At 43.8% G+C, this 72,089-nt stretch overlaps 1 pseudogene; it reads right to left on the bottom strand.

Moving 5' to 3' along the window:
• Nucleotides 1-47,065: 47,065 nt before the first annotated feature.
• On the bottom strand, nucleotides 47,066-47,718 carry LOC135574788 (5-hydroxytryptamine receptor 2A-like; annotated as a pseudogene).
• Nucleotides 47,719-72,089: the final 24,371 nt, after the last annotated feature.

The following is a 72,089-nucleotide window of genomic DNA, read 5'->3' as shown; positions in this document are numbered from 1 at the left end:
ATAATAATAGTGGTTGTAGAGGGTGCAACTGGTCAGCACCTCAGAAGTAAATGTCAGTTGGCTTTTCATAGTCAATCATTTAGAGTTAGAGACAGCAGGTGCGGTAGAGAGAGAGTCGAAAACAGCAGGTCAGGGACAAGGCAGCACGTCTGGTGAACAAGTCAGGGTTTCACAGCCACAGGCATAACAGTTGAAGCTGGAGTACAGAGGCCCATTATCAGCAACCATCACTCCTGTGTTCCAATGGCACGTTGTGTTAGCTAATCCAAGTTTGTCATTTTGAAAGGCTAATTGATCATTAGAAAACCCTTTGCAATTTTTTTAGCACAGCTGAAAACTGTTGTCCTGATTAAAGAAGCAATACAACTGCAAAGGGTTAGCATAGACATAGACTATTTGAGTATCTGGAGCATCGGCATTTGTGGGTTCGATTACAGGCTCAGAATGGCCGGAAACAAAGTCTTTCTTCTGAACCTCGTCAGTCTATTCTTGGTCTGAGAAATTAAGACTATTCCATGCGTAAAATTGGGGGGTTTAAACTGAAGATCTCGTACAACGCTGTGTTCTACTCCCTTCACAGAACAGTGCAAACTGTCTCTAACCAGAATGGAAAGAGGAGTGGGAGACACAACTGAGCAAGAAGACAAGTACATTAGAGTGTCTAGTTTGAGAAACAGACACCTCACAAGACCTCAACTGGCAGCTTTATTAAATAGTACCAGCAAAACACCCGTCTCAATGTCAACAGTGAAGAGGCGACTCTGGGATACTGGCCATCTGGGCATTACTAATTGACCCCAAACTTTTGAATGGTAGTGTATTTATACTGTACCAGTCAAAAGTTTGGACACACCTACTCATTCAAAGGGCTTTTCATTATTTTGACTATTTTCTACATTGTATAATAATAGTGAAAACATAAAAATAACACACATGGAATCATATAGTAACCAAAAAAGTGTTAAGCAAATCAAAATATATTTGATATTTTAGATCCTTGATGACAGCTTTGCACACTCTTGGCATTCTCTAAACCAGCTTCACCTGTAATGCTTTTCCAACGGTCTCACTCTGCGGTCCAGCTTATCCCAAACCATCTCAATTGGGTTGAGGTCGGGTGATTGTGTAGGCCAGGTCGTCTGATGCAGTACTCCATCACTCTCCTTCCTGGTCAAATAGCCCTTACACAGCCTTGAGGTATGTTGGGTCATTGTCCTGTTGAGAAAAAATATATATAGTTCCACTAAGCGCAAACCAGATCGGTTGGAGTATCGCTGCAGAATGCTGTGATTGCCTTGCTGGTTAAATGTGCCTTGATTTCTAAATAAATCACAGACAGTGTCACCAGCAAAGCACCCCCTACGCCATCACACCACCTCCTCCTTCTTGCTTCACAGTGGGAGCCACACACGCAGGGATAATCCGTTCACCTCTTCTGCGTCTTACAAAGACATGGCAGTTGGTACAAAACCAAAGGACAGATTTCCACCAGTCCAATGTCCATTGCTCGTGTTTCTTGGCACAAGCAAGTCTCTTCTTCTTAACGGTGTCCTTTAGTAGTGGTTTCTTTGCAGCAATTCAACCATGAAGGCCTGATTCACACAGTCTCCTCTGAACAGTTGATGTTGAGATGTGTCTGTTACTTGAACTCTGTGAAGCATTTATATGGGCTGCAATTTCTGAGGCTGCTAACTCTAATGAACTTATCCTCTACAGCAGAGGTAACTCTGGGTCTTCCTTTCCTGTGGCGGTCCTCAAGAGAGCCAGTTTCATTATAGCGCTTGATGGTTTTTGCGACTGCAATTATGGAAACATTCAAAGTTCTTGACATTTTCTGCATTGACTGACCTTCAAGTAATGATGGACTATCATTTCTCATTGCTTATTTGAGCTGTTCTTGCCATAATACGACTTGGTCTGAATACTTTCCAAATGCACTTTATACAGTATATACAGTCCCATCGGAAAGTATTCAGACCCCTTGACTTTTTCCACATTTTGTTACCTTACAGCCTTATTCTAAAATGTATTAAATCGTTTTTTTCCCTCATCAATCTACATAATGACAAAGCAACAAGAGGTTTATTAACAGTTTTTTAGTAATTGTTGCCAATATATTAAATATAAATAGCACATTTTCATACATATTCAGACCTTTACTCAGTACATTTATGAAGCACCTTTGGCAGCGATTACAGCACTGAGTCTTGGGTATGACGCTACAAGCTTGACACACCTGTGTTTTTACCCTTCTTCTCTACAGATCCTCACAAGCTCTGTCAGGTTGGATGGGTAGTGTTGCTGCACAGCTATTTTCAGGTCTATCCAGAGATGTTGGATCGGGTTCAAGTCTGGGCCCGAGCTGGGCCACTCAAGGACATTCAGAGACTTGTCCCGAAGCCACTCCGACATTGTCTTGGCTGTGTGCTTAGGGTCGTTGTCCTGTTGGAAGGTGAACCTTCGCCCCCAGTCTGATGTCCAGAGTTCTCTTGAGCAGGTTTTCATGAAGGATCTCTCTGTACTTTACTCCGTTCATCTTTGCCTCGATCCTGACTAGTCTCCCAGTCCCTGTCGCTGAAAAACAACCCCGTAGCATGATGCTGCCACCGCCATGCTTCACAGTAGGGGTGCTGCCAGGTTTCCTCCAGACATGACGCTTGGCATTCAGGCCAAAGAGTTCAATCTTGGTTTCGTCAGAAACAGCAGCACCCGCCTTCTTTCCTTTAGTTTTTGAAGCAGTCACGCATCAGTAGAGCACAACAGCAGCGCAATTAAGCTGTCTGTGATTTTTAATTAAAACTAAGAGGCGTGATCATTTCCAAACTTGTTTTGCCTTTCAGGCAGCACAAGTTATAATCTTCATAAATGGAGACTATAATCCTGTTGGATGAAAAACAATCGCATTAGCATTCCCATCCTAAAATTAAGGAGAGAGAAAGAGAGAGCGGGAGAAGAGAGAGGAGAAGCTTTCTTTTCCTTCAAAGCAGTTTGCCGCCCAAACATTATTACAATTAGGACAATAATTGTAATAGAGACATGAATAATGCAGAGGTGTGAAGCAGTTTCTGCTGCGTCTAGTAGGCACAATCAACACCAGCCTGACGCCCCTTGCTTTGGCAAAGTCCATTAAGACTTCTAATGCGTCTTAGTGGCTTCTGAACCAAAATGCAATTTCCTGTTGATATCTCAGGGGATTTCATGAGAGAAGTTGAGGGAGAAAAAAACTAAACGTATTCACCCACAAGACTCTGAAACTAAACTCTGTGGCTACTCTTTCAAGGATCGTTCCATGTCATTTCAGGAAATCGTTTCTGTAGTTACTCTTTATATTTTCTTTATATTTTTGGTAACAAGTTTATAATAGCAATATGGCACCTCGGAGGTTTGTGGTATATGGACAATACATGGCTAACATAGAGGCTGCTTATCCAATGCAGCTTTCGTTAGTTTATTTCAGAAATAGTTTTCATCCAAAACAAATGCAACCTCAACTTAGTCTTCAAAAATGGATTAATTCTATTTGAACTATTCTAATGCAAGTCCTACCCTGGGGTTAGAGCAATAAGACAGATTAATTGGTCGGTGTACTCCTTCCTTTAGTGCAGCTACTTTCTATGAGCTATTTGGCAGATCATGTATTTTAAAGGTGCCTGGACTCTTGTCTACCTATGCTTTTAAATTGAGGTCCATTATGTGCCTTCCTAGCTCTGCCTATCTGCCGTAGGGCAATAGGAACATGTTAACAGAGAGGCGAGCTGTAATTCATCACCCCCGACATAAAATCTCCAAACTGACAAGGCCTCTACAGGATTCTGCACTTTATTGGCCAAGAGATGAATGGACCAGAGAAGTCATTCCAAGTGAAAAATCAATACCTTGAGTCGAAGTGTATCTTCCCAATTTCCAAGCCCTGTAAAGAATTCTTATTACAAAATAAAAGTTTTTCTTCCCTCACTTAATTAACACTGGGTGCCACGAATACACACTATAACTTAACTGTGCAATCCAATTGCATCGAACCAGATTGATTTTGACGGCAGAAAATAACAATAATAATTAATTTGGTACTGTACTTCTTTGGTGGCTAGTGGGACTTTAGTCTCGTCTTCACTAGTACATCACTCTACACTTAGTGGATCTGATTTGAACCTTGTCAAGTGTGAGTTCTAAATATCCAAAATGTGATTGTTACACAACAGAACAGTAAACCCGCTCTGCCCTCAACCAAAGCACGCTGCCTGCTAATGATTTATATATTGTGTTTCAACTTTCAATTTCAAATGATCTTCGAAAACAAGTTAGATTTTTTTAACAACAGTTTGAATTGAGGTGTGTTCCGGCCTCCTCATTAATTCACATAAAAAGTAGCCCATTTTATTGCTGTGGACAATTTACAGTGCATTCGGAAAGTATTTAGACCACTTCACCTTTTCCACATTTTGTTACTTTACAGCCTTATTCTAAAAATAATTTCGTTTTTTTCCCTCATCAATCTTCTCGCAATAACCCACAATGACAAAGCAAAAACTGGTTTTTAGAATTGTTTTCAAATGTATGAAACATTTAAATGGAAATATCACATTTACCTAAGTGTTCAGACCATTTACTCAGTACTTTGTTGAAGCATATTTGGCAGCAATTACAGACTCAAGTCTTTTTTTAGGTATGACAGTACAAGCTTGGTACAACTGTATTTTGGGAGTTTCTCCCATTCTTCTCTGCAGATCCTCAAGCTCTGTCAGGTTGGATGGGGAGCATCGCTGCACAGCAATATTCAGGTCTCTCCAGAGATGTTAGATCGGGGTCAAGCCCGAGCTCTGGCTGCGCCACTCCCAAAGCCACTCCTGCATTATCTTGGCTGTGTGTTTAGGGTCATTGTTCTGTTGGAAGATTAACCTTTGCCTCAGTCTGAGGTCCTGAGCGCTCTGGAGCAGGTTTTAATCAAGGATCTCTCTGGTCTTTGCTTCGTTCATCTTTGCCTTGATCCTGACTAGTCTCCCAGACTCTGGCACTGAAAAACATCCCCACAGCATGATGCTGCCACCACCATGCATCACCGTAGGGATGGTGCCAGGTTTCCTCCAGATGACGCTTGGCATTTAGGCCAACGAGCTCAAACTCGGTTTCATCAGATCAGAGAATCTTGTTTCTCATGGTCTGAGAGTCCTTGGGGTGTCTTTTGGCAAACTCCAAGCGGGCTGTCATGTGCCTTTTACTGTGGAGTGGCTTCCATCTGGCCACTCTACAATAAAGGCCTGATTGGTGAAGTGCTGCAGAGATCGTTGTCCTTCTTGAAGATTCTCCCATGTCCACAGAGGAACTCTGGAGCTCTGTCAGAGTGACCATCGGGTTCTTGGTGACCTCCCTGGCCAAGGCCCTTCTCCCCGATTGCTCAGTGTGGCCAGGGGATAGCTCTATGAAGAGTATTGGTGGTTACAAACTTCTTCCATTTAAGAATGATGGAGGCCACTGTGTTCTCGGGGATCTTCAATGCTGCAGAATTTCTTGGGTACCCTTTCCCAGATCTGTGCCTCGACACAATGCTGTCTCGGAATTCTCCAGACAATTCCTTTGACCTCATGGCTTGGTTTTTGCTCTGAAATGCAATTTCATCAGTTGGACCTTAAATGTAAATGTAAATGTAAATGTGTGTTGGCTTTTCCAAATCATGTCCAATCATTTGAATTTACCACAGGTGGACTCCAATCAAGTTGTAGAAACATCTCACGGATGTTCAATGGATTCAGGATTCCCCTGAGGTCATAGCGAAGGGTGTGAATACTTACATAAATACATGTAATTTTACATACTTTCTAAAAACCTGTTTTCCCGTTTTCATTATGGGGGTATTGTGTGTAGATTGATGAGCTTTAAAAAAAATGTTATAATAAAGCTGTAAGGTAACAAATGTTGAAAGGGGAAGGAGTCTGAATTATTTTCGAATGCACTGAATACTTTTCGAATGCACTGTATATTCTCTCATGTTTAAAGACTGGATAATACCTCTTTGGAAATACAAACATGATGAGACGTAGAATTCAGCAGGCAAATAACATTTCAGCAGTGTATATTGCTAAGTGCTGCAATGAAAAACTTGATCACTTTAGTTGCATTTGATGTTATTGATGTTTTAAAACACATCAATGGCGACCAGGCTTTGGAATAGAAAAAGGAATCACAGCAATGACATGATTTGCAGGCACCTTAACAAAACCAGCAATTCTGAGAAACAGGAGTGAGGAATGTATATTTATGGTATGGATTGTATCTGTTTGGTCAAATAATATGGATGATGTCTCTGTTCTACATGTAGCACTCTACAAGTAGAACAGAGACGTCATCCATCAGAAAGTATTCATACCCCTTGACTTATTTCACATTTTGTTATGTTACATCCTGAATTGAAAATTGATTAAATATTTTTTTTCTCCCCAATCTACACACAATACCCCATAATGAAAAAGTCAAAACAAGCTTTTAGAAATATCTAATTTACTGTACATTAGTATTCACAACTGTATCAGTACTTTGTAGAAGCACCTTTGGCGGTGATTACAGCTGTGAGTGTTTTTGGTATGTCGCTAAGAGATTTGCACACCTGGATTGTACAAAATTTACAACCTGATTGTTGATCATTCCTCAGAAGACATTTTTAAGTTTTGCCATAGATTTTCAAGCCGATTTATGTCAAAACTGTAACTAGGCCACTCAAGAACATTCAATGTCATCTTGCTAAGCAACTCCAGTGTAGAGTTCTCCTTGTGTTTTAGGTTATTGTCCTGCTGAAAGGTTAATTCATCTCCCAGTGTCTGTTGGAAAGCAGACTGAACCATGTTTTCCTTTAGGCTTTTGCTTATAGCTGCATTCCGTTCATTTGTATCCTAAACGACTGCCTAGCCCTTGTTGATGACAAGCATAACAATAAGACAAGGGGTGGAGGTCTGTGTATATTTGTAAATAACAGTTGGTGCACAAAATCTAATATTAATGAAGTCTCACGGTTTTACCTGCCTGAGGTAGAGAATATCATGATAAGCTATAGACCACACAATTTACCAAGACAGCTACGAAAAATATAGATGAAAACTGTCTATTTACCACCACAAACAGAGGCTGACACTAAGATGGCACTCAATGAACTGTATAAGGCCATAAGCAAACAAGAAAATGCTCATCCAGCAGATGTGTTCCTAGAGGCCGGGGACTTTAATGCAAGGAACTTAAATCTATTTGACCTAATTCATAACAGCATGTTAAATATGCAACGAGAGGAAAACACTCTAAATCACCTTTACGTACAAAGCTCTCCCTCGCCCTCCATTTGGCAAATCTGACCATAACTCTATCCTCCTGATTCCTGCTTACAAGCAAAAAGTAAAGCAGGAAGTACCAGTGACTCACTCAATAAGGAAGTGGTCAGATGACGCAGATGCTAAGCTACAGGACTGTTTTGCTAGCACTGACTGGAATATTTTCCGGGAATCTTCCGATGGCAGTCACTGGCTTCATCAATAAGTGCATCGATGACATTGTCCCCACAGTGACCGTACATATATACCCCAACTAGAAGCCATGGATTACAGGCAACATCCGCACTGAGCTAAAGGGTAGAGCTGCCACTTTCAAGGAGAGGGACTCTAACCTGGACACTTAAGAATAAGAAATCCCGCTACACCCTCCAATGAACCATCAAACAGGCAATGCTTCAATACAGGACTAAAGTTGAATCGTACTACACCAGCTCCAACCCTTGACGGATGTGGCAGGGCTTGCAAACTATTACGGACTACAAGTTGAAGCAGAGACACGAGCTGCCTAGTGACATGAGCCTATCAGACAAGCTAAATAGCTTCTATGCTCGATTCGAGGCAAGCAACACTGAAGCATGCATGAGCGCATCAGCTGTTTCGGATGACTGTGTGATCACGCTCTCTGTTGCCGATATGAATAAGACCTTTAAACAGGTCATCATTCACAAGGCCGCAGGGCCAAACAGATTACCAGGACAAGGACTCCGAGCATGCGCTGACGAACTGGCAAGTTTCTTCTCTGACATTTCAACCATTTTCAACCTTAGTCTGTAATACCAACATATTTCAAGCAGACCACCATAGTAACCTGCCTAAATGACTACCAACGCATAGAACTCACATCTGTAGCCATGAAGTTCTTTGAAATGCTGGTCATGGCTCACATCAACACCAGTATCCCAGAAACCCTAGTCCCACTCCAATTTGCATACCGCCCCAACAGATCCACAGAAGATGCAATCTTTATTGCACTCCACACTGCCCTTTCCCACCTGGACAAAAGGAACACCTATGTGAGAAGGCCATTCATTGACTACATCTCAGCGTTCAACACGATAGTGTCTTCAAAGCTCATCACTAAGCTAAGGACCCTGGAACTAAACACCTCCCTCTGCAAATGGATTCTGGACATTCTGACGGGCCGCCCCCCAGGTGTTAAGGGTAGGTAACAACACAACTGCCACGCTGATCTTCAACATCTTGGCCCCTCAGGGGTGCATGCTCAGTCCCCTCCTGTACTCCCTGTTCACCCATGACTGCATGGCTAAGCACGACTCCAACACCATCATTAACTTTGCCAACGACACAACAGTGGTAGGCCTGATCACCAACAACGATGAGTTGATACAACCTGACTGGTTTCATCACTGCCTGGTATGGCAATTGCTCGGCATCCGCCCGCAAGGAAATACAGAGGGTAGTACGAACGGCCCAGAACATCACTGGGGCCAAGCTTCCTGCCATCCAGGACCTCTATACCAGGCAGTGTCAGAGGAAGGCCCTGAAAGTTGCCAAAGACTCCAGTCACCCTAGGGATAGACTGTTCTCTCTGCTTCCGCACGGCATGCGGTACCGGAGCTCCAAGTCTAAGTCCAAGAAGCTTCTTAACAGCTTCAACCCTTAGGCCATAAGACTCCTGAACAGCTAATCAAATGGCTACCCGGACTATTTGCATTGTCCCCCCCACCCCCATTTGTATGCTGCTGCTACTCTCTGATTATTATCCATACATAGTCACTTTACCTCTATCTACATGTACATATTACCTCAATTACCTCAACTAACCGGTGTCCCCACACATTGACTCTGTACCGGTACCCCCCTGATTTGATTTATGATGCAGCCACCACTTTTCTATAAAATATGAAGGTTGGTACTCAGTGATGTCTTGCCTTGGATTTGCCCCAAAACATAACACTTTGCTTTCAGGACAAAAAATAAATGTATTGCTATGTTTTTTGCAGTAAATTAATTGTCGGAGTAGAGGACATTGTGCATTTTAGGTATAATAGCAACCCAATGTTTATATCCCAGGACAAATTAGCTAGCAACAGCAATCAAGCTAGCTAAATTGCTATAAATGTTTTATGCTTTTTGACCTGTCCCCAAATTATTACAGTTGGTTCAGAGTTGTTTTTATATTTCAACCTGCGCTTCCTGATTGCTTCTGGTGTGGGTGGACAAAATCAACATGCACACGATGGCGCACCTGCGCAAGCAGTCTGGTCAGGATGTTAGAGTTTTTAGGAACAGGAATGATTGAGGTCATCTTAAAACATATGCGGATCACAGACTGAGAGAAGGAGAGGTTGGAAATTACAGCTGTTCTGCGCATGCTCTAAAACTATTTATTAAGCTTGAGAAATGATTGACACCCTTGATAAAGATGAGCAATAACGACTGTATAAAATAACTAATTCAAATACTGAGCTGTACTGCATGCTCCAAAAATGTGAAAATTATACTATTTTATACTAATACAATTGTCAGAGAAACATATTTTGTTTAACCAAGTAATTTATTTTTCTCAAAAAGGTAGGGGTCAGAATTATTGATAATCCTAAAGATCCTAGGAAGTAGCCAAACGTGTAGTATTTGGTCCCATACTAAGTACATCAAGTACATCAAGCTTTGCTACTGCTCCCCCTATCCGGCGCTCGCAAACCTGCGCCTCATCATTAGGCACACCTGGACTTCATCACATCCCTGATTACTCCCCCTTTATCTAGTACTCACCAATCAGGAAGTATTTTTTTCTGTGCTATGTTCAGACGCTTCTCTTGTTCCTGTATCCACTCTACATTTGTTCTTATTAAACTCCCTGGCTGCACCTGCTTCCTGACTCCCACCGTTATCATTACAAGCTTGTGTCTACAAACTTGTTGGATGCATTTGTAGTTATTTTGTGCCAAATAGAAATGAATGATAAATACTTTGTGTCATTTTGGAATCTCTTTCATTATAAATAATAATATGTTACCATGATTAGGGATAATCCTGGATGAATTGCAAAGAAATGACGAGTGAGAACGTCAGAGGGTCAAAGATAATACCCCCAAGACATGCTTACCTCTCAACATTACCAATAACAGAGAAGGTTAGCATGTCTTGAGAGTATGAAAGCAAACCAGGCTCCCCACCCGCTAGCATTCCAGTTAAACACTTACCAGGTATCACACCTCCTACGAGGTTGAGTGGGGCTTTTTATAGTTACAGACCTGCTGCTGAACTGACCTAGTATAGTCCCTTTCGTTTCCCTTTCCATCACCCAGATATCAGACGGCTTATTCTCTATATAAGTCATCACACAGCATGTACTCTTGGCCACCATAGAGGGGTGAAGCACTGAGCAGAGGGAATTAAAACAGGGCTGCAAAATTAGATCACCTTAGAGTTATGCTTGTGTGAAATGTCATTGTAAATGTTTTTGTATAAGGGGACAGTCATAAGCAATGTATTTGGAGGAGGTTAACATGCTATGTACACTACCGTTAAAAAGTTTGGGGTCACTTAGAAATGTCCTTGTTTATGAAAGAAAAGCTATTTTTTTGTCCATTAAAATAACATCACATCGGTCAGAAATATAGTGTAGTCATTGTTAATGTTGTAAATGACTATTGAAGCTGAAAATAGCAGATTTTTTAAATGGAATATCTACATAGGTGTACAGAGGTCCATTATCAGCAACCATCACTCCTGTGTTCCAATTGCACATTGTGTTAGCTTATCCAACTTTATCATTTTAAAAGGATAATTGATCATTAGAAAACCCTTTTGCAATCGTGTTAGCACAGCTGAAAACTTTTGGTCTGATTAAAGAAGCAATAAAATTGGCCTTCTTTAAACTAGTTGAGTATCTGGAGCATCAGCATTTGTGGGATCTATTACAGACTCAAAATGGACAGAAAAAGGCACTTTCTTCTGAAACTCATCAGTCTATTCTTGGTCTGAGAAATGAAGGCTATTCCATGCAAGAAATTGCCAAACAGAAGATCTCGTACAACCCTGTTTATTTTTCCCTTCACAGAACAGCGCAAGCTGGCTCTAACCAGAATAGAAAGAGGAGAGGGGGGCCCAGGTGCACAACTGAGCAAGAGGACATTAGTGTCTAGTTTGAGAAACAGAAGCCTCACAAATCCTCAACTGGCAGCTTCATTAAATAGTACCCGGAAAACACCAGTCTCAACATCAACTGTGAAGAGGCTACTCCAGGATGCCGGCCTTCTAGGCAGAGTTGCAAAGAAAAAGCCATACCTCAGACTGGTCAATAAAAAGAAAAGATAAAGATGGGCAAAAGAACACAGTCACTGGACAGAGGAACTCTGCCTAGAAGGCCAGCATCCCGGAGTCACCTCTTCACTGTTGAGACTGGTGTTGTGCAGGTACTGTTTAATTAAGCTGCCAGTTGAGGACTTGTGAGGTGTCTGTTTCTCAAACAAGACACTAATGTACTTGTCCTCTTGCTCAGTCATGCACCGGGGCCTCCCTCTCCTCTTTCTATTCTGGTTAGATACAGTTTGCTCTGTTCTGTGAAGGGAGTAGTACACAGCGTTGTACGAGATCTTCAGTTTCTTGGCAATTTCTTGCATGGAATAGCCTTCATTTCTCAGAACAAGAATAGACTGATGAGTTTCAGAAGAAAGGTCTTTGTTTCTAGCTATTTTGAGCCTGTCATCGAACCCACAAATGCTGATGCTCCAGACGTTCAACTAGTCAAAAGAAGGACAGTTTTATTTCTTCTTTAATCAGGCCAACAGTTTTCAGCTGTGCTAACACAATTGCAAAAGGGTTTTATAATGATCAATTAGCCTTTTAAAATGATAAACTTGGATTAGCTAACACAAGGTGCCATTGGAACACAGGAGTGATGGTTCCTGATAATGGGCATTTGTACGCCTAGCTACAATAGTCATTCACAACATTAACAATGTCTACACTGTGTTTCAGATCAATTTGATGTTATTTAAATTTACAAAAAAAGTGCTTTTCTTTCAAAAACAAGGACATTTCTAAGGGCCCCCAAACTTTTGAACGGTAGTGTAAATACATGATTTCCTGACCAAATGGTCTGTAATGTTTTATAATTTAGTCTAAGAGAGAATAATAGTAGCTCATACAGCAATACATTATGACACTCCGAAAAGCAAAACACTATGGAACTCATTTTATGTCTCTCTCCTAAGTCATTGATCGAAAATGCTTGCCGTTTAACAAAGGCAAAGGGCAAATTATGCTGGTTCAGTCAATGAAACACTGATTTTCTATCTCTTCAATTTTTTTGGTCTCTCACAGGCATAAGCTTTCCCTTACTGTGTGCTACATGCGGAAGCCCAATCAGGTGTAAAATTCATATTCATTTTCAATTGACTGTTTTATTGATTTCAGGAGGATAGCTTGAATTGATTGCGCCTAAAGACGGCACCAATATGTTGAAAGCCGTGCCCACTTTTTACAAAGTAAAAAAGAAAGACAAGACTGTGGGGAAACGAGTATGATATGTTAGTTTTGTTTAGTTTTTGGTCCAATGTTACCAATTTGACAAACACCGTCCCTGTGTGTTCCTATTTGGTCTTTGCTGAGAGACATATTTGAGTACCAGCATGGTGTCTGGTGGAGCAGTATCTGTGTCATTTTATATGTCTGCAGCCTGGGATAAAAATAGTCCCAGTTAGACTACAGTCAACTGTACACTATCAAAGCCTGATTTGACTGTGTGAAATGTAATATCTGAGGTTCATAGAAAGTTCAGGTAGTTCTGCATTAGTATTACCTGCTGCTTCACCCAATGAATGAATTGAACACACACTATGATCTTTCACAGTTTTTATCAGCCAAAATGTTCTTATAATAGCTGTGGACTGTTAGGGTCTTCATAGGGGGTCAAAGATGGTCTACCTTGTATTGCTAACTTCTTTACTATTTTTTTGCATTACAAGGTTGATTTACCATGGTCTCCGAGGACTAGGAAGCCATTACACAGAACACTGCAGACTGACCTTAAGGAACAGGAACACCACCGACAGTGGCTAAGCATAGGGTCTGACTGATCACTTCAGTTTTGTCATGGCACATCAGTTCTTTCACCAGATATAGTAAAGGTTGACTCGTGTCCAGCTTAACCTGCATCTGAAAGAATGGACTCAAAAGGCAATTAAAAAATAAATCACAGAACAATTTATGCAATCATTTCACAACTTCTAACCAGTCAATTAAACAGTTCACCTCTCAAGCTAGCACAGTCTTCATGGCACTAAAGTGAAATAATGTTAAAATGTTGCCGGAGCAACCAATTGTGTTTTTTGGTTTGTTTATCTGCGTTGTTTGTAACTTACTTTTGTACATAATTGCCGCTACCATCTCTTATGACCGAAAATAACTTCTAGACATCAGGACTGCGATAACTCTCCACAGACTAGCAGAATCCTTTTTCTTCTTTCACGACTCTGACGAGCCCAAGGCGGAGGATATACGACTCCCTCGGGAACAGACCTGAGCCCAGTAATCTGCATGAGGAGGAGGCGGAGAAAGAGAGGCCGGAGGGGTGCTCGGCATCCGACCGCAAGGCACTACAGAGGGTAGTGCGAACAGCTAAGTACATTACTGGGGCAAAGCTTCCTGTCATCCAGGACCTCTATACCAGGCGGTGTCAGAGGAAGGCCCTGAAAATTGTCAAAGACTCCAGCCACCCTAGTCATAGACTGTTCTCTCTGCTACCACATGGCAAGTGGTACCGGAGCACCAAGTCTAGGTCCAAGAAGCTTCGGGGTGGCAGGGTAGCCTAGTGGTTAGAGTGTTGGACAGGTAACCGAAAGGTTGCAAGTTCAAATCCCCGAGCTGACAAGGTACAAATCTGTCGTTCTGCCCCTGAACAGGCAGTTAACCCACTGTTCCTAGGCCGTCATTGAAAATAAGAATTTGTTCTTAACTGACTTGCCTGGTTAAATAAAGGTAAAATAAAAAAAAATATAAAAAAATATCCCCAAGCCATAAGACTCCTGAACATCTAGTCAAATGGCTACCCAGACTATTCACATTGCCTACCCCCCTCTCCTCTTGACACCACTGCCACTCTCTGTTGTCATCTATGCATTGTCACTTTAATTAACTCTACCTACATGTACTGTTCTTAATAACTCAACTAACCGGTGTCCCCACACACTGACTCTGTACCCCCCCTGTTTATATTATTATTTTTTACTGCTCCTCTTTAATTGCTTGTTACTTTTATCTCTTCTGTATATTATGAAACTGTACTGTCGGTTAGGGGCTCGTAAGTAAGCATTTCACTGTAAGGTCTACACCTGTCGTATTCGGCGCATGTGACTAACACAATTTGATTTTATATCTTAAAAAAAAAACTCCAGTGCTTGTGCTGAATGCCTTAGTGTTTGTATTAAAGGCCCAGTGCAGTCAAAAGTGTGTTTTATATATATATTCATACAATGAGGTTGGAATAATACTGTGAAATTGTGAGTGTTAGAGCTGTTTGAAAAAACATTTCAGCCTGTTTTGGTGGGATGGAGTTTTGGCCTTACATGGTGACATCCCTTGCAGTAAATTAGTTAATAGACCAATAAGAAAGAGAGATCCAAAGCTCTCTGCAAATAGCAGCTAATTTACAGTTTTCCCCTCCACACTCAGACCACTGGCAAAATTCTTGCTTGAGAAATTGCAATTTGACTAAAAAACTGTTTTTATTGATTTTAGATCATTTTAATTGAAAACAATCACAGTACAGTAAGGTTGTTACCAAGAAATTATTTGAGATTGAGATCAAAATTGATGTATTAGATGGCTTCATCTTTATTTAAGAACATTGTCGTGCGCTTATCACTAATGTAGTGCTTAAGTAAAACAACATTTACATTACATTTAAGTCATTTAGCAGACGCTCTTATCCAGAGCGACTTACAAATTGGTGCATTCACTTTATGACATCCAGTGGAACAGCCACTTTACAATAGTGCATCTAAATCTTTTAAGGGGGGTGAGAAGGATTACTTTATCCTATCCTAGGTATTCCTTAAAGAGGTGGGGTTTCAGGTGTCTCCGGAAGGTGGTGATTGACTCCGCTGTCCTGGCGTCGTGAGGGAGTTTGTTCCACCATTGGGGGGCCAGAGCAGCGAACAGTTTTGACTGGGCTGAGCGGGAACTGTACTTCCTCAGTGGTAGGGAGGCGAGCAGGCCAGAGGTGGATGAACGCAGTGCCCTTGTTTGGGTGTAGGGCCTGATCAGAGCCTGGAGGTACTGAGGTGCCGTTCCCCTCACAGCTCCGTAGGCAAGCACCATGGTCTTGTAGCGGATGCGAGCTTCAACTGGAAGCCAGTGGAGAGAGCGGAGGAGCGGGGTGACGTGAGAGAACTTGGGAAGGTTGAACACCAGACGGGCTGCGGCGTTCTGGATGAGTTGTAGGGGTTTAATGGCACAGGCAGGGAGCCCAGCCAACAGCGACTTGCAGTAATCCAGACGGGAGATGACAAGTGCCTGGATTAGGACCTGCGCCACTTCCTGTGTGAGGCAGGGTCGTACTCTGCGGATGTTGTAGAGCATGAACCTACAGGAACGGGCCACCGCCTTGATGTTATTTGAGAACGACAGGGTGTTGTCCAGGATCACGCCAAGGTTCTTAGCGCTCTGGGAGGAGGACACAATGGAGTTGTCAACCGTGATGGCGAGATCATGGAACGGGCAGTCCTTCCCGGGAGGAAGAGCAGCTCCGTCTTGCCGAGGTTCAGCTTGAGGTGGTGATCCGTCATCCACACTGATATGTCTGCCAGACATGCAGAGATGCGATTCGCCACCTGGTCATCAGAAGGGGGAAAGGAGAAGATTAATTGTGTGTCGTCTGCATAGCAATGATAGGAGAGACCATGTGAGGTTATGACAGAGCCAAGTGACTTGGTGTATAGCGAGAATAGGAGAGGGCCTAGAACAGAGCCCTGGGGGACACCAGTGGTGAGAGCACGTGGTGAGGAGACAGATTCTCGCCACGCCACCTGGTAGGAGCGACCTGTCAGGTAGGACGCAATCCAAGCGTGGGCCGCGCCGGAGATGCCCAACTCGGAGAGGGTGGAGAGGAGGATCTGATGGTTCACAGTATCGAAGGCAGCCGATAGGTCTAGAAGGATGAGAGCAGAGGAGAGAGAGTTAGCTTTAGCAGTGCGGAGCGCCTCCGTGATACAGAGAAGAGCAGTCTCAGTTGAATGACTAGTCTTGAAACCTGACTGATTTGGATCAAGAAGGTCATTCTGAGAGAGATAGCGGGAGAGCTGGCCAAGGACGGCACGTTCAAGAGTTTTGGAGAGAAAAGAAAGAAGGGATACTGGTCTGTAGTTGTTGACATCGGAGGGATCGAGTGTAGGTTTTTTCAGAAGGGGTGCAACTCTCGCTCTCTTGAAGACGGAAGGGACGTAGCCAGCGGTCAGGGATGAGTTGATGAGCGAGGTGAGGTAAGGGAGAAGGTCTCCGGAAATGGTCTGGAGAAGAGAGGAGGGGATAGGGTCAAGCGGGCAGGTTGTTGGGCGGCCGGCCATCACAAGACGCGAGATTTCATCTGGAGAGAGAGGGGAGAAAGAGGTCAGAGCACAGGGTAGGGCAGTGTGAGCAGAACCAGCGGTGTCGTTTGACTTAGCAAACGAGGATCGGATGTCGTCGACCTTCTTTTCAAAATGGTTGACGAAGTCATCTGCAGAGAGGGGAGGAGGGGGAGGGGGAGGAGGATTCAGGAGGGAGGAGAAGGTGGCAAAGAGCTTCCTAGGGTTAGAGGCAGATGCTTGGAATTTAGAGTGGTAGAAAGTGGCTTTAGCAGCAGAGACAGAGGAGGAAAATGTAGAGAGGAGGGAGTGAAAGGATGCCAGGTGCCAGTTTTTCCATTTCCGCTCGGCTGCCCGGAGCCCTGTTCTGTGAGCTCGCAATGAGTCGTCGAGCCACGGAGCGGGAGGGGAGGACCGAGCCGGCCTGGAGGATAGGGACATAGAGAGTCAAAGGATGCAGAAAGGGAGGAGAGGAGGGTTGAGGCAGGCAGAATCAGGAGATAGGTTGGAGAAGGTTTGAGCAGAGGGAAGAGATGATAGGATGGAAGAGGAGAGAGTAGCGGGGGAGAGAGAGCGAAGGTTGGGACGGCGCGATACCATCCGAGTAGGGGCAGTGTGGGAAGTGTTGGATGAGAGCGAGAGGGAAAAGGATACAAGGTAGTGGTCGGAGACTTGGAGGGGAGTTGCAATGAGGTTAGTGGAAGAACAGCATCTAGTAAAGATGAGGTCGAGCGTATTGCCTGCCTTGTGAGTAGGGGGGGAAGGTGAGAGGGTGAGGTCAAAAGAGGAGAGGAGTGGAAAGAAGGAGGCAGAGAGGAATGAGTCAAAGGTAGACGTGGGGAGGTTAAAGTCGCCCAGAACTGTGGGAGGTGAGCCGTCCTCAGGAAAGGAGCTTATCAAGGCATCAAGCAAGAGCAAGTAAAATGGTTAAAATTGAGTAAAGGAGGAATATTGTGGGGGCCAATGTCGCAGGAGGACTACATTCATAACTGTGGCTCCTCTGAGTCTTCGCTGAGGTGGTCCCATTACCTCTGACATAATGGAGGACTTATCTGATATCCACCAGGCTGTGAACCACACTATTCTCTAGCTGCCTTCCTTATCTCCCTGGTGTGTGTGTGTGTGTGTGTGTGTGTGTGTGTGTGTGTGTGTGTGTGTGTGTGTGTGTGTGAGAGTGTATGGGGGGGGGGGGGCTTATGTGTGCTCGTACCCATATTCAAACCTGTGGTTCCGCCCAAGTGTGCTTATGTTTGTGCTTTAGCGCTTGCATGCCGTCCATTGTAGAGCATGTTGAAAGTGAAGAAGATGAAAAGTATTATGCCTCCTCCAGTGTGGGTGTGGAGCAGTGTCATTATTAACAAAGCCCTGCTTCCTCTCACCCACGGCCTTCACACAACTGGCGCATTCAACAGGCTCCAATTCATTGCGGTTGAGTGTTTGTGTATGTGAGAAAATGGAGATGTAACATAGGCACTCGACAGGCTAGCTCTAAGCACAACTCGTGTGCCTCTCTTCTCACCAACCCAGCTGTAAAGGTGTTGATTCCTGGCATGTGCTAGCACAGCAAAACAAGATATCCATAAGTGCCAAAAATCACAATAACCCATATTTAATTCAGGGCAGACACAAAGGTCTCTATTTCTCATTTTAATATGCTTGGCACTGGGAGACAGACTCCAGAATTTGATGGAGAGGCACTTCTCAATGGAAAAACAAGGACAATGAATGCTTAGTCTCCACAGAGTGTGCCGGATATGAGTCATTAGGCCTCTCTCCCTGAGATGTGCTTGCTGCCAGGGATTGTGTCACCTGGCACTGCCAGCCAAACTCGCCTACGCAGACACGGCGGGCTTCGGCGCTGCTCACCTTTGGCACCAAATGCCACAATAAATAGTCACATACATACTTGTGATATGAATGGAACATACTGTATCTCTAGAAACAGTGTGGTTTTGACTATTGGATGAGATGGAAAATAACTGTGCAACAATGATGCATCTGAAAATATTTAGCCCTTATTTATGACTCTATATTACTTTTTGTTTGCTTTCTTCTTGATTTGTAAAAGATTAAAGTTAAAGTTTAATTCAACTTATACACAGTAAAGGTCAAAGGTTTGGACACACCTACTCATTCAAGGAATTTTCTTTATTTTTTACTATTTTCTATAGTGCCTTGCAAAAGTATTCATCCCCCTTGGAGTTTTTCCTATTTTGTTGCAATACTGTCTGTAATTTAAATAGATATTTATTTGGATTTCATGTATTGGACACAAACAAAATAGTCCAAATTGGTGGAGTGAAATGAAAAAAACAACTTGTTTCAAAAATAAAAATAAAAACAGAAAGTGGTGCGTGCATATGTATTCACCCCCTTTGCTATGAAGCCCCTAAATAAGATCTGAAGCCCCTAAACCAATTACATTCAGAAGTCACATAACCAGTTGGATATAGGGGGCGCTATTTACATTTTTGGATAGATATTTTGTCACAAAAAGATGCTCGACTATGCATATAATTGACAGCTTTGGAAAGAAAACACTGACATTTCCAAAACTGCAAAGATATTGTCTGCGAGTGCCACAGAACTGATGTTACAGGCGAAACCCAGATAAAAATCCAATCAGGTAGTGCCGCATTTTTTGAAACCGCCTCATGCCAATGACTCCTTATATGGCTGTGAATGAGCTACGAATGAGCTTACGTTTTCCACGCATTCCCCAAGGTGTCTACAGCATTGTGACGTCTTTGTAGGCATTTCCATTGGAGAATGGCTGTAAGGGACCATATATAGCGAGTGGTCACATGGTGTCTCCTGGAGAAAATCTTGAGTAAAATACTGAGGTAGCCATTTTTCCAATCGCTTCTTATGAGAAACCAATTGCCTCGACGGATATATTAACGAATACATATGTTAAAAACATCTTGAGGATGGATCCTAAACAACGTTTGCCGTGTTTCTGTCGATATTATGGAGCAAATTTGGAAAAAAAGTTTGGCGTTATAGTTGAAGTATTTTTCGGTCGATTTCTCAGCCAAGCAGGATGAACAAACGGGAGCTTTTTCGCCTACAAAAATATTATTTTTGGAAAAAAGGAACATTTGCTATCTAACTGGGAGTCTCCTGAGTGAAAGCATCTGAAGTTCTTCAAAGGTAAATGATTTAATTTGGTTGCTTTTCTTATTTTCGTGAAAATGTTGCCTGCTGCCAGCAGAGCCTAGCATAGCATTATGCCATGATAAACTTACACTAATGCTTGTCTAGCGTTGGCTGTAACGCATATTTTGAAAATCTGAGATGACAGTGTTGTTAACAAAAGTCTAAGCTTGTGTTTCAATATATTTATTTCATTTCATTTGCAATTTTCATGAATAGGAAACGTTGCGTTATGGTAATGCACTTGAGGCTATGATTACGCACCCGGATACGGGATTGCTCGTCGCTAGAGGTTAACAAAAGGCTAAGCTTGTGTTTGAATATATTTATTTCATTTCATTTGCGATTTTCATGAATAGGAAAAGTTGCGTTATGCTAATGCATTTGAGGCTATGATTACGGTCCCGGATACGGGTTTGCTAGTCGCAAGAAGATAATTAGTTAAATAAAGTCCACCTGTGTGCAATCTAAGTGTTACGGGATCTGTCACATGGTCTCAGTATATATACACCTGTTCCGAAAGGCCCCAGAGTCTGCAACACCACCAAGCAAGCGGCACCATGAAGACCAAGGAGCTCTCCAAACAGGTCAGGGACAAAGTTGTGGAGAAAGACAGATCAGGGTTGGGTTATAAAAAAATATCTGAAAGTTTGAACATTCAATGGAGCACAATTAAATCCATTATAAAAAAATTGAAAGAATATTGCACCATAACAAACCTGCCACGAGAGGGCCGCCCACCAAAACTCAGGGACCAGGCAAGGAGGGCATTAACCCTGAAGGAGCTGCAAGGCTCAACAGCGGAGATTGGTATATCTGTCCATAGGACCACTTTATGCCGCACAATCAACAGAGCTGGGCTTTTTTGGAAGAGTGGCCATAAAAAATACATTGCTTCAAGAAAAAAATATGAAAACATATTTTATATGCAAACATATTCGCCAAAAGGCATGTGCAAGACTCCCCAAACATATGGAAGAAGGTACACTGGTCAGATGAGACTGAAATTTAGCTTTTTGGCCATCAAGGAAAATGTTATGTCTGGCGCAAACCCAACACCTCTCATCACCCCGAGAATATCACCCATGGTGGTGGCAGCATTATGCTGTGGGGATGTTTTTTGTCGGCAGGGACTGGGAAATTGGTCAGAATTGAACTGGACCGATGGAATGATGGATGAATACAGGGAAATACTTGAGGGAAGCCTGTTTCAGTCTTCCAGAGATTTGAGACTAGGACAGAGGTCCACCTTCCAGCAGGACAATTACCCTAAGCATACTGCTAAAGCAACATGGTGGTTTAAGGGGAAACATTTAAATGTCTTGGAATGGTCAAGTCAAAGCCCAGACCTCAATCCAATTGAGAATCTGTGGTATGACTTAAAGATTGCTGTACACCATCCAACTTGAAGGCGCTGGAGCAGTTTGGGCAAAGATCCCAGTGGCTAGATGTGCCAAGGTTATAGAGACATACCCCAAGAGACTTGCAGCTGTAATTTCTGCAAAAGTTGGCTCAACAAAGTATTAAATTTGGGGGGCAGGTAGTTATGCACTCTCAATTTTTCTGTTGTTGTGTCTAATTTCCTGTTTGTTTCACAATAAAAAATATTTTTCATCTTCAAAGTGGTAGGCATGTTGTGTAAATCATTTTATACAATCCCCCCCAAAATCCATTTTTAATTCCAGGTTGTAAAGGCAACAAAATAGGAAATATGCCAAGGGGGTGAATATTTTTCGCAATTATTCTACATGGTAGAATAATAGTGAAGACATCAAAACTATGAAATAACACATTTGAAATCATGTAGTAACCAAAAAAGTGTTTAACAAATCTAAATGTATTTTATATTTGAGATTATACAAAGTAGTAGATGACAGTGTTGTGACTTTACTTTCCTTAATCTGATGACTGTTATTTATTTAATCCACTAACTATGTTTAATTGTTACTTGATTAAAACCTCTTAAGTATCCACCCATTTAAAACAAAATACATTTTCACCTAAAATGACATACCCAAATCTAACTGCCTGTAATTCAGGACCTAAAGCAAGGATATGCATATTCTTGATACTGTTTGAAAGGAAAGTTTGTGGAAATGTTAAATTAATGTAGGAGAATATAACACATTAGATCTGGTAAAAAATAATTGAAAGAAAAAAACATGCATTTAAAAAAAATGTAAAATGTTCTATCATCATATTTGAAATGCAAGAGAAAGGCCATGAAGGATTATTTCAGCCCAGGCAAAATGTTGATTTATGCCACTTGATGGCACCAGTGTATGTGCAATGTTTTAGACTGATCCAATGAACAATTGCATTTATGTTCAAAATGTTGCATCAGGACTGCCCAAATGTGCCGAATTGGTTTATTAATACATTTTCAAGTTCATAACTGTGCACTCTCCTCAAACAATAGCATGGTATAGTTTCACTGTAAAGGCTACTGTAAATTGGACTGTGCAGTTAGATTAACAAGAATTTAAGCTTTCTGCCAATATCAGATAAGTCTATGTCCTGGGCAATGTTCGTGTCACTTACAACCTCATGCTTATCACATTAGCCTACGTTAGCTCAACCATCCCACTGGGGACCCACCGATACTGTAGCGTAATCATGTAACAATTAACTCATTACGATACACCACAGAAGAGGTTGTTTAAAGAGTTACCATTTCCCGAATTAAACTCAATAAGATATATATCTATTTCATCGATAAACAGTCATCTTTTTAATCATTACCTCTCGTCATATCATCATTTGGAACAGTCATAACCTCATGCATCTGCATAAACCCAGCCTTACTCATGATTCAGTACTACACAAAATGGTTTAATTATTTATTTACTAGCTAACTAAATAATAAAAGGATAACATACACACTTATTACACGGGACAAAGGTCCCTAGCAGACTTTTAAAATATGGTTGCTTTTTACACGTGGTATAGAGAGGAAGAGAGAGAGAGAGATGTATAAAAAAGGCACACTTATTGTGGATACATTCAAGAACTATTCTCACATTAATCATATAGTTTGCACACGAACTGCCTCCCGTTTGGACTAAGAAATCATTAATGCTGACACCGGGATTAAACTGAGGAATAGACAGATATAGGGGAGGCAATATACAGTGCCTTGCGAAAGTATTCGGCCCCCTTGAACTTTGCGACCTTTTGCCACATTTCAGGCTTCAAACATAAAGATATAAAACTGTATTTTTTTGTGAAGAATCAACACAATCATGAAGTGGAACGACATTTATTGGATATTTCAAACTTTTTTAACAAATCAAAAACTGAAAACTGAAAAATTGGGCGTGCAAAATTATTCAGCCCCTTTACTTTCAGTGCAGCAAACTCTCTCCAGAAGTTCAGTGAGGATCTCTTAATGATCCAATGTTGACCTAAATGACTAATGATGATAAATACAATCCACCTGTGTGTAATCAAGTCTCCGTATAAATGCACCTGCACTGTGATAGTCTCAGAGGTCCGTTAAAAGAGCAGAGAGCGTCATGAAGAACAAGGAACACACCAGGCAGGTCCGAGATACTGTTGTGAAGAAGTTTAAAGCCGGATTTGGATACAAAAAGATTTCCCAAGCTTTAAACATCCCAAGGAGCACTGTGCAAGCGATAATATTGAAATGGAAGGTGTCAGGATTTGGCCAGGGTTGTTCCGGTTTTTGGTCACTAGATGCCCCCATTGTGCCTTTTGACCTTTTGTTTTCCCTTGATCCCCATTATTATTTGCACCTGTGCCTCGTTTCCCCTGATTGTATTTAAACCCTTTGTTTTCCTCAGTCCTTTGCTCTGTGTTTGTATGTTAGCACCCAGCCCTAGTATTCTGTTAACTCTTGTTGATCCCGGTGGACGCTCTTGTGGAATTCTGTTTTTTGTTCTTGTTTATTTATTTTTGAGTATCTTTTGAGGTTTTTTGTGCTATACCTACCACCTTGTGGATTTACCTTTTTGTCTTGGAGGATTACCTTTGTTCTTGTGGAATTCCTTTTGAGGTTGTGGAGTTACATGTGTTCCTGAAGGACTTCACTTTTTACTTCATTAAATACACCGTCTCAAGTACTGCTGTGTCTGCCTCATCTTCTGGGTTCTGCCGACTATTCGTGGCTCAGTTGGTTAAGTGACTGTTTCTCACTCCGGAGACCCGGGTTCGTAACCGGGTCCTGACAGAAACACAGAGCCAAAAATGAACCCAGAGGCAGCCAGTTCCCAGGACCTTGTTGCCATGCTGTCCCACCACCAGGAGACTGTCCAACGCCACGAAGCCGCCCTGGTTCAGCAAGAGGCCTTAATGGCTAGACATTCTCATCTTCTGTCGGAGATGCTGACTTCCATAAAGCAGATATCTGATCGACTTACCTCGGCAACAGTTCCCGTCCCAGTACCTCAGATTCACGTACCCATGGCAGTTAACCCTCTGGCTGAACCTCGTCTTCCACCTCCCCAACGGTTCTCAGGTGATCCAAGTGCTTGTAAAGGGTTTCTCACCCAATGTTCTCTCTCCTTCGAGCTGCAACCTCGCTCGTTCCCCACCGACCGGTCTAAGATCGCATATATCATCACCCTGCTGTCGGAAAAGCCCTGGCCTGGGCTACTGCTGTGTGGGATGCCCATAGTTCCTGCTGTGCCAGCTACTCTGCCTTTGCTGAGGAATTCAAACGAGTGTTTCAAGGCCCAAGCAGTGGTCCTGACTCAGCCAAACAGCTCCTGACTCTCCACCAAGGTCGGCGCAGCGTGACGGACTATGCCATCCAGTTCCGCACGGTAGCAGCAGCGAGTGGTTGGAACAACGAGGCGCTCACTGTGTGCTTTCTGAAAGGCCTTTCCGACACTATCCAAGATGAACTGGCCACTCGGGAACCACCGGACAATCTCGAGTCCCTGATCAAGTTGGCCTCACGCATTGACCAGCGTCTGAGAGAGAGAGAACTCAACCGTAGACCTCTAGCCCCTATCAGTCCCAGCTCCGAGTCCCCACCTTTATCCTCGCTGGCTCCACCGGAACCCATGCAGATTGGACGCATCTCCCAGGCTGAGAGAGACCGCCGGATGAGGGAGCGACACTGTCTATATTGCGGCAAACCGGGCCATTTCCGTTCCACGTGTCCCGGGCTCCAGGGAAACGCTCTGTCCCGTACAGACCGGGGGGAACTGTAACGGGAAACAACCTCCTCCCATCTGTCCAACTCCCGTCTGCTCATTCCAGTCACCCTTTCCTGGGACAACCACAAGCTTCACCTTCAAGCCTTGGTAGACTCTGGAGCCGCAGGTAACTTCATGGATGGTGTCTGGGCGAAGGAGAATGGCGTTCCCTTTGAACCTCTAAGTGACCCCATGAGGGTTACTACATTGGATGGAAGCCCTTTGGGATCTGGACTTGTCACTCATGTCACTACCTCCTTGCGACTTTCAGTTTCACAACACAAGGAATTGATGAACTTTCATTTGATCTCCTGTTCCGAGTTCCCTCTCGTCCTTGGATACCCCTGGCTTCACAGCCATAACCCTCACATCGACTGGTCTGTGGGCACTATCAAGCAGTGGGGTCCTACGTGCCAAGCTACATGTATTTTCCCGAATTCCCGAGTTCTACTCCCGAGTCTTTAGAATCCATCGACCTGACCCGAGTTCCCGAGTGTTACCATGACCTCAAACTGGTATTTAGCAAACAGAGGGCCACCATGCTACCACCCCATAGACCTTATGATTGCCCCATCGAACTGTTTCCGGGCACTTGCCCCCAGGGGTCGGATCTTTTCCCTATCTCCACCCGAACGAGCTGCTATGGATACTACATCAAGGACGCTCTGGAAGCAGGCCTCATGCGTCCATCCACCTCCCCGGCGGGAGCAGGGTTTCTTTGTGGCCAAGAAAGACGGTGGATTACGTCCTTGCATCGACTACCGGGACTCAATGCCATAACCGTCCGTGAACCGTTACCCGCTACCCCTTATGGCCACAGCCTTCGAGCTGCTCCAGGAAGCAGTTGTTTTCACTAAGCTTGACCTGCGGAACGCATACCATCTTGTGCGGATCAGACCTGGTGACGAGTGGAAGACGCGTTCAACACGCCTACTGGTCACTATGAATACTTGGTGATGCCCTTCGGCCTGACCAACGCCCCAGCGGTGTTCCAAGCGCTCATAAACGATGTGCTTAGGGATATGCTTAACATATTTGTGTTTGTTTACTTGGATGACATCCTCATCTTTTCGAGCTCTCTTCAAGAACACACAAAGCATGTCAGACAAGTACTCAAATGCCTCCTAGACAGCCATCTGTACGTTAAGCCGGAAAATGTGAATTCCATTCATCCCGAGTACAATTCCTGGGATTTGTAGTGGAACCCGGTCGAGTCCAAATGGACCCCAGGAAGGTAGGGCGGTAGCGGATTGGCCCACCCCCAAATCCGTTAAGGAAGTTCAGCGTTTCCTGGGCTTCACAAACTTTTACCGCAAGTTCATCAAGAACTTCAGCTTGGTGGCAGCCCTCTCTCAGCTTTAACCAAGGGTGGCAATGCAAGGTTTTTGTGGGGAAGAGAAGCTGAGACGGCCTTCCAAGGACTCAAGCAGCGCGTCTCTCTGCTCCCATCCTGATACTACCGACTACGGATGAACCGTTTGTGGTGGAGGTAGACGCCTCAGAGGTTGGTGTTGGAGCTGTCCTGTCTCAGAGGGGTGAAGACAAGAAGCTTCATCCGTGCTTTCTTCTCACACCGGCTTACCCCGGCTGAGAGGAACTACGATGTGGGGGATCGTGAACTCCTAGCGGTTAAGATGGCATTGAAGGAATGGAGACACTGGCTCGAGGGGCTTCTCACCCGTTTCAAGTGCTTACGGACCACAAAAATCTGGAGTATATCCAGCAGGCTTGGTGATGTTGAACTCTAGACAAGCTAGATGGTCTCTTTTCTTCAATCGATTCCAGTTTATCCTCACCTATCGGCCCGGGTCGAAGAATCTCAAACCGGATGCCCTGTCCCGAGTCTACGCTCCTGCCATTCGAGATGACACGGACATGCCTGTCCTTCCTGCTGCTAAGATCGTGGCTCCGATTTCGTGGCAAGTTGAGGATACCGTGAGACGAGCTTTATCGAACCGGGACCCGAAAGGGGTCCTGCCCATCGGTTGTTTGTCCCCAAGGCAGTGAGGACTCAGGTCCTTCTGTGGGGGCACTCCTCTCGCCTCACCTGTCACCCGGGCGTAGGTCGCACCTTGGAGTTCATCCAGCGTAAGTTCTGGTGGCCTACCATAAGAGAAGACGTTGCCTCTTTCGTCAATGCCTGCCCGTGTGCTGCCAGGGCAAATCTTCTCACCTCCGCCCTCAAGGACTCCTTCACCCTTTACCTATTCCCCACAGACCCTGGTCCCATATCTCGTTGGACTTTATTACTGGCCTTCCTCCATCCCATGGCAATACTACTATCCTAGTCATCATCGACAGGTTTTCAAAGGCGGCCAGGTTCGTCCCTCTGACTAAGTTACCTTCTGCCAAGGAGACGGCTGAGTTGGTAATTAATCATGTGTTCGAGTCTTCGGCATTCCTCAAGATATGGTTTCTGACAGAAGTTCGCCTCCAAGGTTTTGGAAGGCCTTCTGCCAACTCATGGGTGCTTCTGCCAGTCTATCTTCAGGGTACCATCCTGGGAGTCCAACGGCCAAACAGAGAGGATGAATCAAGAGCTGGAAGCCACCCTCCGATGTATGACTCGTAACAACCCGTCCACATGGTCGTCCTTCATTGTTTGGGCCGAATACGCGCACAACACCTTGCGCTCCTCCTCCACTGGTATGTCCCCGCACGAGTGTCAGTTTGGCTATGCCCCTCCATTGTTCCCGGACCAGGAGGCAGAAGTCAGAGTGCCTTCAGCCTTGAAGTTCGTCAGACGCTGTCGGCTTATGTGGAGGAAGACCCGTCTTAATCTTATGCGTTCTCACAGAGGTACCAACAACAAGCCAACAGACGTCGCCGTCCCGGGCCTACCCTGCGCCCGGCCAGAGAGTCTTGCTCTCCACAAGAGACTTACCACTACGGGTGGAGTCTCGCAAGCTGTCCCAAAAATACATTGGTCCCTTTAAGGTTGCCAGGAGAGTTAACCCAGTTTCTTATCGCCTACACTTACCCAGATCCCTTAAGATTAATCCCACATTTCACATTTCCTTATTAAAACCTGTTGTTTTTTCTCCCCTTGTCCCGGCAGACAGACCTCCCCCTCCGCCTCGTGTCATTGGAGGCCAGCCGGCTTATACCGTCCATCGGATACTGGATTCCCGCCGGGTGCAGCGGTCCTGGCAGTATCTGGTGGACTGGGAAGGCTCCTGGGTTCCTGCCAAAGACATACTGGACCCTGACCTCATTCGTCAGTTCAGGGCTCTCCACCCTGAGAGAGCTGGTAGGAACGTCAGGAGCCGTTCCTAGGGGGGGGATTCTGTCAGGATTTGGCCAGGGTTGTTCCGGTTTTTGGTCACTAGATGCCCCCATTGTGCCTTTTGACCTTTTGTTTTCCCTTGATCCCCATTATTATTTGCACCTGTGCCTCGTTTCCCCTGATTGTATTTAAACCCTTTGTTTTCCTCAGTCCTTTGCTCTGTGTTTGTATGTTAGCACCCAGCCCTAGTATTCTGTTAACTCTTGTTGATCCCGGTGGACGCTCTTGTGGAATTCTGTTTTTTGTTCTTGTTTATTTATTTTTGAGTATCTTTTGAGGTTTTTTGTGCTATACCTACCACCTTGTGGATTTACCTTTTTGTCTTGGAGGATTACCTTTGTTCTTGTGGAATTCCTTTTGAGGTTGTGGAGTTACATGTGTTCCTGAAGGACTTCACTTTTTACTTCATTAAATACACCGTCTCAAGTACTGCTGTGTCTGCCTCATCTTCTGGGTTCTGCCGACTATTCGTGGCTCAGTTGGTTAAGTGACTGTTTCTCACTCCGGAGACCCGGGTTCGCAACCGGGTCCTGACAGAAGGAGTATCAGACCACTGCAAATCTACCAAGACCTGGCCGTCCCTCTAAACTTTCAGCTCATACAAGGAGAAGACTGATCAGAGATGCAGCCAAGAGGCCCATGATCACTCTGGATGAACTGCAGAGATCTACAGCTGAGGTGGGAGACTCTGTCCATAGGACAACAATCAGTCGTATATTGCACAAATCTGGCCTTTATGGAAGAGTGGCAAGAAGAAAGCCATTTCTTAAAGATATCCATAAAAAGTGTTGTTTAAAGTTTGCCACGAGCCACCTGGGAGACACACCAAACATGTGGAAGAAGGTGCTCTGGTCAGATGAAACCAAAATTGAACTTTTTGGCAACAATGCAAAACGTTATGTTTGGCGTAAAAGCAACACAGCTTATCACCCTGAACACACCATCCCCACTGTCAAACATGGTGGTGGCAGCATCATGGTTTGGGCCTGCTTTTCTTCAGCAGGGACAGGGAAGATGGTTAAAATTGATGGGAAGATGGATGGAGCCAAATACAGGACCATTCTCGAAGAAAACCTGATGGAGTCTGCAAAAGACCTGAGTCTGGGACGGAGATTTGTCCTCCAACAAGACAATGATCCAAAACATAAAGCAAAATCTACAATGGAATGGTTCAAAAATAAACATATCCAGGTGTTACAATGGCCAAGTCAAAGTCCAGACCTGAATCCAATCGAGAATCTGTGGAAAGAACTGAAAACTGCTGTTCACAAATGCTCTCCATCCAACCTCACTGAGCTCGAGCTGTTTTGCAAGGAGGAATGGGAAAAATTTTCAGTCTCTCGATGTGCAAAACTGATAGAGACATACCCCAAGCGACTTACAGCTGTAATCGCAGCAAAAGGTGGCGCTACAAAGTATTAACTTAAGGGGGCTGAATAGTTTTGCACGCCCAATTTTTCAGTTTTTGATTTGTTAAAAACGTTTGAAATATCCAATAAATGTCGTTCCACTTCATGATTGTGTCCCACTTGTTGTTGATTCTAAACAAAAAAATACAGTTTTATATCTTTATGTTTGAAGCCTGAAATGTGGCTAAAAGTCGCAAAGTTCAAGGGGGCCGAATACTTTCGCAAGACACTGTAAGTGAGGTGAGTCTAATGAAGCACTGATGTGTGTAACAAAGGTGACAGGTGTGCGTAATGATGGACCATCTGGTGCCTTCTAGTGCCAGAGGGGGAGTGGGAGTAGGCGTGACAGTACCCCCCTTCAGGGGTGGCACCCGGCATCCAACCTGGATGAGCATGACAGGCCGGCCGAGGCATGGGAGCCCGATGAGCCGGCTGAGGTATGACGTGGGATGGGAGCCTGCCGAGTCAATTGAGGCAAGAAAACCTCCCGAGCCAGCTAAGGCTTGTGCCGAATGGCCAAGAGGAGAAGACTGAGGGACACCTGAGGGAGGCAAAATCTGAAACCTTTTGTCGTCTTCACCCCTTTGTATACTGAGCTCCAGTTGCGAGCTTGGTTGCTTGGTTGGGTTGTCACGCTGTAGAGCATGACTGTTCTGGAATTCCTCCAGATGGTACCTAAGGGTGGTATTTTGCTGCATAGCAGAGTCCAATTGGGCGCTCCAAGTACTTTTTTTTAGACACGTGAGTGTCGCACTGGCTCTGTTCGGTTTCATACTTATCTGTCATGGTTTGCAGGGGTGTGGAGCGAGAGACTCAGTGATGAGATTTCCTTTGCTTGCCTAGAGATACACTTTTCCATCTTCATCACCTGGGTTCTCTCATCATCCATTTGGTCAGCGACTTCAATGAGTTCCGCTGTCTTGTCATCCAACTTCGTCATTGTGTTCACTAATTCACTAATGAACGTCTTTGGTCTGCAGCATTTTGACTAGAACATTATTGCGTTGAGCATTGTTCATCAAAACTGCAGTCATGTTATCAAGTTGCTTGCCTCTGTTTGTAGATAACTCGTCACATTTATCTAGTTTTGCATGGGCTTCATCGTATTTAGTTTTGGCTAAATCAAGTTTTAAATAAATAAGACCTACACCACTTTTAAAATTACATTATTCAACACTAGTGAGACTCATGTCGCCTACGGTAGGCCTACAGTACATCTAAAAATATTTTTTTCAATGACTTGACTCTCCGCCAATAATTACATTTAGAGGATTGGAGGATTGGAGGATTCTAAATTAATATCTAAAGGCATTTTTTATTAGGGAAAATCTGATCTGTGAGAATATTTAAGGGGATTTTATATAATTTTAATGAATTAATAATAATAATAATAATAATAGTTTGTTTAAAAAATAACAATATTTTGGCTATTATTGAACATGGGGTGAGACATTCATACTAATTTGTAAATAAAGCCAGTTTGTTATTTATAATTATTTATTTCTTATTTTAGAGGGAGTGTTACCAAAAGCCCACCGCTGCCTCATGGGTCGTCCGGTCGCAGCTGGCACAGGGATCGAACCAGCGTATGTAGCAACGCAGTTTGCACTGCAATGCAGTGTCTTGGACCGCTGTGCCACTCTGCTGTATGCTAGCCACTCAATCACCCAGCTTTATGTAGGTGCCGAGGCTAAATGACCGTGCCACCAACTTGATTATTTAGCAGACATCACTTGCATATATTCAGTCAACACATATAACTTAAAAATAAAATGGAATATAATTGAACATTTTCATTTATCTTAGAATAAAAACCTGGTGTAACAAGTTTTAGTAAGTAATACTGACGAGTAGTAACTAAAACATACGTGTAGTTTTCCCTGGTGTGAGCATGCAGGACAGAGGAATAGCAATTCTTACACTATTGTTCTAAATTCAATCACCTTCTTCATCCTCATGATTCAGTTAACTGAAATTCAGTTTTGAAGTCGTGCACAAATATCAGTTTCTATTTGGTTTATTTCGCCCATTCATTGTCAGTTAGAGACACATTAGCGACTTCGGGCCCAAAAGCATAATCAGTGCTCTAACTTCACCTTGCGCTGGTCTGGCGTGATGAAGCAGTGACGCAGGGTACCGTACTAAACCACAAATTACCTCTAAATCTCAAAAGTTTTAGTTGAGCAACCATTATATGTCATGCTTCATGTTTTGAGTGGACCCCAGGAAGAGTATCTGCTGCTTTTGCAACAGCTAATAGGAATCCTAATAAAATACCAAATACTCTGCGGCCCAACTCATCCCAAACCATCTCAATTGGTTTGAGACCGGGTGATTGTGGAGGCCAAGTCATCTGATGCAACAAAAAGTGTTTTTTAGATTTTAGATTCTTCAAAGTTGCCACCCTTTGCCTTGATGACAGTTTTGCACACTTCGCATTCTCTCAACCAGCTTCACCTGGAATGTTTTTTTTTAATTATTGAAGGACTTCCCACATATTGTCATGACTTCCACCGAAGGTGGCTCCTCTTCCTGTCTGGGCGGCGCTCGGCGGTCGTCGTCACCGGTCTACTAGCAGCCACCGATTCCCTTTTCATTTTCTGTTGGTTATGTCTGTATAGGTTTCACCTGTTTCTCGTTTGGGGTTTTGTTCAGGGCTATTTAACCTGTTAGTACTCTAGGGGCAGTATTTCATTTTTGGATAAAAAGACGTGCCCGTTTTAAGCGCAATATTTTGTCACGAAAAGATGCTCGAATATGCTTGGAATTGATAGTTTTGGAAAGAAGACAGTCTTACGTTTCCAGAACTGCAAAGATTTTCACTGTGAGTCCCTTAGAACAAATGCTTCGGGCAAAACCAAGATGTATGACCGACCAGGAAATGCACAGGATTTCTGAGGCTACGTTTTCCATGATCGCCTTATATGGCTGTGAATGCGACAGGAATGAACGGACTCTTTATCTTGTTTCCCCAAGGTCTCTGCAGCATTATGACGTATTTGTAGGCATATCATTGGAAGATTGACCATAAGAGACTACAATTGCCAAGTGTCCCTCTTGGTGTCTGCGTGGCATTTGGTGCGCAAAACTCAGCTCCCAGTATTTTTCCATTCGAATCTCAGAACAAACCAGGCTACAAGGACGGTGCTTTCAATGGAGAGATATATGACAAACCACCTCCAGGATTGATTCAAACAACGTTTTCCATGTTTCAGTCGATATTATGGAGTTAATTCGGAAAAAAGTTCGACATGTAGGTGACTGAATTTTCGGTTGGTTTCGGTAGCCAAATGCATAGTAACAAAAGGGAACGATGTGTCCTACACAAGAATCTTTCAGGAAAAACTGGACATCTGCTATGTAACTGAGAGTCTCCTCATTGAAACATCTGAAGTTCTTCAAAGGTAAATTATTTTATTTGATTCCTTGGCTGGTTTTTGTGAATATGTTGCGTGCTAAATGCTAACGCTAAATGCTAAGCTAGCTATCACCACTCTTACACAAATTATTGATTTTCTCTGGTTCTAAAGCATATTTTGAAAATCTGAGACGACAGGATTGTTAAGAAAAGGATAAGCTTGAGAGCAGGCATATTTATTTCATTTCATTTGCGATTTTTAGAAATCGCTAACGTTGCGTTATGGTAATGAGCTTGAGGCTGTAGTAACGATACCGCATGCGGGATGGGGCGGACTATGAGGTTAAGCCTTCTATGCCCGCCTGCTTTTGTGCGGGGTTGTTTTTGTTTGTTTTGGTTGTGTTTGGTTATGTTTTTAGACTGTTTGGTGTCCTATTTTGGGTAGGTCATTATTTTCGCCAGTTGTTGTTGGCGTGACCTTATTCTTACCGGTATAAATACGGCAAACCCCAAAAACCCTCTGCTCCTGACTCCGCACCCACCACTCCTAGTTACGTGACACATATGCTGAGCTCTTGTTGGCTGTTTTTCCTTCACTCTATGTTCCAACTCATCCCAAACCATCTCAATTGGGTTAAGAAGGAAAGAAATTCCACAAATGTGACTGACCTCCTTGAATCAGTCTTATGAAGTACAATTTGCGTTTGATGAAAGCAGAGATACAGAGCTACAAAATTGAATACCATATACTGCATTTGAGGAACAATGGGAAAGTAATTCTTAAATTTGTTTTATTTATTTCACCTTTATTTAACCAGGTAGGCTAGTTGAGAACAAGTTCTCATTTACAACTGCGACCTGGCCAAGATAAAGCATAGCAGTGTGAACAGACAACAACACAGAGTTACACATGGAGTAAACAATAAACAAGTCAATAACACAGTAGAAAAAAAAGAAAAAGTGTCTACATACTGTACATTGTGTGCAAAAGGCATGAGGTAGGCGAATAATTACAATTTAGCAGATTAACACTGGAGTGATAAATGATCAGATGGTCATGTGCAGGTAGTGATACTGTTGTGCAAAAGAGCAGAAAAGTAAATAAATAAAAACAGTATGGGGATGAGGTAGATCAATTGGGTGGGCTATTTACAGATGGACTATGTACAGCTGCAGCGATCGGTTAGCTGCTCAGATAGCAGATGTTTAAAGTTGGTGAGGGAGATAAAAGTTTCCAACTTCAGCGATTTTTGCAATTCGTTCCAGTCACAGACAGCAGAGAACTGGAAGGAAAGGCGGCCAAATGAGGTGTTGGCTTTAGGGATGATCAGTAAGATACACTTGCTGGAGAGCGTGCTACGGGTGGGTGTTGCCATCGTGACCAGTGAATTGAGATAAGGTGGAGCTTTACCTAGCATGGACTTGTAGATGACCTGGAGCCAGTGGGTCTGGCGAGGAATTTGTAGCGAGGACCAGCCGACTAGAGCATACAGGTTGCAGTGGTGGGTGGTATAATGTGCTTTAGTAACAAAACGGATGGCACTGTGATAAACTGCATCCAGTTTGCTGAGTAGAGCATTGGAAGCTAAGTTTGGCGTCGTGAGTGAAGGAGGCTTTGTTGCGGAATAGAAAGCCGACTCTAGATTTGATTTTAGATTGGAGATGTTTGATATGAGTCTGGAAGGAGAGTTTACAGTCTAGCCAGACACCTAGGTTCTTATTGATGTCCACATATTCTAGGTCGGAACCATCCAGGGTGGTGATGCTAGTCGGGCGTGCGGGTGCAGGCAGTGAATGGTTGAAAAGCATGCATTTGGTTTTACTAGCGTTTAAGAGCAGTTGGAGGCCACAGAAGGAGTGTTGTATGGCAATGAAGCTCGTTTGGAGGTTAGATAGCACAGTGTCCAAGGAAGGGCCAGAAGTATACAGAATGGTGTTGTCTGCGTAGAGGTGGATCAGAGAATAACCAGCAGCAAGAGCAACATCATTGATATATACAGAGAAAAGAGTCGGCCTGAGAATTGAACCCTGTGGCACCCTCATAGAGACTGCCAGGGGACCGGACAACATGCCCTCCGATTTGACACACTGAACTCTGTCTGCAAAGTAGTTGGTGAACCAGGCAAGGCAGTCATTAGAAAAACCGAGGCTACTGAGTCTGCCGATAAGAATATGGTGATTGACAGAGTCGAAAGCCTTGGCCAGGTCGATGAAGACGGCTGCACAGTACTGTCATTTATCGATGGCGGTTTTGGTATTGTTTAGTACCTTGAGCGTGGCTGAGGTGCACCCGTGACTAGCTCGGAAACCAGATTGCACAGCGGAGAAGGTACGGTGGGATTCGAGATGGTCAGTGATCTGTTTGTTGACTAGGCTTTCGAAGACCTTAGATAGGCAGGGCAGGATGGATATAGGTCAGTAACAGTTTGGGTCCAGGGTGTCTCCCCTTTGAGGAGGTGGATGACTGCGGCAGCTTTCCAATCCTTGGGGATCTCAGACGATATGAAAGAGAGGTTGAACAGGCTGGTAATAGGGGTTGCGACAATGGCGGCGGATAGTTTCAGAAATAGAGGATCCAGATTGTCAAGACCAGCTGATTTGTACGAGTCCAGGTTTTGCAGCTCTTTCAGAACATCTGCTATCTGGATTTGGGTAAAGGAGAAGCTGGGGAGGCTTGGGCGAGTAGCTGTGGGGGGGGCAGAACTGTTGGCCGAGGTTGGAGTAGCCAGGAGGAAGGCATGGCCAGTCATTGAGAAATGCTTGTTGAAGTTTTCGATTATCATGGATTTATCAGTGGTGACCGTGTTACCTAGCCTCAGTGCAGTGGGCAGCTGGTAGGAGGTGCTCTTGTTCTCCATGGACTTTAGTGTCCCAGAACTTTTTGGAATTAGAGCTACAGGATGCAAATCTTTGCTTGAAAAAGCTGGCCATTGGTTCCTGACTTCCCTGAACAGTTGCATATCGCGGGGACTATTCGATGCTATTGCAGTCTGCCACAGGATGTTTTGTGCTGGTCGAGGGCAGTCAGGTCTGGAGTGAACCAAGGGCTATATCTGTTCTTAGTTCTGCATTTTTTGAACGGAGCATGCTTATCTAAGATGGTGAGGAAGTTACTTTTAAAGAATGACCAGGCATCCTCAACTGATGGGATGAGGTCAATATCCTTCCAGGATACCCGGGCCAGGTCGATTAGAAAGGCCTGCTCGCAGAAGTGTTTTAGGGAGCGTTTGACAGTGATGAGGGGTGGTCGTTTGACTGCGGGCCCGTAGCGGATACAGGCAACGAGGCAGTGATCGCTGAGATCCTGATTGAAGACAGCGGAGGTGTATTTGGAGGGCCAGTTGGTCAGGATAATGTCTAAGAGGGTGCCCTTGTTTACAGATTTAGGGTTGTACCTGGTGGGTTCCTTGATGATTTGTGTGAGATTGAGGGCATCTAGGTTAGATTGTAGGACTGCCGGGGTGTTAAGCATATCCCAGTTTAGGTCACCTAACAGAACAACCTCTGAAGCTAGATGGGGGGCGATCAATTCACAAATGGTGTCCAGGGCACAGCTGGGAGCTGAGGGGGGTCGGTAGCGGGTGGCAACAGTGAGAGACTTATTTCTGGAGAGAGTAATTTTTTTAATTAGTAGTTCGAACTGTTTGGGTATGGACCTGGAAAGTATGACATTACTTTGCAGGCTATCTCTGCAGTAGACTGCAACTCTTCCCCCTTTGAAAATGTTATAGTTGGGTATGGAAATCTCAGAATTTTTGGTGGCCTTCCTAAGCCAGGATTCAGACACGGCAAGGACATCAGGGTTGGCAGAGTGTGCTAAAGCAGTGAGTAAAACAAACTTAGGGAGGAGGCTTCTGATGTTGACACGCATGAAACCAAGGCTTTTTCGATCACAGAAGTCAACAAATGAGGGTGCCTGGGGACATGCAGGGCCTGGGTTTACCTCCACATCACCCGCGGAACAAAGGAGGAGTAGTATGAGGGTGCGGCTAAAGGCTATCAAAACTGGTCGCCTAGAGCGTTGGGGACAAAGAATAAAAGGAGCAGATTTCTGGGCATGGTAGAATATATTTAGGGCATAATGCGCAGACAGGGGTATGGTGGGGTGCGGGTACAGCGGATGTAAGCCCAGGCACTGGGTGATGAGGTCGTAGGGAGGAGGCTGTAGAGAGTTTGTATCTCTGGACATGCTGGTTGTAATGGGTGAGGTCACCGCATGTATGGGAGGTGGTACAAAGGAGGTATCAGAGGTATGAAGAGTGGAACTAGGGGCTCCATTGTAAACTAAAACAATGATAACTAACCTGAACAACAGTATACAAGGCATATTGATATTTGAGAGAGACATACAGCAAGGCATAAAGTAATCGCAGGTATTGATTGGGAGAGCAAGCTAAAACAACAGGTGAGACAACAACAGCTAATCAGCTAACACAACAACAGCAGGTAAAATGGCGATGACTAGGCAGAGAGGGTCGGATTAACTACACACAGAGCCTGAGTTTGCTGCTGCGGCCGACAGATAAAATAAATAAATAAACAGAATGGAGTACCGTGATTAATGGACAGTCCAGCAGGCATCAGCTATGTAGCCAAGTGATCATAGTGTCCAGAGGGCAGCAGTAGATGGAACAGGGGAGCCGCCACTACTCTAGCACTCGGGCAACACAGCGTTTAAAGTTAGTAGCCCTCCGACGGAAGCTGGTTGAAGGCACAGCGGATGGAGTATTCATCGGCAGACCAATCGTGGTGGTGCGGCGGGGGGCCGTGTCGACAGAGAATCCAAGCCAGATGGGTATTGTAGAATTTAGTTTGCTAGCCGGGAGATGCGCCTGGCTCACGGCTAATTGGTGCTAGCTTCGTGGCAGTAGCCACTACAGCCAATCGGTAGCAGCGGTGAACCTGTGCCAAGGTCCAGAGTTTACAGCAAGGATCCGGTGGAGTATTGGGCTCTAGCCGTGTATGAGTGGGGTTCGGGTGAACAGCTGTGTAGGCCGGGAGGTGGGCCTCAGGGATAGCTTCGGTACTGGATGCCACGGTGAGTGCAAGCTAGCTGTGAGCTAGCTAGCTGCAAGCTGTGAGCTAGCTAGCTGCAAGCTAGCTGTGAAGATCAGAAGTAGTGGTCCAGGGATTACGGCAGGAATCCGGCGTTGTTGTGGAAAGACAGTCCGATACTGGTAGACTGGCGAGTATTATCCAGGCTAAGAACAGGGCTGGTATCTGTGCAGAAGGTAAAAGCCACTAGCAGTGGCTAACAATGACTAAATAGCTTGTAGCTAATTAGCTGGTTAGCTTCTGGAGGTTCTTGAATGTGTTCTAAAGTAAAAAAAAATAATAATAACAGCGATACCGTATCACATTGGGTGAGGCAGGTTACCGGAAGGTATAATCGTATTAAAAATCAAAAAGAGATTGAAAATAAAGTTGAAATTTATATACAAAAAATACGAAAAATACACGAGATACGAACAAAACGTCTTCACTGCTATGCCATCTTGGATCAAAAAAGTTGTAACCTCACTTTTGAGAAAATGTCATTTGAACGTTTTGGTACCAACTATAGAGCTCTTCTTTGTCTACAACCATTCAGCATCGTTCACACCCTCTTAAGCTTTAGCCCAACCCTCTTTAAGGGTTTATCCGAGCGTTCTGTATTAACAACAGCAGTCAAGCACCCAAGCTAACTTCTCAGCTACTTCCAGACAAAAATGAGAGAACAGCTCACTGATCAATACTCGCCCTAGCAGAGCTGGTTAGGTTGTCCAGAGTGTTGGTGACTGCAACTGTGCTGCCACACTGGACGATCTGGCAGATTAGTACGGTTGATCCAAGCGTTCTGACCTCACAACGGCAGTCAGGCACCCAAGCTAACTAGCTAACTCTGTCTGTTTACATTTAAGTCATTTAGCAGACGCTCTTATCCAGAGCGACTTACATGCATGCTAGCTACTTCCAGACACAAATGAGAGAACACCCCACTCTGACCATTTTACCTGTAGCGGGATAATTTCAGTCTGCAACCGCTGAATAGCATAGTCAAATAATATTACTAGAAAATATTCATTTTCATGAAATCACAAGTGCAATATTTTGAAACACAGCTTAGCCTTTTGTTAATCACCCTGTCGTCTAAGATTTTGAAATTATGCTTTACAGCGAAAGCAATCCAAGTGTTTGTGTAAGTTTATCGATAGCCTAGTATAGCATTATGTACACTTAGCATCAGGAAGCTTGGTCACGAAAAACAGAAAAGCAATCAAATTAACCGTTTACCTTTGATGATCTTCGGATGTTTTCACTCACGAGACTCCCAGTTACACAGCAAATGTTCCTTTTGTTCCAAAAATAATATTTTTATACCCAAAATACCAACGTTTGTTGTCGCGTTATGTTCAGAAATCCACAGGAAAGAGCGGTCACGACAACGCAGATGGAAATTCCAAATAGTCTTCATAATGTCCACAGAAACATGTCAAACATTTTTTATAATCATTCCTCAGGTAGTTTTTAAAATATATATTCGATGATATATCATCCGAGTGTGTAGCTTTTTCCATAACAGCGGGAGGAACAATGGCCATTTTACTCAATTGCGCACCAACTCACTCTGAGAGCCCCCACCTATCCACTTACGCAATGTGATCCTTCACGCTAATATTTCAAAATAAAAGCCTGAAACTATGTCTAAAGACTGTTGACACCTTAGGGAAGCCACAGAAAAAGGAATCTGATTGATATCCCTTTAAATGAAGGACAGGCACACATAGGAACAAAGAAGTTTCAAAATAAGAGGCACTTCCTGATTAGGATTATCCTCAGGCTTTCGCCTGCAATATCAGTCCTGTTATACTCACAGACAATATGTTTACAGTTTTGGAAACTTTAGAGTGTTTTCTATCCTAATCTGTCAATTATATGCATATTCTAGCATCTGGTCATGAGAAATAGGTTGTTTACTTTGGGAACGTTATTTTTCCAAACATAAAAATAGTGCCCCCTAGCTTCAAGAGTTAAGCTGCCATGTCATCCAGTGCGTTGGTGACTGCAACTGTCCTGCTGGAAACAATTTAATTATGATGTTTAGTGACACCGGCCATATTCAATGGGTGTTGAGCGTTCATAAATTATTCTGTGCTCTGGCACACTCAGACAAGAGTCCTCTGAAATCGGAGTATATGGCCAGACTGAATTTATGAACGCACCCAAAATGGTTACTTGCATAGTGAAGTATTTTGTTAAGACATGTAGCAAGCTAGCTAGAACCTTAATCCCAACTCATGATGTTACTACCCTGCATTAATCTGCAGGTAGCTAACCAACCAGGTTCAATGTTAGCTAGCCAACATTAGGCTATAACTAGCCAAGCAAATGGCTTTGAGATGCATATAAGATCATACACGTAACGTTAGCTAGCGAGCCAGCCAGCTAACTTTAGTTAGCTAGCTAACAGTACACTTTAATTACAGTAAATATTCACTGTCTTAGGTCAGTTAGGATCACCACTTTATTTTAAGAATGTGAAATGTCAGAATAACAGAGAGAATGATTGATTTATTTCAGTTTTTATTTCTTTCATCACATTCCCAGTGGATCAGAAGTTTACATACACTCAATTAGTATTTGGTAGCATTGCCTTTAAATTATTCAACTTGAGTCAGACGTTTTGGATAGCCTTCCACAAGCTTCCCACAATAAGTTGGGTGAATTTTGGCCAATTCCTCCTGACAGAGCTGGTGTAACTGAGTCAGGTTTGTAGGCCTCCTTGCTCGCACATACTTTTTCAGTTCTGCTCACATATTTTCTATAGGATGGAGGTAAGGGCTTAGTGATGGCCACCCCAATACCTTGACTTTGTTGTCCTTAAGCCATTTTGCTACAACTTTGGAAGTTCTCTTGGGGTCATTGTCGATTTGGAATTCCCATTTGCGACCAAGCTTTATTAACTTCCTGACTGATGTCTTGAGATGTTGCCTCAATATATCCACAGAATTTTCCTGCCTCATGATGCCATCTATTTTGTGAAGTGCACCAGTCCCTCCTGCAGCAAAGCACCTCCAAAACATGATGCTGCCACCCCCGTGCTTCACGGTTGGGATGGCGTTCTTCGGCTTGCAAGCCTCCCCTTTTTCCTACAAACATAACGATGGTCATTATGGCCAAACAGTTCTATTTTTGTTTCATCAGACCAGAGGACATTTCTCCAAAAAGTACGATCTTTGTTCCTATATGCAGTTGCAAACCATAGTCTGACTTTTTAATGGCGGTTTGAAAGCAGTGGCTTCTTCCTTGCTGAGCGGCCTTTCAGGTTATGTTGATATAGGTCTCGTTTTACTGTGGATATAGATATTTTTGTACCTGTTTCCTCAGGCATATCTACAAGGTCCTTTGCTGTTGTTCTGGGATTGATTTTCACTTTTTACACCAAAGTATCTGAATTCTCTAGGAGACAGAACGCGTCTCCATCCTGAGCGGTATGACGGCTGCGTGGTTCCACGGTGTTTATACTTGTGTACTATTGTTTGTACATTACTTGTGTCATGCACAAAGTAATGTCCTAAATGACTTGCCAAAACTATAGTTTGATAATAAGAAATCTGTGGAGTGGTTGTAAAACGAGTTAATGACTCCAACCTGTGTAGTAACCTGTGTAGGTAAACTTCCGACTTCTGTACATACAGTATGAGTGTGTGTGTGTGCGCGTGTGTGTTTGCAATCAAAGCTCCGCGTATCCCTTACCTACATATGCCACCTCAAATTGGTCTTAATAGCTATGTCGGGTATTAAAGCCATCTATAACCTTAATAACTGGAATTTCGTGAGAGCTAATTCCAATTTTCATGTTCAAATTGTGTCTGTAGAATAATCAAGGTGGAAAATGAATTGCCCCCATTATATAGACTGCATTTAGAACGGATTACTTTATGATTGATTGCCAACCAAAATATGTCACACATTACCGTATTTCATAATGGCATTGAGAACATTCATTTTCCTAACAGCCTTATGTCCATATGATAAGGGGGATAATTATGGTCTCTATGTTAGTTTGATGACAAGCAGAATGTCTCCCGCTCTCATTAAAGGGATTGCAATGTCATCCCATTTCCCAGAGGAAATAGTTTTAGAGTGACCAAAAACAGCAACAGTTAGGCTGTATGCTTGGATTAGTGGGGGGCGGGGAGCAATATTACACGTTGATTGCCACAAGTCACATACTGCTGAATTTTCTAATTTGACTGTTCGACAATCGGCATCAACCTGATTCCTGGTTAACGGATGGAGAGCGGAAATGACAAATTAATCAAATTCAACGTTCACGCCAACATCTATCAGAATAGTAAATAACTTATGTATATCTTATAAGCACATAATGACAATGTTTGTATGTAGCCTGCCTATTTTCCAATATGGGTGTGCTATGTATGTTAGCTAAAGTAGGTACAGTGCCTTCGGAAAGAATTCAGACATTGTGACTTTTTACACATTTTGTTACTTTACTGCCTCATTCTAAAATGGATTTTTAAAAACTCAGCAATCTACACACAATACCCCATAATGACAAAGTAAAGACAGGTTTGTAGAAGTCTTTGCACATTTATTATCACATTAGTATTCGACCCTTTGCTATGAGACTCGAAATTGAGCTCAGGTGCATCCTGCTTCCACTGATCATCCTTGAAATGTTTCTACAACTTGATTGGAGTCCACCTGTGGTAAATTCAATTGATTGGACATAATTTGGAAAGGCACACTCCTGTCTATATAATGTCCCAGAGACGACAGTGCATATCAGAGCAAAAACCAAGCCAAGAGGTCGAAGGAATTGTCTGTAGAAATCCAAGACAGGATTGTGTCGAGGCACAGATCTGGGGAAGGGTACCAAAACATGTCTGCAGCTTTGAAGGTCCCCAAGAACACAGTGGCCTCCATCATTCCTGAGTGGAATACTTTTGGAACCATCAAGACTCTTCTTAGAGCTGGCCGCCCGGCCAAACTGAGCAATCGGGGAAAATTGATTTCAATCAGGGAGGTGACCAAGAACCTGATGGTCACTCTGACAGAGATCTATAGTTCCTCTGTGGAGATGGGAGAACCTTCCAGAAGAACAACCATCTCTGCAGCACTCCACTCAGGCCGTTATGGTAGAGTGGCCAGACTGAAGCCACTCCTCAGTTAAAGGCACATGACAGTCAGCTTGGATTTTGCCAAAAGGCACCTAAAGACACTCAGACCATGAGAAAATATTCCCCGGTCTAATGAAACCAAGACTGAACTTTTTGGCCTGAATGCCAAGCGTTACGTCTGGAGGAAACATAACACCATCCCTATGGATGTGGGGATGTTTTCAGCAGCAGGGACTGGGAGACTAGTCAGGATCGAGGGAAAGATGAACGGAGCAAAATATAGAGAGATCCTTGATGAAAACCTGCTCCAGAGTGCTCATGACCTTAGACTGGGGTGAAGGTTCACCTTCCATCAGGACAATGACCCTAAGCACACAGCCAAGACAACTCAGGAGTGGCTTCAGGACAAATCTATGAATGTCCTTGAGTGGCCCAGCCAGAGCACGGACTTGAACACGATCGAACATCTCTGGAGAGACCGGAAAATAGCTGTTACAACAATTACTAAAAACCTTTATCGTTTGTCAATATGGGGTATTGTTTGTTGATTACCACACACGCCAGCACCCACACACAACCCACCTGTTATGAATATACTCTGCTCAAAAAAATAAAGGGAACACGAAAATAACACATCCTAGATATGAATGAATGAAATATTTTTATTAAATACTTTTTTCTTTACATAGTTGAATGTGCTGACAACAAATCACACAAAAATTATCAATGGAAATCAAATGTATCCACCCATGGAGGTCTGGATTTGGAGTCACACTCAATATTAGTGGAAAACCACACTTCAGGCTGATCCAACTTTGATGTAATGTCCTTAAAACAAGTCAAAATGAGGCTCAGTACTGTGTGTGGCCTCCACGTGCCTGTATGACCTCCCTGCAACGCCTGGGCATGCTCCTGATGAGGGTGGCGGATGGTCTCCTGAGGGATCTCCTCCCAGACCTGGACTAAAGCATCCGCCAACTCCTGGACAGTCTGTGGTGCAACAGGTGGATGGAGCGAGACATGATGTCCCAGATGTGCTCAATTGGATTCAGGTCTGGGGAACGGGCGGGCCAGTCCATAGCATCAATGCCTTCCTCTTGCAGGAACTGCTGACACACTCCAGCCACATGAGGTCTAGCATTATCTTGCATTAAGAGGAACCCAGGGCCAACCGCACCAGCATATGGTCTCACAAGGGGTCTGAGGATCTCCTCTCGGTACCTAATGGCAGTCAGGCTACCTCTGGCGAGCACATGGAGGGCTGTGCGGCCCCCCAAAGAAATGCCACCCCACACCATGACTGACCCACCGCCAAACCGGTCATGCTGGAGGATGTTGCAGGCAGCAGAACGTTCTCCACGGCATCTCCAGACTCTGTCACGTCTGTCACATGTGCTCAATGTGAACATGCTTTCATCTGTGAAGAGCACAATGCGCCAGTGGCTAATTTGCCAATCTTGGTGTTCTCTGGCAAATGCCAAACGTCCTGCACGGTGTTGGGCTGAAAGCACAACCCCCACCTGTGGACATCGGGCCCTCATACCACCCTCGTGGAGTCTGTTTCTGACCATTTGAGCAGACACATGCACATTTGTGGCCTGCTGGAGGTAATTTTGCAGGGCTCTGGCAGTGCTCCTCCTGCTCCTCCTTGCACAAAGGCGGCGGTAGCGGTCCTGCTGCTGGGTTGTTGCCCTCCTACGGCCTCCTCCACGTCTCCTGATGTACTGGCCTGTCTCCTGGTAGCGCCTCCATGCTCTGGACACTACGCTGACAGACACAGCAAACCTTCTTGTCAAAGCTCGCATTGATGTGCCATCCTGGATGAGCTGCACTACCTGAGCCACTTGTGTGGGTTGTAGACTCCGTCTCATGCTACCACTAGAGTGAAAGCACTGCCAGCATTCAAGTGACCAAAACATCAGCCAGGAAGTATAGGAACTGAGAAGTGGTCTGTGGTCACCACCTGCAGAACCACTCCTTTATTGGGGGTGTCTTGCTTATTGCCTATAATTTCCACCGGTTGTCTATTCCATTTGCACAACAGCATGTGAAATGTATTGTCAATCAGTGTTGCTTCCTAAGTGGACAGTTTGATTTCACAGAAGTGTGATTGACTTGGAGTTACATTGTGTTGTTTAAGTGTTCCCTTAATTTTTTTTGAGCAGTGTATATATATATATACAAAACCCTTAAGGGACTGAATGGGAACATCACCGAATGTCCTCGGGACATTTCCTGTTTGTTGGGAACCCGTGATTGATGAAGTGCATCTGAAGGGTAAGGTGCATCTATTCTTATTCATGTTGATAAGTTTGCTATTGTCAACTGTCTTATGCATTGTTAGTAATGTCAATAGTATTTCCCCAATTACGTTTGTCAAAGGTTTAGCTAACTAACTTGCCAACGTGAATTTATTCTCCATATGTTGCTGTGGTCACTGGCAATGCCAAACTAATCCACCTGCACTGCTGCAGAAAACCTTTTCTGTATGGAAGTCCCTAAGGTGCTATTGCAGGCAATAGTCTATACTTATTATTGATTTAATGTGAACTTCTATAGATGTCGTTATAAATAAACTGAGTGGCCTATTAAATATATTGTTTCTTCCACAGGTTACCAGAAGTTGCAACACGTTCTGATGTCCAACTACCTAATTCATATTTGTTTAGAAATAATTTTCTCAGCAAAATGCCCTCATGGAGCTGATCATAGGACTGTTGGATATCAAAGCAGAAATAAATAAGCTTTGACTTCAGATACATTTTATTTAGCCTACATCCCATCAATACATTTCTCTATTTAACTATACTGAAAAACCAAATATCTGAAATAGCAGAAAAATCAGAATACTCCTAATCCAGAGGTTGTGAGTTCAAATCCCAGGTGGGATCATATTGAAAAGTTAGTACAGTGATCATGTGAAATGTAATCATATTTTCATTGATTAAATTTTTTTACACTATTCTAGCTGGACAGCGTAACACTTACCTTAAACCCCCCCCATACAATGTCATTACTTTACTTATAATGGTTTGGGACACCTGGGACAATCACGTGACAATACCTCCAAGAACATCCAGGGGAGCTTCAGGGGACCATGACACAATGTCCCAAGAATGTCCAACCGGGAACGAGACACAACCTCCTGGTGACCATGACATCAAACAGAAAAAATAAACACGCTTTGACTTCAGTTCATTTGTGACTCCTTACAGATTCATTTTATTTAGCCTGCGTCCCACCAATACACATTTCTGTATTTATATTATAGAAAACAGAAGATCAAAAGATAGCTCTCTCTTTGGGTTAATGACAATAAAAACAGAAAAACATTAATTCACACATGTGTACAGTGTATATACAAATATACAGTAGATTTGTGTATGGTGTCTGGTTAGTGTACATTCCACTCCTTGTACTCTGTCATTGCAAAACATCTTTGGCATATGACATGGCGTACAGGTACTGGAATGTTAGCTAAACAGACTTGTACCAAGGCTAGGTGCATGAACATTTTAGGGGAATCGATTCCCCTCGTGCCCCCTGGCTGTTGCTGATCATTTAGCATTATCTTAGTTATTTTCTGGTGTGACTAGCAGCGATGGAAAAGGAAGCGAGAAATCCCACTCGTGGCCCACTTCCTTTTTTTCTATTTCAATGAGTTTAGACCAGCCCCAGCTGCTATTGCAGTGGTGTCCTTGGGAGAGCCACCCCCTTAAGTCGACCATTACTGACCATGACCAAGGGAGTTGTATGCCAGCGGAGAGATGTTGTTGACCGGTATGAGCTGCAGAGGCTTCCTCTCTCTGCTGTACTGGCAGTGTATGTAGCGGAAGAAGACGGCACGGTACGTTGAACAGAGTATACCAGAGGGTTGATGGCTGAGGAGAGGTATCCACATACATGTTCAGCAGCCCTCACATCACCCCAGCGTCACAGTCCATGGGGTCGCACACCACTGTCAGTACGTTGCTGATCGACACCACATGACCACAAACAGGAAGAAGGCCATGCCCAGGACCTTGGGAGGCCTTCTGCTTGTTGCGATTGACTGCATGGTGCGACACCCATACCGCAGGTCCACCCCTGCCCACCAACCCCTCTTCCTACCCCTCTTGTGTTGTGGCTTAGTGAACGCCTGAAGAAAAGCTTGTCTGAGGAGAGCGAGGCCTGGGGAAAGAAGCTCAGGGTTAGGGTGGCGCTCCACTTGGGCCGGGGCACCAGCTGGTCCAGGCAGAGGGTAGCTTCAGTCTGCAGGGCGCTGATTGTGAGGAAGTAGCTGACCACCATAATGGTGAGGGGGGCGAAGAGGCGCGGAAGGAGCACACCATGACAAAAACTGTTGTCCATCAGCAGGCAGCTGCCATGTTTGAACACCATCGCGGTTGTATGGAGATACCACCACAGAAACACAGAGAAAATAGAGGTTAGTTTAGTGTGTGTGTGTGTTCCACTTCCTATTAATTAATCATCTTTGTCAAAAACAGATGCTTAACCTTTCTAGCACAGGCTCGACAACATTCCGCTGAAAAGGCAGCACGTGAATTTTATTTTATTTTTAACTTCTTGCGTCGAGCCATCCCGGATCCGGTATCGTGACTACAGCCTCAAGCTCATTACCATAACACAACGTTAACTATTCATGAAAATTGCAAATGAAATGAAATTAATCTATTTGCTCTAAAGCTTAGCCTTTTGTTAACAACACTGTCATCTCAGATTTTAAAAATATGCTTTTGAACCATAGCTAAACAAGCATTTGTGTAACAGTATTGATAGCTAACGTAGCATTTAGTGTAGCATTTAGCGTTAGCATTCAGCAGGCAACATTTTCACAAAAACCAGAAAAGGATTCAAATAAAATCATTTACCTTTGAAAACCTTCAGATGTTTTCAATGAGGAGACTCTCAGATAACAAATGTTCAGTTTTTCCTGAAAGATTATTTGTTTAGGACAAAACGCTCCGTTTTCTGCGTCACGTTTAGCTACGAAAAAAAACCTGTATCCAGGATTGTGTAAATCTATCCACAGGCTCATTAGCATAACACAACGTTAACTATTCATGAAAATCGCAAATGAAATGAATATATTTGCTCTCAAGCTTAGCCTTTTGTTAACAACACTGTCATCTCAGATTTTCAAAATATGCTTTTGAACCATAGCTAAACAAGCATTTGTGTAACAGTATTGATAGCCTAGCATAGGATTATGCCTCTCTTTCAGCATGCAACATTTTCACAAAAACCAGAAAAGAATTCAAATAAAATCATTTACCTTTGAAGAACTTCAGATGTTTTCAATGAGGAGACTCAGTTAGATAGCAAATGTTCCGTTTTTACAAAAAATATTATTTGTTTCGACTAATCGCTCCGTTTTGTTCATCACGTTTGGGTAAGGAAAAAAAAAAAAAGAAGAGATTAAGTCATTAAAACGTGAACTTTTTTCCAAATTAACTCCATAATATCGACAGAAACATGGCAAACCGATGTTTAGAATCAATCCTCAAGGTGTTTTTCACATATCTATCGACGATAAAATCCATCGTGGCAGTTGACTTTCTCTTCTGAAGAAATGGAACGCGCATGGACCTACAGATTACGCAATAATTTCGACACAGGACACCGGGCGGGACACCAGCTAAATGTAGTCTCTTATGGTCAATCTTCCAATGATATGCCTACAAACACGTCACAATGCTGCAGACACCTTGGAGAAACGACACACAGGGCAGGCTCATTCCTGGCGCATTCACAGCCATATAAGGAGACATTGGAACACAGCGCCTTCAGAATCTGGGGCATTTCCTGTATGAAACTTCATCTTGGTTTCGCCTGTAGCATTAGTTCTGGGGCACTCACAGATAATATCTTTGCAGTTTTGGAAACGTCAGAGTTTTGTCTTTCCAAGGCTGTCAATTCCATGCATAGTCCAGCATCTTTTCGTGACAAAATATTGCGCTTAAAACAGGCACGTCTTTTTATCCAATAATGACATAGCGCCCCCATAGGTTGAAGAGGTTAATATGTAACACATTAACAAGTCCAATACAGCAAATTAAAGATACACATCTTGTTAACTTCTCTAGGGTAGGGGGCAGCATTCGGAATTTTGGATGAAAAGCATGCTCAAATTAAACTGCCTGCTCCTCGGGCACAGAATATATCATATGCATATAACTGGTAGATTTGGATAGAAAGCACTCTAACATTTCCAAAACTGTTCAAATGGTGTTTGTGAGTATAACAGAACTGATTTGGCAGGCGAAAACCTCAGAAAAATCAATTCAGGAAGTAGTTTTTTTTGTGGTTTTGTAGTTTTCTATTCAATGCCATTACAGTATCTCATTCTCATCGATGGGGCTGAAGTGGAGCAGGTTGAGAGCTTCAAGTTCCTTGGTGTCCATATCAACAAACTAAACATTGTCCAAGCACACCAAAACAGTTGTGAAGACCTCCAGGCTCTGATCAGGCCCTACACCCAAACAAGGGCACTGCGTTCATCCACCTCTGGCCTGCTTGCCTCCCTACCACTGAGGAAGTACAGTTCCCGCGCAGCCCAGTCAAAACTGTTCGCTGCTCTGGCCCCCCAATGGTGGAACAAACTCCCTCACGACGCCAGGACAGCGGAGTCAATCACCACCTTCCGGAGACACCTGAAACCCCACCTCTTTCAGGAATACCTAGGATAGGATAAAGTAATCCTTCTCACCCCCCCCCCTTAAAAGATTTAGATGCACTATTGTAAAGTGGCTGTTCCACTGGATGTCTTAAGGTGAACGCACCAATTTGTAAGTCGCTCTGGATAAGAGCGTCTGCTAAATGACTTAAATGTAAATGTAAGAGGGCACGACAAATCCTTTTCCCCCTCAGGAGACTGAAAAGATTTGGCATGGGTTCTCAGATCCTCAAAAAGTTATACAGCTGCACCATCGAGAGCATCCTGACTGGGGGCCAAGCTTCTAACCATCCAGGACCTTTATACCAGGCGATGTCAGAGGAAGGCCGTAAAAATTGTCAAAGACTCCAGCCACCCTAGTCATAGACTTATCTCTGCTACCGCACGGCAAGTAGTACCGGAGCGCCAAGTCTAGGTCCAAAAGGCTTCTAAACAGCTTCTACCCTCCAAGCCATAAGGCTCCTGAACATTTATCACGAGGTTGTAAGTAACAAGAACATTTCCCAGGACATAGACATTTGATATTAGCAGAAATCCTTAAGACATGTAGCTACCTAGCTAGGTAAACAACATGTAAGATCACACACACGTCACATAACGATGTGACTGGCTAATGTTAGCTAGTTAAACAACAATGAACATAATGCCAAATCATGTCATTACTACCCTGCATGAATATGCTGGGGGTTAACCAACCATGTTCAATGTTAGCTAGCTAACATTAGGCTCTGACAAGCAAAGCAAATGTCTCTGGGATACAAATAATAACGTCATACACACAACATTAGCTAGGGATCCAGCCAGCTAACATTAGTTTAACAAGTTAGTACACAAGTTAGTACACTTTAACTTGAAATGTAACCACTTTCCGTCAAAATGAGAAACATCTAATATTTGAAAATGTAGCTAGCTAGACTATCTTACATCATCATGCATGATGGACGCATCTCCCTGTCACGGATGCCATGCCACGGTTGCCCTTATTTGAAGATGTAATCCTGAGACGTGTTTTTTTCCATCTCTTTAGCTATCATACTCTAATTCCACTGATTTCAAAACTCGATCTTCCAGAAAGTGGAGAGAAATACTTAATTCCACTACGGATCTTTTTTTTTAATGCAGCGTTCGACAGAATTAACACAGACTGACCAACTCAAATAGACAGAAGCCTTCTATATGGCAGACCAATCCAAACTCCCCTCGGCATGTCCAGCCCACTCATTATCTCAGCCTATCATGGCTAGTGGGAAGATAGCTGACTCTCTGTAGCTTAATCAACAAGGCTCATAATTTAAAATGTGTATTCATATTTACAGATGGCATACACATGTTAAAGCACATGAAAGTTAACATGTTCCAGAAGGCATTTCTGCCCCAAAAAACTCATTTTCAAATAAATCTCCTTTAAAGTTGCGACATACACCTAGTTTCCTGAAATGGGTCACAAATGGCCGCAGAGAGCTAATCTCTCAACTCTGCGAACATGTCCATTGTGTGGAAGTCTTAACAACTGCAGTCTTAAATGATACATTAATAGAATGTAATGGTGGCTTTTGGCTTTTATTAATTTAATGTTCTTTCCTCTGAACAGGGCCTGATTCATTTGCTTTAAAATGCAGCTTGCCCCATGCATGTCTTCTGCAATCAAATCCAGAATATCAACATCTTCAATCAACTGCAAAGCTCAGCTGGAGAAGGTCATGACCTTTTACTCCAGTTTGATCAAGACCTAGGGAGTAGGATGTTCCTTTCCTTTAAAGATTTTTTAGGGCAATTATGCTTGTGAAATTTCTGTGAATCATGCTGATTAGCAGTCCTTGATTTCCCAGGCTTAACTTTAGTTTGAATGTAACATGAGAGAAACAATAGAAGCCAAACTAACCGTGCCAACCAAATTACATCACATCCTTGTTCTAGTGAAAGGAGCTACAGAAAATTAACAATTTGTTGTTTTCCTCTAGAGCCCATTTTGTATTAGACAAAATGTTATTTTACTACTCAAACTTCTCCGGATTGCAATACTTGTTTTTTATTGCAAGAGCCGGACTGTAAAAACACGACATAAACAAAACACATCTAGTTGTTTCAACTAAATATTATTAAGTAACTGATTACACAGTCTTTTTATTGTTTACTTAACTTTTAATTCAAAGTGTAACCTGAACTTAAAATGTTAAGTTTGGTCCAACTAAACTCCAACATGAGAAATCATAGGAAAAAAATAGTGTTCGCTCAATTTGTCTCATATGTTCATTCAACTATAAATGATAGTGGTTTGTCATCTTACCAAAAACAAAAGTCTGTGAAACAAGTTACACACACTGCTTTTAACATAATGTTTTGAACTCACACCCACCTTGGCACTAAGTGATAGTGGCTAGTGTGAGAGCCAGCGAACTTTCTCCTTGACTGAATAAAGTAAAGCGCAGAGAGAGAGAAACTGCTTTTTCCTTATGAGAGAGCAGTGCCTGATGAGACCCTTAAAAATGTATTGACTGTTTACCTTTCAATATACCACAACAGTTCAGGCCCAATAAACTATTTTGTGTTGGCATGGTGGAATGTTCTGAAATCCACTTCAGAGAACTGATTCGAAATGATGCACCTCAGGGTTCCCTGGAAATGCCACCACAACTTACAAATCAAAGTGTAAGCAGTTCTGAACTGAGAGTTAGTTTCTGACAACATATTGGTCCTCCCTTTTTGATTTGTTGTACAGGTCGACATACAGTACGACAATTCATCTCAACGATTCAACTGAGATTACAACGGTGTGTTTAAAAATCTGCATAAAATCTACCACATGAAATAAAACCCCATCAGTTTAGACTGAGATCAGTGCAGACTCAACGTAGGGACACAACTCAAAACTTTCCCACAAAGCTATTATTAACACAGATATGAATCCCAGAATGTCTCAGACAAGGCAGTGCGAACAAAGATATGTTAAATTTAGCCTTAAAATATATTTTATATTCAATAATTATGAACAAGACAACAATAGATTATTTAATTTATAAAGTCCCTGATATCCCTCCCTCTAAGTAAAACTTGACTCTTAGAGTTTTTTGATAGGCCTGCTTGTGAGACATAAAGAAGATTAAAGCCCTTGGAGATGGCTCAGATGATGTGTGAATTCATTCCAATTTTATGCAGTTTAAGCTTCCTTGTCAGGGTCTGTGAAGTCTGCATCATGCCCTAGCTGCTGCAGAAGAAAGTGTATGACATTTCAAAATCTCCTAAGCAGAATGAATGGTGTCAAAATGTTGAAAGGAGACAATGAAACATGTAGGGGAGAGACAGAAGTGGTCTACTGGTACATCTACAGTGTGTCCTATCCAATTATATCTAATTCTTACAATAATCCAGTTTGCAACAATGGACCAAGAGCATTTTCAAATCCTCTTTCCAGACCAATCACCTCTCCTTTTCAGCATTAACATCACACCTTCGCTCTTAAACCATAACCTGATATTAAAGATGAATATCACAAAGAGCACACATATATTGTCCCATTCCTTGGTACTTAATTGAAAAAAAAATAGAGTATAGATCAACAAGCTCTGTGTGGTAATCTCATATTGCCATTTATCATCTACAGTCTATCGGATTATTATTCCTGTCAATACACTGACTGCTCATGAAGGAAAGAATTGGAAACACCATTTTGTGAAATATTGGCAGTATTCTCAGGCTCTCTGGCAGCCTTTATTGCAGCATTGCATTAGTGGAAACCAAGACCGTTCGCAGGGCAGGCCTGGTTGTAACTAAACTCTGCAAAAAAAGAAACGTCTTTCAGGACCCTGTCTTTCAAAGATAATTCATAAAAATCCAAATAACTTCACAGATCTTCATTGTAAAGGGTTTAAACACTGTTTCCCATGCCTGTTCAATGAACCAAAAACAATTCATGAACATGCACCTGTGGAACGGTCATTAAGACACTAACAGCTTAAGGACCGGTAGGCAATTAAGGTCACAGTTATAAAAACAATAAAGAGGCAATAAAGATTTCCACTGACTATGAAAAACACCAATAGAAAGATGGCCAGGGTCCCTGCTCATCTGCGTGAACGTGCCTTAGGCATGCTTCAAGGAGGCATGAGGACTGCAGATGTGGCCAGGGCAATGAATTGCAATGTTCGTACTGTGAGACGCCTAAGACAGCACTACAGGGAGACAGGACGGACAGCTGATTGTCCTCACAGTGGCAGACCACGTGTAAACAACACCTGCACAGGATCGGCACATCCGAACATCACACCTGCGGGACAGGTACAGGATGGCAACAACAACTGCCCGAGTTACACCAGGAACACACAATCCCTCCATCAGTGCTCATATTGTCCACAATATGCTGAGAGAGGCTGGACTGGGGGCTTGTAGGCCTGTTTTAAGGCAGGTCACTGACGAGTCGCGGTTTTGTCCTACCAGGGGTGATGGTCGGATTCGCATTTATCGTAGATGGAATGAGCGTTACACCGAAGCCTGCACTCTAGAGCGGGATCGATTTGGAGGTGGAGGGTCCGTGTCATGGTCTTGGGCGGTGTGTCACAGCATCACCGGACTGGGCTTGTCATTGCAGGCAATCTCAACGCTGTGCATTACAGGAAATACATCCTCCTCCCTCCTGTGTTACCCTTCCTGCAGGCTCATCCTGACATGACCCTCCAGCATGACAATGCCACCAGCCATACTGCTCGTTCTATACGTGATTTCCTGCAAGACAGGAATGTCAGTGTTCTGCCATGGACAGCGAAGAACCCGGAACTCAATCCCACTGAGCATGTCTGGGACCTGTTGTATTGGAGGGTGAGCGCTAGGGCCATTCCCCCCAGAAATGTCCGGGAACTTGCCTTGGTGGAAGAGTGGGGTAACAGGTCACAGCAAAGACTGGCAAATCCAGTGCAGTTCATGAGGAGATGCATTGCAGTACTTAATGCAGCAGGTGGCCACACCAGAAACTGACTGTTACTTTTGATTTTGACCCCCTCTTTTTCAGGGACACATTATTCTATTTCTGTTAGTCACATGTCTGTGGAACTTGTTCAGTTTATGTCTCAGTTGTTGAATCTTATGTTCGTACAAATATTTACACATGTTAAGTTTGCTGAATATAAACGCAGTTGACAGTGAGAGGACATTTCTTTTTTTGCTGAGTTTAGATACAAAACATATACAAAAGTATGTGGACACCCCTTCAAATTAGTGGATTCAGCCACATATGTTGCAGACAGGTGTATACATTTGAGCACATAGCCATTTAATATACATAGGTAAACATTGACAGTTGAATGTCCTTACTGAAAAGTTCAGTGACTTTCAACGTGGCACCGTCATAGGATGCCACCTTTCCAACAAGTCAATTCATCAAATTTCTGCCCTGCCAGAGCTGCCCTGGTCAACTGTAAGTGATGTTATTGTGAAGTGGAAATATTCTAGGAGCTAATGGTAGGCCACATTAGCTCACAGAACAGGACCACAGAGTGCTGAAGTGTGTAGCGCATAAAAATTGTCTGTCCTCGGTTGCAACACACACTACAGAGTTCCAAACTGCCTCTTGAAGCAACGTCCACACAAGAACAGTTCGTCGGAAGCTTCATGAAATGGGTGTACATGGCAGAGCATCCACACACAAGCCTAAGATCACCATGCATAATGAAAACATCGGCTGGAGTGGTGTGAAAGTGGCTTCCATTGGACTCTGGAGAAGTGGATGCGCATTCTCTGGAATGATGAATCACATTTCATTCACCATCTGGAAATCCGACGGACTAATCTGGGTTTGGCGGATGCAAGGAGAACTCTACCTGCCCCAATGCAAAGTGCAAACTATAAAGTTTGTTGGAGGAGTAATAATGGACTGGGACTGTTTTTCATGGTTCAGGCTAGGCCCCTGAGTTCCAGTGAAGGGAAATCCTAACACTACTGCATACAATGACATTATGGACAATTCTGTGCTTCCAACTTTATGTCAACAGTTTGGGGAAGGCCCTTTCCTGTTTCAGCATGATAATGCCCCCGCGCACAACGTGAGGTCCATACAGAAATGGTTTGTTAAGATCGGTGTGGAAGAACTTGACTGATCTGCACAATCTAACACCTTTGGGATGAATTGGAACGCTGACTGCGAGCCAGGCCTAATCGCCCAACATCCCTGCCTGACCTCACTAATGCTCTTGTGGCTGAATGGAAGCAAATCCCAAAAGCAATGTTCCGACATCTAGTGGAAAGGTTTCTCAGTAGAGTGGAGGTATTTATAGCAGCAAAGTGGGGACCAACTCCATATTAATTCCCATGATTTTGGAACGACATAGTCGACGAGCAGGTGTCATGTAGTGTATGTTCGAATCGTGTCAGGGACCATTGGCATTTTAGCTAAACATAACCCTTTTACTAACCTTAGCATGTTAGGAGAATTAGGTTATGTTCATTTTCCTAATCTACTTCTTAAAAATCTCCTAACCTGCTACGAAAGGTCACTTTTGCTAGTCAAAACTGTCAGATCTGCTCCGAGAACAGTCTTGGTTTCCACTAATGCGATACAGTGGCTGTTTTAGGATACTAACTGCTGCAGAGATAACAGATAAAGGTCAGGCCTAATGGCTACTAGAGAGTAAGCCTCTTGTCATGTGCGGTTGAGGTGACTGAGGTAAAGGGCGGGCGTGTGTGTGTGTGTCAGGGGAGTAGATGCTTTATCAGGATGTGTTTAATGGGGATGTCAGGTATGTCGCCTGGGCTACAGGGAGGGGGCGGTGAATTTTTAAGATACCACCACACTCAGGTTGAACAACCATGCCATTAGCCCTTTGAGCTGGGTCCAAGCCATTACTGCCTGCTGATGCAGCTCAGCCCACAATGGCTCTACTCTATGAAGTATTCAGGTTACATTCTAAAGTAATCCGCTATATGACACAGTTTCTGTATGCTAGTGGATCCAGAATGTGGATGTTGCAAGAGAAATATCAAGTTGTTAACCGTCAAAATGAGAAATGGAAACCAGTTGAGAAGCAGACACACATACATGAATATGTTTCTGAAATACACAGAATATATTCCATACTTGCCTCTGCCTTAGAAAACAAGACAAAAGAGAGGATTGTCACTACATAAGGGTAATGGGAAGAAGCAGATACAATACAGCAATATGTCATTGTATTCCTTTTGTAACTAAAAATAAACAAAGGTAATTCCATGCTCAAGGCGGGGATTCAATCTGATCAAATGTAGATCCGCGTTATAGGGAGCTTGACATTTAAAGTTAATTTCCAATTGAGCCGACATATGCAAAGTTTAACGTGAATACATTCTCTGTGAAACATGGGAACATTGCCTTTGAAGGTGCATAGCCAACAAAGCGTGAATGCAGCTCAAATCTCCCAGCTGATATTTACAACAGAGTGGACTATCGGTTGGTATGAACTGTTTAAACAGGGAGTTGAATGACATTAAAAGGTATGAAACCAAGGCCGCGGTACCATGTTTGCCTTAAACAGTAGGTGATCCAGAGGCTGCCAGCCATATGTTCAGTGATGTGCAGTGAGGATGGGGGCTGGGTAGGCACTGGTTATTATCAAAGCCAGATTTACCCACAAATAAACCTTGATGAAGACCAAGTTACCCATATTGTCACGGCCTATGCTGGACAAAGACCAAGGTGCAGCGTGGTGGGCGTACATTTTTCTTTTAAAATGTCACCAACAAAACAACAACCGAAACCACAACCGTGAAGCTTACAGGGCATTAGTGTCACAAACAAAGTTAACTACCCACAATGACAAATGGGGAAAAAGGGCTGCCTAAGTAGGTTCCCAATCAGAGAAAACAATAGACAGCTGTCCCTGATTGAGAACCATAACCGGCCAAAACAAAGAAATACAAAACATAGTAAATAGAACATAGAATGCCCACCCCACATCACGCCCTGACCTAACCAAATAGAGAAATAAAACAGGTCAGGGCGTGACACATACAACAGATAGCTCCAACAACCAGAGTGAAATAGGCTATTAACTAAAATTGACACAAAAAAAAAAAAAAACATTTTGCCAAGATACACAAGCAATAGCTTCCCATGATAACATATTTCATATTACCTGACAAAATGACTCACTGCTCAACTCAGCTCAGCCATAGACCACTGTAGCATCCACAGTTACAAATGATAGGTGGCACTAAAAGACCAATATTTGGACACATTTCATCTAAATAATTCACAATGCATACTCCATAGCCTTTCACAATGGATTTACAATTCTTCCAATGCACTGCACGCGGCGTGTGAAAAAACACAAATACATTATATTAATATTAATTTTATTATGTGAAATATTATTACACACACTTAATTAATAAGTAAGATTCTAACAAAATGTCCATATTAACAATCAAAATGACAGACGAATGCATCAAATGCATTCAAAGTAATGTTAACCTGCAATTTTTGGGCCCTTTACTTGTTGTAAAATAAGTCCACTTGTCTGTCTTTCAGGGTGAAGTTGAACCTCTCAGTGAAGCGTTGTAGAAATCACAGCAGAACCCCATGTCCACTCTTATATTCTGCATGCACACAGCAGGCCCACGGTTGTGTGGGAGACGCATCCCCAAAGCCTCCTTCAGTTCCAATTTCACACAGACACAAAACGTCACACACACACACAAACAGCAGATGGTAGCACAGTTCTCCCACGCAGCACACAGGCAGCTCCATCCTTTAGGGAATTCAGCCGGTCAGTGAGCAGAATCCTCCCGTGCGCCCCCATGCAGCCTCACACATATAATGGTTTTAGTGTAGTTTGTCGCATCCATCTTGTATATTGAACAAAAATACAACATGCAACAATTTCAAAGATTTGACTGAGTTACAATTCATATAACGAAATCAGTCAATTTAAATATATTCATTAGGCCAAAATTTATGGATTTCACATGACTGGGCAGGGGTGCAGCCGTGGGTGGTTCTGGGAGGGCATATGCCTACCCGCTTGGGAGCCAGGCCCAGACAATCAGAATAGGTTTTTCTGCACAAAAGGGCTTGTGGAGGTCCTGGGCAGGCATAGTTACACGTGGTCTGTGGGAGTGAGGCCACATTCTCTAAAACTACGTTGGAGACAGCTTATGGTAGAGAAATTATAATTCAATTATTTGGCCACAGCTCTGGTGGACATTCCTGGAGTCTGCATGCTAATTACACACTCCCTCAAAATTTAAGACATCTGTGGTATTGTGTTGTGTGACAAACTGGACATTTTAAAGTGTAATTTTATTGTTCCCAGTACAAGGTGCACCTGTGTAATGATCATGCTGCAGGTTCTTGATATGCCACACCTGTCAGGTAGATGGATTATTTTGGCAAAGGAGAAATGCTCACTAATAGGGATGTAAACACATTTGTGAGTTAAGCTTTTTGGGCGAATGGAAAATGTCTGCAATTTATTATTTCAGCTTATGAAACATGGGACCAACACTTTACATGTTGCGTTTATATTTTTGTTCAGAATAGAAGCCAAAGCTCTGGCTTACATTGAGTGGCGGGAGAAAAAACATCCCTACTACATCCACAAGGCAAAAGTAAATGTCCAAGATGTGTAAAAGTCCAGGTAAAAAAGTATTAATTGGTAATGACGTTTCAGACAAGTGGACAGTCCAGTATTCACAGTTCACCTGCCAAACAGCTAGTAGTGAGGGAGTGGTGTTTGCCTTGCCTGTCATGAATAAAGTCACGTAGATCTCCGGTTCTGTATGTTAACTCTGTTTGGTCTTAACTTTTAGTATAGTTGACGTTCCACTCTTCGAACCCTCCAAACGGCGTGTTACATTATTTCAATGTTTTGAGGTACAGTATAGTGTCCATTTGCAAGGTTGTATTTGCTAGCTAGCTCGCTAGCTTTGTTCAGTTCAAGGGTTGCAAATCCCAAATTATGTAGAGACCCAAATGTGCAGTTTACCCCAGGCAATGCCCACACAACATGTTTAGGCAATTCGCATGTGCAAAATAGGAAATTGTCTCATTACAACGACTGAAGCTAGGCAAAGCAGCAGAGCTATGCTGATCCTGTCCATGAACTGTGACTGGAGTCAGGAACGGCCGCACACGTCAACGATTCGAATGCATGGAAAGAAAGGCATGAATAGCCTAGTGCCTTTATTGAAATTTTGATGCAGTTTTAGCAAATTCTTCTATTTTCTTGCATTAAAAAACATCAGAATCATTGTAAAAAAAAAACAGATAACAAAAAATAATTAAACATTTTTATATAACAGAACATTTTGGTGTTGATTATCAAAGGGTAAGCACTGCCTACCTTGATTGCAAGTCACTGCATGTGTTACAGTGTAACTCAATTCTCAGAACATTTGTTGTAGACAAATCAAACACACCCACTAACAAAACCCATCTATTGGTGAGAACTCAACTGAAAAGAGCGTGAACCTGACATGCTCCACTGAAGTGATACGATTTTGGAATTAAATTCTGGATTTCTGGGTACTGTATGTCTTTGTGTGCATGTGTTTTTCTGTGTCTATGTTTGTGTGCTGTTTCTTTGTTGCTTTCACTGATGCCTTGCCTGTCAGGGGACTGAGGGTAAGAGATTAGGGATAACCCTTGAGGATGTGTTTGTGCTAGCGTAGCTTGATTTGATTGTTTGATGTAGCGTAGTGTGATTGCCCTACCAGCCACAAGTCAAAATCAGACAATTCAATTTGAGCTCAGAACTTTAGTGAGTCCTATGAAATGCTGTCTCTTTCGGAGGAGTCGTTGAGTGTTTGTTAGTCTGAGACAAGGAACTACAAAGGACCAGTAGGATGATGGAGCTGCTTCTATTTGGTTGTGTGTGTGTGTGTGTGTTTGCATTTGTCTGTGTTTATGTGCATGCATGTGTCCTCTCATAGGAGTTAAATGCCAGCCTTCAAAATGGTATCATCCAAAGCTCTCTGTGAATATGCTTCCTGCATGACGACAGAGGATTAGAGGATTTTACTGATTTATCCCGAGCCTATTCATTTACTTCATTGTAGAACTGATCTGTTCTCAATTCATGCAGAAATGCCACACACCTTTTTAATTCTGGTGCATGGCATGTTGGTGCCATGGAATCTTGTGAAAGGTCACGACCACCCCATGTGTCATCACGGTGAATTTATTATAAAGATTATTCCATGGTGAGATGGTATGAGTTAGTCCTCTGATCCGGAAAGCCTGCCAGATAGTGAAAAACAAAAGATGAATAACATAATGAAAGGATAGCTGACATTTTGGCGCTCTAAAATCTGACATCTATTACCTGTGAGCTATTCAGTCTCAGCTGATCTTGTGTTGTTTCATCAGCGTGACGGAAGTTGCAATAGATCACATTTTACCTGGATAGAGGGAAGAAGGGGAAAGGGATTCTGTGATGCACATAAACTCAGCAAAAGAACTAACATTCCCTTTGCAGGACCCTGTCTTTCAAAGATAATTTGTAAAAATCCAAATAACTTCGCAGATCTTCATTGTAAATGGTTTTAACACTGTTTCCCATGCTTGTTCAATGAACCATAAACAATTACTGAACATGCACTTGTGGAACGGTCATTAAGACCAGTTTACAGCTTACAGACAGTAGGCAATTAACGTCACAGTTATGAAAACTTAGGACACGAAAGAGGCCTTTCTACTGACTCTGAAAAATACCAAAAGAAAGATGCCCATGGTCCCTGCTCATCTGTGTGAACATGCCTTAGGCATGCTGCAAGGAGGCATGAGGACTGCAGATGTGGCCAGGGCAATAAATTGCAATGTCAGTACTGTGAGACACCTAGGCCAGCTCTGCATGGAAACAGGACGGACAGCTGATCACCCTTGCAGTGGCAGATCACGTGTTACAACACCTGCACAGGATCGGTACATCCGAACATCACACCTGCGGGACAGGTACAGAATGGCAACAACAACTGCCCGAGTTACACCAAGAACGCACAATCCCTCCATCAGTTCTCAGACTGTCCACAATAGGCTGAGAGAGGCTGGACTGAAGGCTTGTAGGCCTGTTGTAAGGCAGGTCCTCACCAGACATCACCGGCAACAACGTCACCTATGGGCACAAACCGACCGTCACTGGACCAGACAGGACTGGCAAAAAGTGCTCTCACGGTTTTGTCTCAATGTCTTTGTCTTGATGGTCGGATTCGCGTTTATCGTCGAAGGAATGAGCGTTACACCGAGGCCTGTACTCTAGAGCGGGATCGATTTGGAGGTGGAGGGTCCGTCATGGTCTGGGGCGGTGTGTCACAGCATCATCAGACCGAGCTTGTTGTCAACGCTGTGCGTCACAGGGAAGACATACTCCTCCCTCGTGTGATACCCTTCCTGCAGGCTCATCCTGACATGACCGTCCAGCATGACAATGCCACCAGCCATACTGCTCGTTCTGTGCGTGATTTCCTGCAAGACAGGAATGTCAGTGTCCAGCGAAGAGCCTGGATCTCAATCCCATTGAGCACGTCTGTGACCTGTTGGATCGGAGGGTGAGGGCTAGGGTCATTCCCCCCAGAAATGTCCAGGAACTTGCTGGTGCCTTGGTGGAAGGGTGGGGTAAAATCTCACAGCAAGAACTGTCAAATCTGGTGTAGTCCATGAGGAGGAGATGTAATGCAGTACTTAATGCAGCTGGTGGCCACACCAGAAACTGACTGTTACTTTTGATTTTGACCCCCCTTTGTTCAGGGACACATTATTTAATTTCTGTTAGTCACGTCTGTGGAACTTCTTCAGTTTATTTCTCAGTTGTTGAATCTTGTAATGTTCACACATATTTACACACGTTAAGTTTGCTGAAAGAAAATGCAGTTGACAGTGAGAGGTTTCTTTTTTTGTTGAGTTTATTTACTCTTATTCTTTTGAGACTTTTTTTAGGTCTCCTGGGACACAACAAGTGTACCTTTTAAGAACTTGTGCATGTTATTCATGTTATTATGGAACTGAGATTGTGTTTTAAAGGGATAAATGAAAAACCAAGACCAAGATCAAAATGTGCAATATTGGTCAGCTCTCAAGATTTTGTTTGAGCTTGTAGTCTGATTCCATAGATGCGTGCACTCTAATTGGCCACAGTCTCTTAATGGCAGTAATCAGAGAAAATACCCTCTCTGCCAAGCCTGCACAAAAACGATAGCACAGCACATAACAAATAGCCCTGGCATTATGGTGCTAAAATGAGAAAAATGCTCTGTCTGCCTTTGGACTTGTGCTGCAGACTGTATCTAATATTGGTAAAAATATTAAGCATTGTAATTACCAACTCTCAATTAGATAATGTAGGCCCCCTTCCCATTCTTTCCATGTAATTACCTCCTGTGGGATAATTAGTCATTGTTAAGATATAGTCAATCAGGGATTCATGCACTGTCACCAGGCACTGTAACACACACCCAAACAATAAGTGGTGTATCATAAGCTGAGTCATTAGCTGAGAGGTCAGCAAAGTGTTGCCACTGGTCTTAAGGTGTGTGATGAAGCCTCAACAAGCTGCAGTGAAAGAGACACCATCTCGGAGTAGGTGGAGCTTTTGAACTCATAGGAAACCTGCTGGCTTTGGGATGCAAAGTTCACATCGGTACATTTAAAATACTCTTGTAATGTAAGGTACAGTAGACATACATCCACTGTAATGTAAGTGTTCATATTTATTTCAAGGAGAAAGTGTAAAAGCACTTTCTTTGAAGTGTTTGTGAGTAATATAAGTATTACATTTAATCCTGTTCACTTTGTTTATAATGATTTAATTATTTGCTTTGCCTCCCCCTTTTGCTCTCATTCACTGGCCAGATCGGCTGCTATAGGGGCACGCAATTTGGTTTGCATCCTGATTTGGGCGACAGCATTATCATGGTCCATTTAACCACATCTCTGTTGATTAATTTCAAACACTGAGGCCAAGTATTAGCTAGCATTCTCTCGCATGAAGTATTCTCTGGCTGGCTAGATCTTCAAGCTGTGGCTCGTACAACTTTGGAAATAGGATATCAGGGAAGGTAAGTGGGAAACCAGCAAATATGGAGACAAAATCCCCATGCAATAACAGCTACATTTGGTTACACCGGATTCTATTAGTGTGACCCTCCTGGGTTTGAACCTGAGTCGTTAACTGTTTTAGCCCACTGAGCTTGGGGAGGAAATGCAAGTCTTCAGGTCTCAAAGCAAGGTTGCTGATCATGCTGGCATAGTTCTCGGAACCACCTTTAGTATACAAGATGTAACATTCAAAGAAAATACGCACAATAATGTTCTGTGTTACTTTTTTTTGAAAAGCTGCTAATACAAGATGGGTCATGCAGTATGTCAACGGGGCCTTGCATGAAAAAATTATGAAGATTGATAATGCAACGTTGAGGGTATAGTCAAGTTTAGAGCTAAGTACATCAATCTTGATTTACAAGGAGAAAATGGGGTTGGACCATAGTGCAAATTACGGGGGAGCCAGGGGTCCAACTTTGGGGAGGTCTCTAAATATTGCTAATTGAACCATTCTCCTATTTGTTTAGAATGCAGTGCTAAATGTGTTTTACAGTGGTAAATATAAAAATAAAAGCTTCCAAATCAAACGAACACCCCCACTCCCCTGTGATGGTTTAACCCAAGCTCGGTCCTGGGGCCCCCCTGTGTTTGAAGTTTTGGTTTTTGCCCTAGCACTAAACAGCTGATTTAAGTAATCAAAGCTTTATGACGTGCACCCAAAATATGCATCCAAGTGGGGCCCCAGGAACGAGTTTGGGAAACCCTGCGTAAAACCGCTTATTTCCATGTGGCAGCGTTGTCCACATAGAAATAAACGGCCTCAGCTGAGCTCCTTTCACATAGATTTCCCATGGTACTTCCTCATTTTGCCATACGTCCTTGAAAAAAAAGATCCTTTATTCCAATTGATTACATTTATCCGTTAATTTACTATTGTTTGCTTTTGTCAGTGAGCTGTTTAGAGCACTCATTGCTTGGTTTTTCAGTTACGAGGAGGTACTGGTAGTAGACCATTTAGTTAGCTTTATTATTTTCTATCAATAATTGTTTTCTTTGCTGGATCAGCTGATGATGGTTGACAATATCACTAGACAACTAGCCTACAGCTAGACACCAATGCACATCCAATCCATCCAACAAGTAGCCTATATGTTATTGACAGTAGGTCTATAGTTGACACTTTCGGCTAAAGCATTCGATTTTGCAATGGCATAGGCCTACTTTATTTTGGATTTGTGTGCACATGAGAACTGTTTTCATGGAGAAACGTATTACATAGGCATAGTTACAGTACACTTGCAGTGCATTTTCCGAGATCTACAAGATCCATGATTCATACAGGGTCAATGTTCTAATTCAATTCAATGCTTAGTAAGGAAAAATAACACTTTCATGAATGTCATTAACTTAATGAAAGAAAGGTAGTGTTTAATATCACACGATCTGTGAAGACTCCAAGCATTAAGTCGTGAATAAGGACAATTCATGAACTACGGTGTAAAACATGTTTTGAATCAACTCATATATTACTGTATGTTGAATGGAGGCTACCTGTTCTGCATGTTTTCATGTGTGTAAGATTGCGTCTGCTGAGAGGGTAGACTACCAGCAGTGGTGTTGGCCTAGTGGAGGGTATAAGCTAGAAAACACAGTTTCCCATCTTTTTCAGAAAAATGCATTGAAAGTATAGGGAGTGTTATTTTTTTTGCTGCGACCGGCAATCAGAGTTTACCCACCTATTTTTTGTACCACTACATTACCAGATACTGGTAGTCCTATTTGGGTGTTCAGGGTAATACACATTGTAGCCTAGTCTAGAAAATTGACCATGTGTGTTAGGGTGATCATCTTGTTTTCCTGGGACAGTTTCACCCCCATTTCAGTTGTCCCAACTTTTCAGGCTACAAAAAATGTCAATTTGTCATCAAGACGCAACAAATAATGTAGGCCTAATCAATAATCAATGGCAATCGCTGAATGTCACTAGACATACTTTTTGGTGTTTGTAACAGATGTCCATTTCCATTCATTAAAAGGAGTAGGTATACATACAGTTTGAATGCTGGAATAATTTTGGAGTGGACGAACATGCACAGGTAGCCTACTTTTTGAAGTGATTTGTTTGACAATCAGATGAAAATATAATATTCTGGGTTGGACCCTAACCCCTCACCTTAAGTGCACTGTAGAGCATGTCTGTTTCATTATCTTCTAAGTAAGTCAAAGCGCTGCCAAACCAAGTAGGATGAAAAAGTAGCTTGGTCCAACAAAATATTAAAATAGTCCATTAAGACACTCCATTAAAAACGCACATTCAACAATACCTAGGATTATATGTATCTGCGTTTTTAAGTGCTGCTTTGCAAACCTAATGTGGTGGAAGCTGTTATTAATGCTGCACTAGGGCAGTTGGAATATGCAAAAAAAAAAAAAAAAGTTTTGTTGCTTTTTGTTCCAATTGTGATAATTAAACTATCAGATATTTCCAGAGCAGAAAAGATAGTAGACCACGATAGAATGTTCATGCACACTGTTTTTAAAGGGTGACAACAAAGGGTACGCAATATAGCACGTCTTTCAGAAGTGAGAATGACCTTAGAACACATCCGTTTTATGGAATCTTTGCCTCTGTTCAGGGATCAGTAGATCCTGTATTAGATTATCCAATGCTTTGACCTAAACTTTTGCTAGAGGCACTGGCCTCTGTTGTCATTGCCCTTCTCAATCACCTTTGCATGTCTTCGTGAAAGGTCACCCGCAGCAATCTGTGTGTTTGTGTGTGTGTGTGTGTATTGCGTACATCACCATGTGTGTCTGTGTGTCTATGTGTGTATGTATGTATGTGAGTCTGTGTATGTCTGTGAGTCTGTGTGCATGAATATGTGGGTAGAGGGGCTTAATGTCATCATCCCCACAGTGAGGGAAAGTACAGTACATGTTCATTCAGTCACCACAAAACCTCTCAGTTCTACAGTATGTAGAGTGAATGGGTGTGCCCTAGGAGCCCAGGGGAATGAAGAAACCTGAATGCATTGAATGAAAATGAAGCAGATAATACAACTGAAATCCAGCTTAAATGCAAGCAAAGCAAGAGAAGGACGTTTCATCCTGCTGGCTCTCCTGAGGTCAGAGACCTTGGTGAGTCTTCCATCTGGAATAAAGGAATCTAGGGAGGAATTCAGCTGGAGAGAATGAGGAGAGAATGAGAGGTGGCCATGTTGTTTGTACAGTATGAAATGATGTGTGATATTATCATTCTTGTACATTGTCACCAAGTATAGATCATCTTTATTTTATTTTAATTTTATTTATTGGCAGGAAATGTATTCGCTATCATTTCTTATGATCAACGTGGACGTTTGAACATCAAATCGGAAAGTTGCTAATCTCAATTTCTTTGTGGAATTCCAACCCAATTATTGTCTACCCTAGAGGAAACGCCAGCGAAAAAGGGGCAGTAGAGAGGGAAGTCCTGGCGAGACTAAGGTGAAAGGAAAACCGACCATCACTTCCCTCCATTCTATTGGCCAATGTAAAGTCACTTAATAATAAGATGGATGACCTCCGATCGCTTTCGGACAACATACCCTCAAGGCTATGCAACTCCTACAGGTGCTCCCGCCTGTCCAGCGCTGCCGGAGCCTTCCTCCTCTCCAGCGCAGCCGGAGTCTCCCGCCTGTTCGGCGCTACCAGAGCTCCTGCCCCTCAGTCCAGAGGCGCAAGAGCCCCTCATTCCAGAGGTGCAAGAGCTCCTTAGTCCAGCGCTGCCAGAGCCTTCCTCTCCAGCGTTGCCGGAGCTTCCCGTCTGCCCAGCGCCATCTGAGCTACCCGTCTCTCCAGCGTTGCCGGAGCTTCCCGTCTGCCCTGCGCCATCTGAGCCACCCGTCTGCCCAGCGCCGTCTGAGCCACCCGTCTGCCCAGCGCCGTCTGAGCCACCCGTCTGCCCAGCGCCGCCTGAGCCGCCCGTCTGCCCAGCGCCGCCAGTGCCGCCAGTCAGCCAGGAGTCGCCAGTGCCGCCAGTCTGCCAGGGGCCGCCAGTGCCGCCAGTCTGCCAGGGGCCGCCAGTGCCGCCAGTCTGCCAGGGGCCGCCAGTGCCGCCAGTCTGCCAGGGGCCGCCAGTGCCGCCAGTCAGCCAGGGGCCGCCAGTGCCGCCAGTCAGCCAGGGGCCGCCAGTGCCGCCAGTCAGCCAGGGGCCGCCAGTGCCGCCAGTCAGCCCAGAGGCGCCAGAGCCCCTCAGCCCAGAGGCGCCAGAGCCCCTCAGCCCAGAGGCGCCAGAGCCCCTCAGTCCCGAGCTGCCGCCCCTTTGTCCCGAGCTGCCCCTTTGTCCCGAGCTGCCCCTTTGTCCCGAGCTGCTGCCCCTCTGTCCCGAGCAGCTGCACCTCTGTCCCGAGCAGCTGCCCCTCTGTCCCGAGCAGCTGCCCCTCTGTCCCGAGCAGCAGCACCTCAGTCCCGAGCTGCCCCTCTGTCCCGAGCTGCCCCTCTGTCCACTGGGGTCATTGAGAGGGGTTGCCATGGTTAGAGAGCCACGGAGGCGGACAATGAGGCAGACTAAGACAATGGTGAAGTGGGGTCCGCATCCGGCGCCAGAGCCGCCACCGCCGACAGACGCCCACCCAGACCCTCCCCTATAGGTCAAGGTTTTGCGTTCGGAGTCCGCACCTTTGGGGGGGGGGATACTGTCACGTTCTGACCTTTATTTCCTTTGTTTTGTATTTATTTAGTATGGTCAGGGCGTGAGTTGGGTGGGCAGTCTATGTTTGTTTTTCTAGGTTTTGGGTATTTCAATGTTTCGGCCTAGTATGGTTCTCAATCAGAGGCAGGTGTCATTAGTTGTCTCTGATTCAGAATCATACTTAGGTATCCTGGGTTTCACTGTGCATTTGTGGGTGATTGTTCCTGTCTTTGTGTTTGCACCAGATAGGACTGTTTAGGTTTTCGCACATTTATTGTTTTGTTAGTTATTTCATGTCTAGTTCCTTTATTAAAGAACATGAATAACCACCACGCTGCATTTTGGTCCGCTTCTCCTTCACCACAGGAAAACCCTTACACTCAGGCATTATTGTTTCTGTTTATGCGTTATAAACTCAGCAAAAAAAGAAACGTCCTCCTACTGTCATATGCGTTTATTTTCAGCAAACTTAACATATGTTCATACAAGTATTTACTCAGCAAAATTCAACAACTGAGACATAAACTGAACAAGTTCCACAGATATGTGACTAACAGAAATGGAATAATGTGTCCCTGAACAAAGGGAGGGAGTCAAAATTAAAAGTAACAGTCTGGTGGGGCCATCAGCTGCATTAAATACTGCAGTTTATGTCCTCCTCGTGGACTGCACCAGATTTGCCAGTTCTTGCTGTGAGCTGTTACCACACTCGTCCACCAAGGCATCTACAAGTTGCCATACATTTCGGGGGGAATGGCACTAGCCCTCACCCTCCGATCCAACAGGTCCCAAACCCATTGAGATCCAGGCTTGCAGGTAATCACACACAGAAAGAGCAGTATGGCTGGTGGCATTGTCATGCTGGAGGGTTATGTCAGGATGAGCCTGCAGGAAGGGTACATGAGGGAGGAGGATGTCTTCCCTGTAACGCACAGCATTGAGATTGCCTTCAATGAACACAAGCTCAGTCCGATGATGCTGTGACACACTTCCCCAGAATATGACGGACCCTCCACCTCCCAATTGATCCCCCTCCAGAGTACCTCCCACGGTGTAACGCTCATTCAGGTGTAACGCTCATGTAACGCTCATTCAGAATCCGACCATCCCCCCTGGTCATATTCACTTTATGGTGTAGACTTACCCCTTCAGCAGTGAGGTAATGGGAGCTGCTACCTGACCAAAACCCCGGATAAACCTCCAGTAGTAGTTGGCAAACGCCAGAAACTGCTGCACTTCCTTTACCATGGTGGGAGTCAGCCAATTACGCACGGCTGAAATGCGCTCTCCACCTCTGACATGGAAATGCGGTACCCTAAGAAGGAAATGCACTGTTGGAAGAACAGACTTTTCTCAGCTTTGACATACAGGTCATGCTCCAACAGTCGACCAAGCACCCTGCGCACCAGGGACACATGCTCGGCGTGTGTAGCAGAGTATATCAGAACGTAGTTGATATACACCACTACACCCTACCCGCGAAGGTCATGGAAAATCTTGTCAACAAAGGAAGACTGATGGAGCATTCATTAACCCGTACGGCATGACGAAGTACTCATAGTGCCCTGAGTTGGTACTAAAGGCCGTCTTCCACTCATCCCCTTCCCGGATACGCACCAGGTTATAAGCGCTCCTGAGATCCAATTTTGTGAAGAAGCGCGCCCCTTGCATTGACTCGATCACACTGGCTATGAGAGGCAGCGGGTAGCCGTACCTCACAGTGATCTGATAGATCCCTCGATAGTCAATACACGGTCGCAGACCCCCATCCTTCTTCTTCACAAAAAATAAACTCGAGGAGGCAGGTGAAGTGGAGGGCCGAATGTATTCGGAGACATATGTTTCCACAGCCACCGTCTCCTCCTGTGACAGAGGATACACGTGACTCCTGGGAAGTGCTGCATCTACCAGAAGATTTATCGCACAATCCCCCCGTAGATGAGGTGGTAATTTAGTCGCCCTCTTCTTACAGAAGGTGAGAGCCAAATCGGCATATTCTGAGGGAATATACGCACGGTGGAGACCTGGTCTGGGTTTTCCACCGTAGTCGCACCGATGAAAACCCCCACACACCTCCCTGAGCACCCTCGTGACCAACCCTTGAGAGCCCTCTGTTGCCAATAAATAGTGGGGTCATGACAGGCCAACCAGGGTAAGCCCAGCACCACGGGAAACACTAAAGAATCAATAAGGAAGAGACTGATTCTCTCCTTATGAGAGAATCCTTATACCATGTCAAGTGTAGCGGGGGCCTCCCTAATCAGCCCTGACCCTAATGATCGACTATCTAGGGCATGCACAGGGAAGGGCATATGCACAGGAACGAGGGGAATCAATAAACTATGAGCAAATGAACGGTCAATGAACTTTCCAGTTGCGCCTGAATCTACTAACGCCTTATGCTGGGAATGCGGGGGAAAACTCAGGAAATTAAATAAACACATACATATGAGCAACAGGGGGCTCTGGGTGAGCCTGGTGCCGACTCACCTGGGGTGATACAATTTTACCCTGTCTGCTGCCTCGACTCCCTGAGGAATCACCCATTACCGACCAGCAGTGTGCCCTCTGTGGCCACAGATGGTGCAGGGAATGGCCCCTCTTCCGGTCACCCTAACTGCAGCACCTCCTAGATCCATGGGTGACGGGTCCCGATCTGGACGTGGGCGAGCAGTCAGCAAGTTGTCCAGCCAGATGGACAGGTCCACCAGCTGGTCCAATGTGAGGGTGGTGTGTCGGCAGGCCAACTCCCGATGGACGTCCTCGCGCAGACTGCACCTGTAGTGATCGATCAGGGCCCTGTCATTCCATCCCGCGCTGGCGGCCAGGGTCCAGCAGTCCATGGCAAAATCCTGCATGCTCCTCGTCTCCTGCCTCAGGTGGAACAGACGTTCACCCGCCGCTCGACCCTCATGCGGGTGGTTGAACACTGCCCGAAAGCGGCGGGTGAACTCTGCGTAATGGTCCAACGTTGTGTCTCCCTCACTCCATACGGCGTTGGCCCAGTCCAGGGCTTTGCCTGAGAGGCAGGAGACAGGGGCGGCCCCGAAGGAGCCAGGTGGACGGTCGCCAAGTAGAGCTCCAGCCGTAGTAGAAACCCCTGGCATCCGGCAGCCGTCCCATCATACTCCCTTGGGAGCGCGAGTCATCAACAACCGCTGAATTGCATAGCGCTACATTCAATGAATATTACTAAAAATATTTTCTTCATGAAATCACAAGTGCAATATAGGAAAACACAGCTTAGCCTTTTGTTAATCCACCTATCGTGTCAGATTTTGAAAATGTCCTTTACAGCGAAAGCAATCCAAGTGTTTGTGTAAGTTTATCGATCGCTCGACAAAACATTAAGTACACTTAGCATCAGGTAGCTTGGTCACGAAAACAGAAAAGCAATCAAATTAATT

This window comes from Oncorhynchus nerka, linkage group LG13 (genome assembly GCF_034236695.1).
Source record: "Oncorhynchus nerka isolate Pitt River linkage group LG13, Oner_Uvic_2.0, whole genome shotgun sequence".
Lineage (NCBI taxonomy): Eukaryota > Metazoa > Chordata > Actinopteri > Salmoniformes > Salmonidae > Oncorhynchus > Oncorhynchus nerka.
The sequence above is the reverse complement of the archived record's forward strand: the minus strand, read 5'-3'. Positions and strand labels throughout refer to the sequence as shown.